This window comes from Hippoglossus stenolepis, chromosome 12, assembly GCF_022539355.2.
Source record: "Hippoglossus stenolepis isolate QCI-W04-F060 chromosome 12, HSTE1.2, whole genome shotgun sequence".
NCBI lineage: Eukaryota > Metazoa > Chordata > Actinopteri > Pleuronectiformes > Pleuronectidae > Hippoglossus > Hippoglossus stenolepis.
In genome coordinates this window covers 20,088,610-20,151,109 of record NC_061494.1, presented here as the reverse complement: position 1 = coordinate 20,151,109, position 62,500 = coordinate 20,088,610, and the positions used below count along the sequence as shown (strand labels likewise).

Here is a 62,500-nt window from a genome sequence, read left to right as displayed (position 1 = left end):
TGAAATAGATCCAAGCACAGACTGTGCGTGTGAGTGCGCGCGGATCAAATCGAGGCCTCAGGACTTTAAACATCTGGTTTTGGTCTAATCGACGTGAAAATGTAAAAATTTTCCATTTTTCCCTGGAAACCAAAGAAGAAGAAGAAGAAACAAGATAAAAAGAAACTTCCTTCACTCAGATGTTCACATACACAACCTGATGAAAACAGAAACAGGCTCTTCTGCTCAAATCAGATTTCTGCTAAATTAAAACTTTTGATAGATTCATCCACAGTAAGAAGGACTGTGTCCTGAAGACCAGCTCCTCAGCCTCTTCGCTTCGTCTGCACACATTTAATGACATTTGAATTTGTTTGAATCTGATTTCTGACTGAAACGTGGTTGTTCCAGCTCCTGAACCTCGGACCAGGCTGCAGCGGAGCGGCCGCTGAGCTCGAACCTGAAACTGAATCTCAAACCTGCGCACAGCTCCGGTGGCTCCCCGCTGATTGGCTACCTGCGAGTTTCCTCCATCCGCTGCCATCTGATCCTCTCTCTCTCTCTCTCTCCCACACACACTCTCTCTCTCTCTCCCACACACACACACACACACACACACACACACAAACTATATCTCTCTCCCACACACGCTCACACACACTCTCTCTCTCTCTTATTCTCTCTCTCCCTCTCTCTCTCTCCCTCAGTGCGCACCGCTGCGTCTCCAAACTTTTTTCCTTTTTTTCTGTGCGGCTCCTCTCTCTCTCTCTCCCCGGTGCTCGGTGCTCGCGGTGAATGAACGAGCCTGTTTAACATATTCAGATCGACGTCACCGTGTGAAGGTGGATCATGTCGTGCGGCCGCTTCTATAAAACCCCCCGCAGCCCGCTCCCTGCGCACGGACACACGCTCACCGGTTCAGACGGAGAGCAGCTTTGAGCGGATTTCCCTGCGCGCTGACGGGAGGCTGCCTGCAGGTAAGTCCGCTCCTCTGAGGACACAAACCCGCTGTTTCACCGCTTTATTCAACTTGTTTCTGCGTCGCTTCCTCGCAACTCGCCTCCAGTTTACTTTGGCACTCTCTCTTAATCCGCTCCACACTGTGCCACTGTATTCAAATCCCCGCTCCGGGTTTGAAACGCTGATTTATTGCCATTGCTGTATAAAGCTCGGGCCGCCCGGGGGGTGGCTGAGCCCCCTGAACTGTACCTATAAAAAAAGGCGCATAACCTAATAGACAAGCCGGCGCATGTAAACCTGTAAAACTATTTGGAATAGTTGACAGCTACTCCTCATGTCGGAGGAGCAGCGGAATGGAGGGGAGTTTCCTCACTGCACACAGGCACGTTTTTCATGTCCTTCATCCACACTGAAGTATATATATATGTGCGTGTGTGTGTGTGTGCGCGCATCCATCCGGTCTAACGAGGCGCGTCTGTCTAAAGAAGAATATTAATGTAACCGCAGAATGCACGAGCCAAAATATTCTGTTGTAAATTCAATCTAAAAAAAATACAAAACATGGTATTTTTTCTGATGTGGGCAAGAGAATAATAATAATTATTATTATTATTAAATGAATCATCAGAGCATCAGCAGGAGGACCAGGAGGTCGCGGTCCAGCCTGTAGATCAGTTTGTAACGGTTCAGTCTTGGTTTAGATCTTCTATCTCCATCTCTGTTTTTAATTCTGCTGCAGCTGGAGGTTTATTTATTTTATTGGGACAGTTTACAGGAGGAAAGAGGGACAATAAGGAGCCGGAGGAGCAGAAAGACGCAGGAGCAACTTTACGCACGGCCGCCGGACACTTTCAGACGGGACGGAGGCGCCGTTACGCGGGCTCCAGACACAGGTGGATGCTGGGAAGTGGACCGGCTCGGAGATGTTCACCCTGCAGGCTCAGTTCGGGGCTCTGTGGGCTCTTGGCGCTGCGCTCACCTCGGTGCTGTCCGCGCTCCTGCTGCTGGCGCTCACCCGGCAGCTGTGGAGCCTCCGCTGGAGCCTGACCCGGGACAAAGAGAGCAGCCTGCCGCTGCCGAAGGGCTCCATGGGCTGGCCGCTGGTCGGAGAGACCTTCCACTGGCTGTTCCAGGTGAGACACGACACGTCTGGGTCGCGCTACTTTTCTTTCCAAGTGTTCCAGAACCACAGCTCACTGTCCTGCGTCAGTGTGTGTGTGTGTGTGTGTGTGTGTGTGCGTCTGTGTGTGTGTGCGTGACCTGTGCAGATCTGCAGCAGGTTTTTAATGAACAGCTTATTGATTATTGATCATCATTGATGATGTGATGTGTGGGATCTGCGAAAAGCCGCAGATTCTTCACACCGAGTCTCTGCTGCTGATGCGACATGTGCGGACTTGATGTTCAGCAGCAGAAACAGACGTTTTCTGTTCATCCTCCCTCTTTCTCTCCGTCTGTCTGGAATGTTCTCATCTCTTCATCCTTCCCTCCTCATCCGCTTTTCACCGTCTCTTAAAGCTCTAACCGCAAATGATCTCAACTGAGCGGGGGACTAACTCCAAGCTTGGCCAAAAGTATGTGGACAGTCCCCATGTAATGGGCTGGTTGTCATTTTCTGCACGTTTGGGAAAACAAGATATCTCACAGAAACTCACTGCATCCTTATGCTGCACAATCCTGCTCAGGGGTTATTTGTTTTATTGTTTTCCACCTGCATCTAAAAACATACACTCACAAAATCAATGTTACTATCAGTAAGAAAACAAGACTGAAATTCACAAAAATGCAGACACGCGTTTTGTTTTTGATCCATTTTGGAATTTGGAAAAACTCTGTTTAAAGTTTCATAAATCCTGTGGTTTTTCTGCTTGTGTTTCTACCTCAAATTCGACAAACTCTTATAATCTACTTTTCTACTTCTGCTCTCCAGGGCTCCAACTTCCACATTTCCCGCAGAGAACGTCACGGCAACGTGTTCAAGACCCACCTGCTTGGGAAGCCCGTCATCAGGGTCACAGGGGCTGAGAACATCCGCAAGATCCTGCTGGGCGAGCACAGCCTGGTGTGCACCCAGTGGCCCCAGAGCACTCGCATCATCCTGGGGCCCAACACCCTGGTCAACTCCATCGGGGACCTGCACAAGAGGAAGAGAAAGGTAAGAAGAGGAACTTTCACAGGGTTCAGTTCAGTTCAGGTTCACAAACCAGCTCCTGATATTTGCATAAATGTAGTGGATGGATCAAGTTTTCTTTTCCAGTTTGTGTCAAATCTGGATGCATGTGTGTTAGGTGACTGACAACTGGAACATTTCAGAGCTCGGACATGAAACTCAGGATTATTAAGGAAAGATAAAAACACAGAATTTAGGACACTTGGATGAATTTCCTCTCATTTCCAACGATGCGTCCTTGTCGTCTCAACAGCAGTCAACGTTTATGGATATAGAAAAACAACTCCAAAAAGTGTTGAAAATAAAAACTTTCAATGCTCATATGCTTCTTCCAACTTATCCCAACAAATCTAATGTCTTCATTCTGTCGTCTTCTGACGTCCTGTTGTCTCCTCTGCCTCCCGTCACATCTTATCTCCTACATCCTTCTTACCCTCTCTGCCCGTCCTCCTCCTCAGCCAGTACTCCCTCCAAGGTGTTGACTGTCGTGTACCAGGTAATAACTTTTTACGACTCCTCTCTCTTTGTTTCCTTAACCCTTTCAAGATCTTGGCTAAAGTGTTTAGCCGAGGGGCCCTGGAGTCCTTCCTTCCCCGGCTGCAGGACGTCGTCAAGTCTGAAATCGCCAAGTGGTGCTCGGCGCCAGGTTCCATCGACGTTTACAGCGCCGCCAAGTCCTTGACGTTCCGTATCGCCGTCCGGGTCCTGCTGGGTCTGCGGCTGGAGGAGGAGCGGATCGTGTACCTGGCTGGCATCTTCGAGCAGCTGATGAACAACCTGTTCTCGCTCCCAATAGACGCTCCGCTCAGCGGCCTCCGCAAGGTGAGACCCTGTGAGGACGATGCACAGGACCTGATCAAACTCAAGCTCATGTTCAGACGACGATTCTTTCTGTCGCCAACAACCTTCTGGTGGATTTGAGGCGTCCGGCATCTTAGAATCAGCCTCTAAAAGACAAAGTACAAGATAAGGTGGATCTAATTTCATTTTAAATGATGCTTCTCTTTCCAGGGAATTAAAGCCAGAGAAATCCTGCACGCCAACATGGAGAAAATCATCAAGGAGAAGATGGCGCGGCAGCAGGCGGAGGACGAGTATCATGACGCCTTTGACTACATGTTGTCCAGCGCCAAAGAGATCGGACAGGAGGTCAGCATCCAGGAGCTGAAGGTAACGGAGCCTGAAAGTTATGATTCTGAAAGTTCAGACTTTTATTGTTGTTTTGTGTCCAACGTTGTCGGCTGAGAATCAGGCCGATATTGCGAAGCCTTACCCCAGATGTTTTTAGACATCTTTATGCTCAGAGAAATTTGGCTCCGTTTTGACGACTTTGAAAGATCGACTTGGAACAGAATTTTGAATTGGAATAAAAATACAAATTATTCAAATCAGTGGAATAAGATAAAATCATTTTCCAATTCCCTCTCTTGCAGGAAACAGCAGTCGAGTTGATCTTCGCCGCTCACTCCACCACAGCCAGCGCCTCCACGTCTCTGATTCTGCAGCTCCTTCGTCACCCTGCGGTGGTGGAGAGGGCCGGAATCGAGCTGGAGGCCGAGGGCTTGGGGTACGAACCCCACAGCGGTCTCGGCTCCTCTGGCGCCACCACGGAGAAAGACACTGACGCCGGCGTCACAGAGACGACCTGCCTGCTGAACGAAGTGTGTCAGAATCACAGGGACCAGGACGGTTTCCCACAGTCCCAGTCCCACATACCGTACCTGAGCCTGGACAAGCTGAGCCAGCTGCGATATGTCGACTTTGTCATCAAAGAGGTGCTGCGCTTCCTGCCGCCAGTGTCCGGTGGTTACCGCACGGCCCTGCAGACGTTCGAATTAGACGTAAGTTCAAGTCACAGACACTGTTCATATGACGGCCTTTGGTTTGGGTCGACAAAGATCTCACAGTAACAAGCGATAGATCGGCAACGCCACAACGAGGCGTCTGTTTGGAAAAAAGACACCAAACAAGGATCAACCTCTTGTCAAAAGTCTGTGTGGGGAAGTGTTCCAGAAAAAACTTCTGCTGTTACACTTATTGCCTGAAGGTGGTGCTAGTTTCACTGCAGCAGCTTTTACTGTATTTGCCTGTAGGGGGCGACTCTAACTCTTCTGTTGGTTTGCGAGGTCTGGTAATAACTGCACAGCTCCTCCTTGTGGAGCCTGATGATCATTACAAGACGAATGTATTTCAACAATTCTGCGGATTAGTGAGATCTTCAATAAACAAATCCCGTTAGAGAGTTTTATTCTTAAAATGCCTCTGCCCTTGATGTGCAGTTTGCTGTTTTTATCATGAAAAGGTTATTACTATTATTTTCTACATGATCTGTCTTAGCCCTTCATTTTTGATGAAATCGCATTTGACAAACCTTGTAGTTGTGGAGATTTGATAAGATTTAACAACATGTAAAGATAAAACCTTTGTTCTTATTTCACAGGGCTACCAGATCCCTAAAGGCTGGAGTGTAATGTACAGTATCCGTGACACCCACGAGACCGCAGCCGTCTTCCAGAGTCCGGAGCTGTTCGACCCAGATCGGTTCGGTCCGGACCGGGAGGAGAGCAGGTCGGCTCGGTTCAGCTATGTGCCGTTCGGCGGCGGCGTGCGGAGCTGCGTGGGGAAAGAACTGGCACAGATCATCCTAAAGACTCTCACTGTGGAGCTGATCGGAACCTGCAAATGGGCTCTGGCCACAGAGAACTTTCCAAAGATGCAGACGGTGCCGATCGTGCATCCAGTGAACGGGCTGCACGTGCACTTCACGTACAACCACACACTTTAGACACAAACTCAGACTGACGAACCTTTTCAAAAAATAAAGAGAGAACTCAGTCAAGAGGAAATTTTACCTCCAATCCTGATTCTGGAAATATCGCCGAACACGAGAAAGGAGGCAAAACCACGGTGACTGATGCTGCAGTTCACGCCCCCTCTCGTCTCCATGGAGATGAACAGCGTGAATTACCTGGCGACAACAGGGTGCTATCAGGCGATATATATACAAGATTTCATGGATGCACGTCGAGCCAAGAAACTAAGTTCCGCACAAGCTAACAGATCAGTGAAGCTAATAACGCTAACCATAACTACACAACTACTCACACAACTACACGACTGATACCTGTGACAGAATCAACACACACGCACCTCCCTCGACTCACCTGTGCAGACGCACCAGTGTTAGCTACAGGCGTCTCTTGCTAGCTTATTAGAAGTTAACGCAAAAAACAAAAACAAAAAAAACACACCTTTCCAGGTTGTGTGACGGGTACATTTGGTTTTTCATTGTGGAACATTGAGGACAGCACCCCCTCTTGGTAGCAGGTCGTACCAGCAACAGCCTGTTATTCAACGGCAATGACAGAGGACACACCACATCAATATCTTAACTTATATCTGTAAATTCATATTTTTGATGATGAATACTGAAAAATTGTGAAAAATCTTTTTGTAAATATTTTCCAGACGCTTGTATTTCCCACTCAGGAGATGAAGAAGAGGTTTACGTTGGTAGTTCGGAGCATTTCATCTTCTCTCCAGTCTGGTTCTGAAACACTTTTTACCACATTTTTAAGTTATTTATGCATCAAGGTCACATCAGTAAGAAGCGCTAAGTCTCTGAAAGCTTTTCCACGTTCTTTAACAGTTCAGGTGTAACATCATTTTCACCGATAAATGGTGTTTTAGAGTCAATTAAGCAAAGTCGCCTTCAGCTATTTAATATTCTCTGCATCTTTAGTCTGTAAATACATTTTAACTTATTGAAATATAAAGACAGTGACAGTAAGTCTAGTTTGACATCCGAGACCGAAATGTGCCGTTAATTTAGTCTTGATACTTGTTGTGGTTTCTGCACGCGGAGCAGAAACCCGAGAGCTGTCCGTGTTTACGTTAACGAAACTTTATCGATTCTCCGACAGCTTTTTTAGAAAACTCACCAAGTGCAACTGGTCAAATTTTGCATCTCGGGAACTCGCCCCCTGATTGTAACAAGATTTTTTTAACCGAATCCGTTTCTTTGTCTGTCCTCATTTTTATTTTCATCTTTGGCCTTCGATACCTGAGACGTGGACATGTTTTACCTGTGCAGAAACAGAAAGATGAGAAACATCTGGACTCACGTTCGTTCAGTCCCACGATGCAACAAGAAACCACAGAAACACGTTCACTGATGGAACTTGCACTTGATTTTAACTCACAATCAGGAACTTCTCTGAACGTCTAAATACATAAAAAACTACTCTGTTGTCTTAATATGAATGTGTTATACTGTATATCCTAAAAAGTGCTATTATTGTGTGTATGAAATGAAGTAGCATTATGAATAAGCTGTATTTAAAACGCAGATGTATCCTTTCTGTTTCACTCTCTGTAATATGAATAGATAGAGACACTAACCTGTAAAGTCCAGAAAACCTTGTTTCTCTGTTAGAAACTGTCTTTGTTTAGAGCAGCGTTCACTGAGAGTCAACTTATTAATATTATTATTATTGGTCTAATTCTAAGACTGTGTGTGTGTTGGTTTTGAAGCCTAATGAGACGCGCTGTGAAATGTTACGTACGATGGATCTGTGGAAGGAGATAGCACTTTCTCCACTTTAAGGAGTCTGTATATATTTGTCCTGTGTGTTGAGTGTGTAGCTGCTGTACAGTCGATGTAAAGAGTAAATTAGAAGATGGTGAAGTATCTTGTTCTCATCATGTTTAATTTTATATTTCTTACTGTAACTGAATGTCTAAATATTCATACAAACATAAAATCCTGACACTGTGCTATTGATATTATTGGGTGGCAGCCAGGCCCGGGGGGGAGGGGCTGTGTTGGACCACGTCATGCTGTGATTGGCTGTGAGGATGCGTCAGACATGCAGGGTTTTAACCAGTGACCTACCTGAAATGACAGAAACCATCTTTTGACAAACGTCTTTTTGATTTAACGTCTTTCTTCAATTTTATAGTTTGGTCCATGTCCCATCTGCTAACATGGAGGTTTATGACCCATACTGCAGCCAGCCACCAGGGGGCGATGCAGACACTTTGGCTTCACTTTAGGGGAGCCAAAGTGTCGTCCATCTTAATTTACAGTCAGTGGCCGAGGCAGAACGTGGCTCCATCGCCCCCTGGTGACTGCAGGCTGAATTTTATGAACAAGACAATATTTAAAATCATGAATAAAATAATGTTTTACAGTGACAGAGTCCGGATGTTGGCAGAGTAACTTTTACAGTGTTGTCATCATTGTTCAAATTAATAAGTTTATAAGAATTTTGTTTATTTTTGTCAAAGTGCAAATGGCTTTAAATACTACAATACCCATGAGCCTCGGCGGCAGTCAGGGGCTTGAATCAGATCCGTAGCAACTGGGAAAAAAATATGGAACCGAAGTGACTTAATTTAACCAGAATGACGTTTGACACTGTGACACTAATAAAACCTAAAATCACCAGGAATCACTGTAAAACCACAACAAACGTCTTGACCTCATTCCGAACAAAACTCATTGGGAGGTCGCGACTGAGGTCCCAGTGGACGTCAGCGCAGAGGTCACCAAAGAGGTCACGGCAGAGGTCACCAGGCATTTCCAGCCTCCACCTGACCGCCCTCATTGACAGGCAGAGAATAGGGTGAAGCTATGTGGCAGAAAATTAATGGGACACAAACAGCCCGGCCTAATTATGTCCGCTGCAGGGCCCCGTAGCTCTGCCAAGGTCGTTATCTGATGGACGCTCAGTCAGTGTGAACTTGGCGACGTTTTGAACCGAGAGTTCACTCCAGTGCCACTGGCTGCGCAGGTCAGTGACCGGTCAGCTGATTGGAGGCTGCATGGGAACCGGAGCGGGGACGTAACACAACACAAAACAACTCAACACATCCCGACTGTCGCTGTTATAACACAACTGACGCAACAACGAGACAACCGACTCACTTGATCCCAGAAGTGTTGCTTTAACACACAGACTGAGGCTGAGCCACCCAGGCTCAGGAGCTTTATAATTAAAATCAGTTTATAAATTTAAAAAACAGGATTAGATTAAAACTTTAAAGCATCAGCATGTGATAGTTACTGATAAACAGCGCCCCCTGCATGTGGTGATTAATTCTGCTGGTCTGTGTGTCTGAGTGATGACGTGGTTTTAATGTGTAGAAAAAGCAAAGTTTATCAATGTGATGAGCTCTGACTGGGTCGTCCCACACTTAAATATTACCCATGATCCTCTGCTTCCTTAACCAGAAGAGCTGCTGCTGTAACAAATCCACCAAACCCTGTTTAGAATTCTTCACATTCTAAAAGTTTCCCGCTGAATATTGGAGATAAACTGGTTTATAATAACTTCAGAGTCTTTTTAATTGATCTACAGTTCAGCTTCACTCTTCAACTTGCTGGACCTGATTGTGACAGTTGAAGCTGTTCAGTCAGTTCCACACTTCTCACAGGAGATCGAACCCACTCGCTGCTCACATTGTGTGGCTTGAATCAAAGGACAACATGTGATGTTTAGCAGCATGACCTGGTCCGACGGTAATGCTAAGAAGAAGAAGAAGAAGAAGAAGAAGAAGAAGAAGAAGAAGAAGAAGAAGAAGAAGAAGAAGAAGAAGAAGACGTCCATCGATTATTTGTCAGACTGTTGGAAAATGAGATATTAGGAGATATCATGTTCACCAGAATGGGACGGACAGACTGAGGCCGAGCTGCTGTTAGTGCAGCAGCTCAAAAGCTAACGATGCAACAGTCAGGCCGGGTAAAAAGAAACCAGACTTTTCAGTTCAGACTTCACAGCCAACAAAGGCGTGTCCCCTGAACTGTAACACGGCTATCGCCATAGTTACATACAAGCAGGGACATGCAGGTTCACGCCAACATCCAACAGCTGTGCATATGTCGTTTCCCTCACCTACAGATTTAAAGTTTCCACGTTTAAACCTTGTACTGTAAATTTCGTCATTTACTCACGACCCCTATGTGGACGTTTGTGTACGTGTGACCGTGACTAAATGTGTCGACTGCAGATATCTCCAGCTTGAGACCCTGTATGAAACAAACCGAGGGCAGGAACACGGACCCTTTATAACAACCCTTTCATTTAAAACCACACTTCACGAGCTCCGGGTCAACCTGAGGTCATCGATGAAGACCTGGGAGGTCCTGAGATTAGTGAAGAGGGCGTCCCTCCATCCTCCTGATCAAAAAATACTTTCCATGTCTTTGTGAACCTGTGACAGCAGATTAGATTCACGTGAGATCAAACTCAGATTCACATTCGTCAGAGCTGCTGCGTTTAGTAGAATTCATCAAGTAGAATCTAACTCATTTTAAAACGGTGACTCATGTTGCAAATCTGCCACCATTTCTTTATCTGTCCCATCAAATCTATTTTCTCTTTTCCTCTGAGATATAAAAAAACCTTCCTCGCTCAGCTCCAGCCTCGTATTTGTGTTTTCTGGTTCAGCGACAGGTCCTGGTTGCGATAAGGACGGCGATTTGCGAAATGAGGGAGAAAACAGGGTCAGATGGTGACTGGGATAAGACGCTTGGTGACTCCTCGGCCTCAGTGTGTGTGTGTGTGTGTGTGTGTGTGTGTGTGTGTGTGTGTGTGTGTGTGTGTGTGTGTGTGTGTGTGTGTGTGTGTGTGTGTGTGTGTGTGTGTGTCTGTAGATATTTAACCTCGTGTTTTCTTAAGGTTTATTTTCATCGCTGCTGCTGTCACGGAGGAAAAACCTCAACGCTGCAATCTTGGTGGTTTTTCGTTTTTCATACGTGTAATTGAAAGTTTACGTTTCCTTTTATGTGCTGAGTCAGTTTGGGTCCATTGTGTGACTTCAGGGATAAAGACGGACTGCGGCAGCTGTGGAGGATCAGCGGGAGTTCATCCGTCCTGATGTGTTCACAACTGTAAAATTAAACTGTTACACTATAAAAACAGCTGCTCACTCAACATTGAAACATTTAAAGGTTTTCTGACTGTGGCACGAAGATGGAGGGGGGCGGGGCCTCTGGACGCCAGCCATGACTCTCACACTAGAAGCTTCACTTTCTGTTTTAAAAATCATCTTAAAAACTGAACTTTACCAAACTACTTTTACATAAGAGTTTTTTTACATATTATTTTTTACCTTTCTCTTTTATGAATTATGATCCGCCCTCTAAAATCTATTCCAAAATTATGTCCAACATGGAAAATACACACATCATGACGTACAGTTTTTGGTAGTTTTCCTCTTGTTGAGGGTTAAGAACAGACGACCTGTTTCTACTTTAACAACAATCCAGACCTCTTATCAGCTCAGGTGTTTCCTGTCAGGTGGAGGAGAAGTCCCGCCCCCTCACGACTGAACAGGAAGTGAAAATTCCAAACCAACTGAACAAGCAGACACGTTCAACTTCTAAATTAAATCTACTCTACTACTAATCATTCTCTCCAAATACATTTTAGAGAAATATTGTGACTCTGGTTTTACAATGAGTAGTAGATTTCTGCTCCAATCCAGAAGGTGGCAGTAATGAACCAAAAAACTTTTTAACAACCGTCATTGAACAAAAGTAGAAGAAGGAGAAAAACTACAAGGTAAAAACAAGGTAAAAACTTTCACTTTCACTTTCACTCAAAGATTCACTGTCGACATGAGAGCGATTTTTAAACAGACGATCGGTTTATATCCCGAAACAATAATTAAGAATATGAACAGGAAAAAAATGCAATTCTGTAATTTAACATGAAGAAGAGACGTGTTGAAGTGATAATTCATGAGTTTAATGCCGCTCAATAGTTAATGTCATTTTAATCTTGGATGATTCTGCAGGTTGATCATAAAAACGTGGATAACAAGTGACTTCAAGGTGTTTGTGAGACGAACAAATAGTTTGAAAAGACAATTTATGTTCATTGGTTTATAAAGGACGACGTTAGAAGGCGTAAACATACATTTTACCAGTGGGGAACTTCTTAATTTAAAGTCAGTGAAAGTCTCATTTGGGGCGTCACATTAACAAATGAGCTGCTGGGCATTGTGTGAATGTGAATTTGATCATTTATAAGTGTTCCAATAAAAAGTAGATAAATTCAAACCTAAATGTTGATGGAACGTGCTCCGTCTCAGAGAGGAGGATTCGTCTTGTTTTGATTTTCTGGATTGTCGTCGGTACCTGACCTCCTCACCCCTTCACCCCCTCACCTCTCTGGACCTGCATCGCTTGTGTTCAGCTCCACAACAAAAGATACACATCAATAACGATTTCCCTAAATGGCCGTTTCAGGTCATTGGGAGAGCACTTACTTATTATAATGAGGTAAAAGAGCGGTCTTTGGAGAAAAATTAACCAACAGGCCCCAGTGGTGCGTTACGACGATCCGCCCACCTCCGCAAACAGAGGTCGGGTTTATTTATAACACGGCGGCGAGAGGGAGGCGTTTTACAGAATCGTGTGAAAACAGAGACACAGCTGCTCAGTGAGATCAACATCTTATTTCTTTACACTCAACTGTGTACGAACACTATTAAATAACCAGCAGCTTCTTGTTCTTTTATTCATTTGAGCATCACTCAGTAGAGCTCAGAGCTCAACAGGCCTCAGATTTCACCAAATCAAGGAAGGTTTTGATCTAAATAAACAGAATGAATTTGCACGTGAGAGCGAACAGATTTCCCCGCGACATAGCAATGATTTAAATTCTGACGTGGTTTTAAAGTTCATGAGCAACACAAGTGAGATTCGATTCACCTCCATTTCTCAGATTTAGACGTTAAACAACTTGGACGAATGAACCAGAACGAGCAGCCGATTCCAGGGAGGTGAGAATATTCAGTGTTTTAGATTGTTGAAGCAGCTACTGAATTGAAAAGCTTTCATTGGAAGTTAAGATAAAAGATAGATGTGACGTGCAGGGGGTAAATGTTGGTTTAGGTGCAGAGCAGCTGGAGGAAGCGTACGTGGAGAAGGAGTCCGAGGAGGCGGAGGAGGATGTGGAGAGGGAGGAGGAAGAGCGGGTACGGACATACAGCTGTACAGCAGATAATTATTGGCTTTGTCAGACAACATCTGTTATGTCAGCATTCCAGCCGTCAGCCTGGAGGAGCTGAAGACGCCTGCAGAGTCGTTCGGAGAGACAGTCACACACAGACCAACGCTGCGTTTGGCTCGGACAATTTAGAGTTCACCTCCATGTTTACCTGAGCACAGTCTGAACCTTCAGCCGCCGGGGTCACAAGTTCAATTCCCCGTCTGCCCTGCCGCAGTGTCCTTGACCAAGACAGACGGCCCTGAGGCTGAGGCTGACCATGACCTCTGACCTTCCTGATTCTCCTGCACTGTTTGTTTCCTGCAGAGATCAATAGAACAAATGTTTTGCTGCTTTTAGTTGATGTGAACATGTTTCCACTAAGATCTGCAACTGAACACACGTCACATGACCGTTCACATACACTGGTCATGTGGTGTAAACAGGAAGTGGATTGTCTCCTCTGCAGTTGGTTGCTTAGTTACAGAAAATACTCTGAAGGAGGAACAGTGATGGTGAAAACTTTTACTGACAGTGAGTGTCCGCGACTCTTTGTATTCACCGCTGGTAGTCGAGTCATGTGACTGATAAGAACCAATCAGGAAGAGAACGTGGGCATCATCATTTACAAAACTACATGTAAACCATGGACTATAGCTGTGTGCTAATTCAGGGGCTGCAGAGGATTCCCGTGATTGATCAGCTCGTCAGCTGCTGTTGCCTCTTGCAACAGCAATGAGCAAAACTTACAATTTCTCTTCTGAAACTCTGAGCAGGTTGAAGAAATTGAACAATTTATATAGAAGCATACTCACATTCATCAATACACCAAGTTTTACACCTCTCCCAACCATTTTCAAATGTTTTCATTTCCACTTGTTTTTCAATCTATTTCATGCATCACATTAAAAACGCTTGCATGTCTGCGGCCACGCATCGGCTCGATCAGGCGGAATAAGTGAAAACACCTGTGTGGGTGGACCATGTGTGTGTGTGTGTGTGTGTGTGTGTGTGTGTGTGTGTGTGTGTGTGTGTGTGTGTGTGTGTGTGTGTGTGTGTGTGTGTGTGTGTGTGTCCGTGTGTGTGTGTGTCCACAGGAGCTCTAACACAAATTCATGCAGAGACAAACCTAAACACTTCCATGCATACTGTGGAATCATGAATGCATGAGGGAAAAACAGAACAAACACACACACACACACACACACACACACAGGGCTTTAATGTGCCGTTGGCTGGGTGTGGTGCCCCAACAGAGTTCATGAATTAACTGAACTCTTGAACTGTACTCTGGTATGTGGCAGACATTCAGTCAGACAACCAGTCAGTCAAAGTGCACGGGAAGAATCTGTCCCAACAAGTTCGCCAGCGCGTCCAAAATCTTCTTCTGACAGGATGAACAATCGATGTTTCAGTCAGCTGATCTACGCCATGAAAGAGATGTTCACACTGATCCCTCAGACGTTATGAAAACATAAAAAACATGTTGATGGGTTTGTTGGTACAGAAAACTTTGATCATGCCACTGACATCAGTCACGTGTAGAACACAGTTTGTTCTTTTGTCTAGTTGTTCATCTCCTCTCTTTTCTCTCCCCCCATCTCACTCTCCTTTTTTAACCTGTTAAGAACGACTCACCTGTTGCATCATGTGGCGTTAAATCGTTTGATGACAAAGTAGGCGAGTCATCGGTGAGATGGGAGGTTGTAACAGTTGCCCGCAACGACACACATCTGTCTAGATATTAATCTTACAAGAAAAAGGAAGTTGTGTCTTTAAAGCATGTCAGCTCTGAAAAGTGAAGCCAAAACACCTTGGATCGCCCCCTAGTGGCTGGCTGCAGTACACATCAACTTCTCAAAGATGGTTTCTGTCTTATGAGGCTGATGTCTGTTCAAGTGTTTAAATTTGTTATTTGATGATATAAAAACGGGCTGAGACGTCTTGATTGACAGCTGAGACTGACTCATGATCCCCGACGATACAAACTCTCCACCCTTTGATCACCACTGCCCATGGAGATAGTTGTTTCTGTCAGAGAGTGTTGAGGCAGTCTGACCTGTGTGTGTGTTCATGAGTGAGTAAGTATATTCACACACACAAACACACACTCCGGGTCACCGTGGGGTCCGTGGCCTCGGCCGCATTCCTGTACGGAGGTTTGTGATGATACGAACGTCGCGGCGCTGTGCGGCTGTCTGGGCTCCCGGCCTGCGAATCCAAACACGGAGGGGTCGGGACCTCGGCGTATTGGTTTAACGCAGAGATAGGTGTCACCGCGGCCGTGTTACAGCGAAGCAGCACCAGGCATAACTGACTCCGGAATGACAACAAACACAGCGGCACTGTTGTTCCTGCTAATTTGCTGGTGTCTCCCCAAAGCCAGGGCTTAACTGACACCACAGGACGTTTAACTCGATCAGTGTTCCACTTTTTATCCGTTTTATTTTTCAGATAAAGGTTCTGTTGTTGCCCCCCCAACCAGAACCTGACCCAGGAGAGATCCTGTTTCAACAGCTTCCTTTCATCGGCTCTAATGTGTTATATCAACAGTCTTCAACGTGATAACAAAACATGAACTGACAAACACCAGAGAACTCAAATGGAAATTAGATTATATTATATAACTTCTAAATGTCCTTTTGCTTTTCTTCTTTTTCGGTTGTCTTCTCTGTTTCCTCCTCTGACTCAACATGAACAATAAGACACATATTGAGACAAATGGATCCATAAGCAAATGTCAGTAAAATCTGGAGTTTCACAAATCATTTCACACAGTTAAACTGAGATTATTGAGCCTAAAGAGCAAAAAACGTCAATTGTAACAGATGCACGACTAAATTTCTAAATCAATAAAATGAAAAACAACCTTCACTTTGTTGTTTATGAACCTGAATTAGAACCCAAATAAATTTTTGGGGTTGATACTGATATTAGTGAATAAAAAATTGTTCTAATACCGATATGTTGGCTAATAAATATATTAGTTTTTATTGTCAAGTATCCCTTAGATGTTGTTATCAACATAATCAAAGCCTTATGACAAAGAAATGTAATTGAGGTTTGATAACGAGAACGTTTCTGGTGCGTCCAGCAGGTGAAGACGCTTTAGCTTCAGCAGCTGATGGGAAACCTGCTGCTCTCTGATTGGCTGCAGGAGCAAATGTGCAACCTTAATTAGGATTAAACTAAATTTGCTCTGTTTTCAAATGTGTTGATAATTTATATAAGACGTCTGACCTGTTCTCAACCTGCTGCCTGTTTGAAAAAAACTTTTTTTTTTTACAGTGCATCCGTCTGTCCCTGCTGTAAAAGCAGAGCCTCCGTCTGTGTGTTAGTGTTGTTGCTGAGTGCAGTGACCCGGGGTCACACTCGCTCTCCTCCCGTTATATATTCCTCTGTTATGAACAAGTGGTCTGAAAGCTCTGAGCCTTTTAGACTCAGAGAGAGAGAGAGAGAGAGAGAGAGAGAGAGAGAGAGAGAGCAGCGGTGTCTGTTTAACTTTACCTCGATCGCCCATTTGTTTTCTGCTCATCAGTTTGTGTTGGTGCTGAAAGTGACATATGATTCTAATGAATAATATAATAACTTTGTGTAACTTTTTCATAAACTAACTCATATATACAGTCACAGATCGTCTTTATACACAGTCACTGATGATAATAATAGTGTTGTCATATTTTTGTAGTATTTTGTTGTCCTTTGTAGTTTTTTTACACATATTTTCTGGTTATTATCACATCTCAATATCACACGTGTGATTCGAGTTTCAACTCTTCACCTCAGAGTCGAACCTTCAGCCGTCGCCAGATCTGCCACCGGGCATAATTACAGGCGAGGAGGAGATGGGCGGCGGTCCAGCTTGATCAGCTCTGCCTGCGTCAGAGACGACTCTGTCTTCAGCTCACGACAACACGCACACACACACACACACACACACACACACACACACACACACACACACACACACACACACACACACTTTCTATGAGCATGAGTAAAAACAAAGTACAGTAACAACAAAGAAAAAGAGATCATAAAAAAGAGAAGCAGAAAGTTCAGGTATGTGCAGGTACACACACACATACACACACACGCACACACACCTGGAAGCACACACACATACACACACACACACCAAAGAAAAATGCGCAGCCACACGTTTGTATTTCTATGGTTGTGAGGACACTGTCGCTGACCTCTGACCTTAACTCTGAACGCTACCACCGGGTCTTTACCCTCGTACGACATCGTTAATATCAACGTGTAAAACTCACAGACATATGCGAACACACATGTTCTCAGATATTTGTCTCCAGGCTGATGAGAGCTTATCATTTTGTGGAAGTTCATGTGAGGACGGACTCTCTTCAAGACTGATCCACGTAATTTAATGTTCAGTATCTGTCCAACAAATACAGTTCAATTTGTTTTTAACTTCACAGCTGCTCTGTCTGAGGTCACATTTCACCAGAGGGATTATTGTCACTTTCAACCATTCAAGTATCTAAACCCTCAGTTCGCTCAGAACATTCCTGATCTTAGTTTTCTCTTTTCAGAAGTTTTGAAATACTCGTCTTTTTTTTCTCTCTCATTCCAATGAATGTGGAAACGTCACAAAACCTTAATTTTCTTCAGCAAAGTCTTCAAGCGTGATTCAGAAACTCAGCAGGAAAGAACAGTTTCTAGTTAAAATAGATCAGGACGATGAATCTCAGACACTTGGTCAGGAAACTTTAATGTCATTTTTCAGTGTGTTTGAATGAATGATCGGGTTTATTGTTGACAGCAGAGTCACCAGGAGGTGAAGGGAAAGGCGCACACTGTCACGTCCAGAGGTCTCATACAGAGGTCACATCCAGAGGTCTCATCCAGAGGTCACGTCCAGAGGTCACGTCCAGAGGTCTCATACAGAGGTCACGTCCAGAGGTCACATCCAGAGGTCTCATACAGAGGTCACGTCCAGAGGTCACGTCCAGAAGAAGCTTTTTGTTTGAGGTTCAGAAAAGTTGCAAAAAATCCCTGTGACTTTATGATCAGGATGCGTTCACACCATGCGGATGAATTTCATCTTTGAGTGCAGCAGGAATTGTTGGACCTGTCAGACATTTAAAGATGACATTAAAGGGGGTCAGTGGCGCTGAAGGAGTCAGGACCAGTCGTCCATCGACAAAGACGAACAAGAGATGACCACAGTGAGATGGTAAATGAAGCCACGCCCTCTTCTGACCCCAACCTGTGAAGTGAGGCGTCATGTTGTTGCTATCGGCCACAAGTGTGCACCTTTCTAAACCATGGCAACACCAGAAGGAAGGGCAGACAGGTGGCGCCATCTGGTGGTTGCGTTTGTGCTCTGCCTGCTTTTACCAGACGGTCGTATTTGTTTTTTATTATTTAGCTTTTCAGTTTTCTTTGGTTTTATTGAGTGATTGTGTTTATATCATGTTTCAAACATATTTGAGTTCAACTTGTGTGATTCTCTGTGTAAAAATGTAGCTTATTGTTCTATGTATAAATGTGTTTGTGAAGACACTTCCTCTCTTTAAATCAGATGCTCTGGACTGTTGTTCATCTCTGACTCTGTGAAGACGACTGTAACTGGATGAGGAGAAAGTTTCCTGGTAAAATAAAAATAGATTGACTCATATTTAAATGATATTCATGTGACGCTGAATAAAAGCTGGATGGATTATAAGTATGTGACATTGTGATTGTTATTTATATATTCTAGCCTCTGATTGTCTTCATGTTCCACCAGCAGAGGGCACCTTCAATCCACAGGATGGAAAAAAGAGAAAGTGTTAATTAGAGAAACCACAGAATCAGCAGATTATTCAGTTAATTCAGTATTTTGAATCAGTGTTGTGCAGCATTGTGCAGACTGTCACATGTACATCATGGACACTTGTGTAAGAACCTTCCTGATGTAAAACCAGTGACCTACACAGGGCTGCTTGTTGTGAAACGTGCTGCCTTCAGGCTCCCCATCGATGGATTCCCCCTCAATAGTTTTAAATAGTTTAAATCTGATTCCAAGACATATTTGTAGTGATGAAATGTGCAACTAACAATGAAAAGATAATAAAATTAATATAAGTCAATTGCATGTCATCTATGAGTCACTTGTCGACAAATGTTTTTGCTATGTTGATATACAAAACAGGCAAGATGTCCATAGACTGTATCTAAAGGGCAAGATTCCGAGGTTTCTGTTGGAACTCGAACGCATCAATTACTACCTTCCTCCATCCACTTCCGTGTGTTACGTCACTCACCTGTCATGGCGGCCCCCGTGGCTCTCATTCAGGGCTCCAGCAGAGGACTGGGACTGGAGTTCTGCAGACACATCCTGAGGAACAAAGCCCCAGCGGCCGTCATCGCGACATGTCGGGACCCGGACGGGGCGGCCGAGCTGCGGGGCCTGGAGGGTCAACACCCGGGCAGGCTCACGGTCCTCCGGCTGGACGTGAGCCGGGAGGAGGACATCCGAGGAGCCGCGCTGCGCGTTAAGGAGAACTTCGGTCGGCTGGACCTGATCGTCAACTCGTCCGCGATGCTTCATCCCTCCGGGAAAGGAGAGACCAGCCTGAGAGACGTCTCTGCGCAGGTACAACCAACCCTTTCTGGGTGTTCGAGCTCCTCTCCTACGACAAGGTGCAGATTAAAAGTGCTTTAAAGTGAGATATCTTACTCATATCAGACATAATGTTCCATTAAATATATTTAAAACAAGCTCAGTCAACTGTTTAAACAGTGGGAAGCTACACCGGGACTCTCTTTCCAAACTCCGGTCAAAAACTCCTTTATTTTAAAAGCCTCTAGCCTAACTTTATATTTAATATCAATATTTTGTGATCAATTATATCTTGGAATAATATCTACAATTTACTCTTAAATTCGGCATAAATTCAAAGTAGTCTAATCCTAATCACTTCAAGATTATGTTATGTTTTCTGTAAGATTTACCTGCTTTAGATTATCCTTCCTCTTCGCTCAATATATACTACAAATTGATTAAATTGAAATCAAGTGCTTCCAGGTGCATCGTCCACATAGATGCTCTCAATTATCTCATCAGAAGGTAAATCTGTACGTTTTGGAATAATATACTTCTTTATGTTCGAATTTTAAGGTAATTTTGTCAACAGTGGTCGTTTTTAACATGCTATATACAGAAACGTTACTTGAGGAACCACAGATCTGTGCTGACCCTGATCTATTTCCCTTCGCAGGGCATCATTTCCACACTGACGACCAACACAGTGGGTCCTCTGGTGATGGCCAAGTACTTTGCCCCCCTCCTTCAGAAGGGTGGAGGAGGTTTTGGTCAGCAGCCTGCGGAGAAAGCCAAGCAGCACAGCGGCGTCATCGTCAACATCACGGCCAAAGTGGGATCCATTGGTGACAACGGTATAGCGGCGAATGAAAAAATAAAACATCAACTAGGCTACGATTTAGAAAGGAGAAGTCGAAGGAAAACACAAAATCCTTGGTCGTGAAAGCAGAAGAGAATATATGAATATTATGCTGCAGTGGTCTTCCAATCTAACTTCTCTTCACCCCACCTTCTTCTTCCAGGTCTTGGGGGTTGGTACAGCTACAGGATGTCTAAGGCAGCTCTCAACATGGCCACCAGGAATCTGTCTATAGAGCTGGGCCGCGGTCGCCCCAAGGTAGGTCCTCTTGGTGCATTTCCTCACGTGAATATTCCAGATATTTTCCAGTTGTGAACGCGACTGACCTGGCCAATCTGCTGCCGTATCTTCATATCAGGACATTTTCGGTGTTCTGAAAATGGAGAGAAAGCTGATGGACTTGTTTCTGTTTCTTCCAGGTGGTGTGTGTGTCCTTACATCCAGGAACAGTAAGCACAGACCTCTCCCGACCGTATCACAAGAATGTTCCAAAAGACAAGTTGTTCAGCACTGAACACTCGGTGAACTTTCTGATGAGCCTCATAGACGCACTGAATATGGAAAAGACTGGCAAAGCGTACAACTGGGACGGAACCGAACTTCCTTGGTAGAATCAAATAGATGGGCCGAGAGAGAGAGTTTATTTACCTCTAATGTTGATGCTAACACTCTCAGCTCCATCTAGATTGTGCAATAAGCTTGACCATTCACTGAGAAATCATCAGAATTTAAGATAAAGAGCTTTCTGGTGGAGTCACAGTCTAAACAGTTAAACCTCTTCCACTACCTCACAACCAGCCAAGGTGCTTTGATCACATGTGACACACACAGAGGCCTCATGCTACTGTAAGACCTGATGCAAGTGTGTCCACACTGATCTAATGTCTAGTAGAATTCATCTATTATCATTCCTTTTTTCAGTATTAATTAATATCACCAAGTGGTTTATGATAAGGAAATACGTTGGGAGTTGTTCTTATTCACTTTCACATTAAGGGGATATTAGCTTGAGACTGGGAAATGCTAACCTGGCTTTGTCCAACGGTAGAAAAACAAATCTACCTGTTATCTCACTCAGGTCAGTCTGTCCCAAAACCCGACTGTTGTGGTTTTACATTATTGATTTTCTCATCTCATTTCCAACGATTAAAGAAATAAAAGCATCTTCCACAAAATGTGGAACTTCTTTGAGTGATTACTACGAATGGTTTTCTCCTGTCCTTGTTGTCCTTCACACATTATTGTTGAATAAATAAAGGTTTGGTCTTTGTATTACATGTTCCCAATGATCAGTGTTATGTGGACAACATAAGGTAGGCCTCAGCCATTTAGGTATGGTTACACTGCAGGATGTGGCCACTGTTAATCAGTTAAAATGAGGGGTTAGCACCTTAGCTGGCTTTTAAATGTGTCACATTCTCAGCAACACTCAGGATAAAGTATAAAAGCCTGTATCCATCCATCCTCGTAATCGGGTGCTCGTCTGTGTTTACAGAGAAAGAGGAGAGATGAGAATTAAGGCACAGTGGGCTATGACTAATGACTGAGCTCTATCCTGTTAAAGGATTTTAACACATCGTTGACCTGATTCTTACCAAATGGAGGTTACTAGGTAAAATATTTGACTAATATTATCACAAAAAAGTCCAGACAACTTATTAGATCATTAAAAAACCCTCATATTTCCTCTTAGTCACTCAACAGAAATGACTCTTACTACACAATTAACCACTTCTAACCAGAAGATGGCAGCATTTGTGGACTCCTGCTTTTTGTTGTCCACAATCTTTATATTTATGTCTTTATCTTAAGTGAGTTAGAGATATGATGTATATCAAAGTCTCTGCTTGTATATAAAGTAGTATGGTGATGATCTTTGCAGTTAATCTCCAGTTCTTCAATTGTGACATTACGATATTAGCCCCTCATCTGCACTGCTCCACATCTAACTTTACATTTCATGGTGAGGTTGTAACATGATGGTGCATTTTTTTTCTTTATCTTTATTGTATTTCTTATGGTTTTACATAACTACTCAGTGAATTGCAGTTATGACTGTGATACTTCGTTACAGTATGATTATATAATTGCATTATGGTTATGTCATGTGACTGCATTACCAGTCTTCTGTGATGTCTTTGCTTACAGCTCTCTGCTCAATTATAATTACATAAATTATTATTATTATTATTATTATTATTATTATAACTCTAGAAACCTGTGTGGCTTTTGAAAACTGAAATTCAGGCCAAGAAAGACAGAAAGAAAAATGTATTCCTCACAGTACTGGAAAGTAACAAAGTACATTTACTGAGTTCCTGTTCTTATGTTCTATACTTTACTTTTGAGTACATTTCTCCTTCACTCTACATATTTACAGAAATCAGTACCACATTTTGACAATACCTAGAGTTACACCGGAAGAGGCTGAGACATTAATTCTCTGTACGATTGTTATATTAAGCTAAATAAACAATTGGCGCAGTAAATGATGTAACAGACCAATGACTCAGGGGATATGCTGTAATCTGCAAATACTTACGTGTGCTCAAATATAACGGTTAATGCGGTACTTTTTCAAGGCTACATTTTCTATATATATCCATTAGTAAAACTTTTTCCTACTCCACTGATTCACAAAGGTTCAACTTCTCCTGCTGATTGTTTTCCTTTATCAAACTGAGATTGTGTTTGTTTGTTTGACCTTTGCCTCTCGGGATTGTTCTCGCCTGAGCCTCAGTGTGACTCCACCACTGGTGTCTGTGCCGTGTTATTGCCCCACAGGCTCAGATGTGCGAGTGGAAACCAACACGCGCACACTCACTACCTGCTCCGCTGCAGGAGGGAAAACACGTGTCGTCAGTGAATGAATTTGCACAAGTGCCTTTCCACGAGACAACAGGGTCACGACAGAGTCACACTGTGGCTGACATGTTGGCGGCTCTGTGCGCACATGACTGCGGGGAACGAGGGTGAATAAAGCGCGCACAGCTGCACGGACTGGGGCCCCTTTGTGTGCGTGTGCGTGTGTGTGTGTATGTGCAGGCGACACAGTTCTAGTCCCCCTCTTTGTATTTGAGAGAGTAGCGTTAGCGTGTGACGCTCCTGCGGCGCGGAGAGAAAACCGGTCGGAGGAGGTGAACGGGTTCGGTGCTCGGTTGGAGGAGCTGGTGTGACGTAGCGGTGCGCGCACACATAGACACACCACACGCACACAAATCACACGCTCAGACACACACACACCGGCTGCTGCTGCTGCTGCGCCTGCCAGGATCTCAATGTGGGGAAATGACCGCGAGTGACCTCAAAGGAAACACTGGATTTTTAGCGCTGCTGGATTTTCTTATTGTCTTTCACACACTTGAACAATAATGTGTGTTAGATTGTAGCTCGACCTTTGCCGGTCAACACCCACGTTTCATCCCGGGAGCGATTTGCGGTGTCTCGTTTAGCTGTTCGCCCGGCTAACATCAGCTAAGCTAAGCTAAGCTAGCCCAGCCTCCTCCTCCTCTCTCTCTCTCCCCCTGCTTGTCACTGCCAGCGGCGGGGCTTCGACGGTTCGTCTCCCGCTGATGCTAAGCTAAGCTAGGCGAAAGGGCTAGGAGCTGCTGCCATGGATAAAGCGAAGTCAATGATGGACAAGAAAGGAGCGTCGGGACCCTTTCATGTCAACAACGGGCAGAGCCAGCGGGGGTGCAACGGCCACGTCGCTGTGGCCGCGAACGGCGGCTGCTGCAGCGGCGGCGGGTTCGGCTCGAGCCCCGGACCCAGCGGAGGAGGAGGCGGCGGCGGCTGCAGCTCGTTTGACAGCATGCACCACCTGCACCACGGCGAGGATGCGGAGTGCAACGGCTCCCCGGCCAAGAGGTCCAGGCTGCGGCGGAGGACGGAGTCGGTGAGACGGAACAGACCCCGTAAGTGTCGAACCAGCCCGGGGATGGTTGTGGGGGTCGGTGGGTGGTTTAGGAAGAGCTCTTATCGGATATGTGCTCATCGTCTGACATGATTTCCCTGTGGGGCGGATGCATGCATGCAATCGGGGGGAAACTGTGTAATCAGCCGGGGGTTTTTTTGCACAACGAGCCGATGTCTTGTCGCAACCAGGAGCCGGCAACCAGCCCCTCGCACCCCGCGCGTGCTCGCGTGCTCCATTCCCCTGATGTAGCCGCAGCCCTCGTGACTCTGCGGCTATTCAATCACGATCCATATTTCTGATCAGATTGGTTGTTGTGGGTTATCGGCCGCCGTCGCCAGGGAGACCCCCCCCACACCACCACCCTTTTTGTTTCTATGCACCCTCAGGTTGCATTTGCAGCTCTGCGATTGGTCGGTTCCCCTGTGGTGAAAAAGCTCCTGATAAGTGGGTTTGGCTTGTCTCAGCCAATCAGCGAACGCCTCCTGTCTTCAGAAGGCAGGGTGAAAGTGCCGGGACCCCGCCCCCTTATTTACTGGGTACTTCGGATGGTGCGAGTAAAGATCATCCAGGAAAACTTGTTTCACAGCAGAATGGAGAAATCTGAGCTTTTCTTTGCGTGAAGTCTGAGGCTGACTCATCTTTCAGCTTGATATCCTTTCGTTTTTTAATATATTTTTTCTTTTGTATGTCAGTGAGCTAATATTCTGCCTCACCATGAAGCTCATAAGTGAAAAGAAGCCTGGTAAGTGTGAGATGATTCATGTTTCATTGCACACAGGTATCACAATGTATAACTTTAAATCAAAAAAATATTTTCTTTATAATTCGATTTTAGGCTCTGAAATCAAATCATTGGTTTCTTATTCTCCCAAGTCTGTGGTCTTCATAGGTTAATGCTTCGTCAGACAGACTGTGATGGTGTGAACACAGATTTCAATGGACTAGTTGGTGCTTTTGCAGACAACTGGTGGTTTTTCCATTTGCAGGAAATAACCAAACTTCCTCACAGCTCCTGAATTGGTTTCAGTTTGCAAGAAAATGGTCGTGACTGTCATCACTGTCACTGGTGGTCAATGTTATCTTCTGTAGCCTGATTTTCTGATCTTGTGATGACAGAGTTGCTCTATTGTTTGAGATTAATTGGTTTAATTTAATATAACAAGTTCACTTTCTATGTAAATCTCCCACAGCAGGAGTTGAGATGGGATTAGCATCAATTTGACCTTTTACTCCCTGACTCTGGTATCTGTATCGGAACATCTCTGCATATTACATACAGTACTCAGAAGCACTTAACTGCTTCACGGTGCAGTTAATCACATATTATATAGGTCTATCTACAGGGTTTTATAGTATATATTGTGTTTTTTAGATTGACTAAGTGTTTGTTTACCTGTGTTATACACTGTGGGTCTGGTTATACCTGTGTGAGACCAGTTGATGACAGCTTCAGCTTGCAGTCATGCTTCAATTCATGTTGACTTTAGTAAATGAAGTGACTAGCACATAGTTATCTTTGCCAGTTATGTAGTTATACACTGTGAACGCTGTTGTTCAAGCACAGTGTCGTTTGTCTTCTTGATTACCTGAAATATGATTCCATAGAAATTTGAAGCTCAACATTGAAATCTGTCCTTCACGGCGCAAAACCCTCTCCATTGTTAATTTCAGCACAGACTGTCTCCTTTCTATTGAATAAGAAACGTGTAGTTAGAGAATAACCACGTGAATGAAAATGAACAGGAACGTAGACGATCAATTAGACACAGTATGTATTCTGGATCCTGGGTCTGTATTTGTAAGATGCACTGACCTTTTTATTCTGATCTTGCATCATGTGGTCTTGTGATCACTGATAATCAAATTACTGGAAAAGTGTGATGTTACAGTAAACTGACAGTGGCACTGTGCAGTGAGTCCTCCGCTGTGGTTTGTTGTGATGTGTAGGAGTCGAGAGTAAAGAAGGACCCTGAACCAGAGAAAGTATAGGTATTACATAATTAAGGAACATGAGTAAACTTTGAAATGTCCGGTCAGAGATTCTGTGCTTTATGGCACATCCTTGGATGGAGGCCAGCCGTGCCGATAAACTCAGATAACCCTCTAAGCTTTTCCTCACAGAGGCCAATCCTGGAATGTATTCCCCTCGGGGATGTGATTTTTTCACTTTTGTCCTTTCTCTACTCCGGGTTTGAGGGGGTTTAGAATTGGGGGGGGTGTTATTCTTTTATTTTAGGTATCACTGCCAGTAGTTCCTCTTGTTTACACCGGGAAACAACTTGGCTGTATAGTTTCACCAACTGTCTCCCAGAACAGAATTGCCTTTATTTTAATTTCAACACACCTAATTTTCGGGCCTCGTCGCTTCTGTTACAGAACTGAAGTTTCCTTTTCATACACATCTTTTTTACATTTGTGAACAAGTTAATTTCGGGAAATTCCACAGCACAGTTTCAACACAGAGCAAAAAACAGGAATAGGAATAATGGAGACCAAAATTGGGCAATTACAGTTTCTAAAATGTGGTTCTATTGGGACGCGTAAAGGAACTGAGCTCTGCATCTGTTGCCGAAGTGCACTTCTGCCTATTGCACAGTCAATTTTAAGTTGTGTTTGTAAAACTCTTGGTATCATACTTAAGTTTGCTTGAAAATGGATAGAGCACATTTTGGCTCATATTCTGTGTTTTGTTAAAGTCCTTCCATCAGCGCAGGAAAGCGCTCTGGGTTTGATGTGTTAAAGGCGCAGTTGATGCCAAAGTTATGTTTCAGATATGTAATGTCTAAGAAGAAGGATTGTGCTCTCATTTGTTGTTTTTTGACAGTGTGTACACAAACAGAGGTGTCATGTTGCTACTGCACTTTCCCCCCCCCACATGTTTGTAGTGTTTTGTAAGCCCTGGGCTGATTTTGGTGCGTGACCTTACCTTACCTCACTATATGTGATCTAGTGGGTGTGGTCCATATCGGCAGAGAAGGTGGACCAGTGATCAAAGTGAGTCTGACAACCTTGGGCTCAGGGAAGAACGATTACAGTGGAAGAAAGAGAAGGAAACAGCTTCGTGTACATTGTGTTTGTACGTGTTTGTGTCCTGAACAAACTCTGAAGACTGATGTCTCCAATTGGCTTTGAAGGAGGTGTGTTGCACATTCCATCTGTTGTGTTGGCTCACAAAAACAGGAAACCAAAGACTAGGCAGTATTCACGGCTAGTTAACGCTAAAGAGTTTTATAATACTTTAGGAGAATTGTTATGTGGATTTGAAATTTGCACGATAGATCTGTTAAAAGAAGTTTTATATCAGCAGCTTTTTCATTTAGAAGACCAACAGCACAACCTGCCATGTTGGGTGAGATTTTCTTTTGAGGAGAAATTTCCACTTCCACAATATTTGTGTGACTCAATGCGTTTAGCTCTTCAGGATCACAGATGAACCATCAAATTGAAACATGGATAACAACTGAAACCACCTGCAGGTTTCTTAGTTAAATTAACATTGTCATTTTAAAGAGAAGAACTTATACATCAGGGCGTTTCAGGCCAGTCTCCAGCTCGTTTGTACAAACAGTAAGTGAGTGGGTATGTTAATTTGGTGACAGTTTAACTTGCCACAGGGCAAGTCAATGTTTTACCTGAGCATGGCTAACAAGTTTCAGTGTAGATGATGTAAGGAGGAAAAGAGCGTATTTGAGTTCATGTAAATCAAGATGAGTCAAACTTTTTGATTTTGATTTGTGATTCATTCATATTCAGGTTTTCCAGTTTAAAAAAAAAATCTAATTGATTTTGATCAATTAATCTGAATTTTATGCCCTAGAAGTCTTATAAATACATTAAAATATTCGGTAGTAGGTCTTAAATAGGTTTAGTTAGATCTTAATTATGTTGAAGTTTATCTGACGCTACTTACATTATGCTTTAAAGTTACTTTTCCAAGAGAACATGGACATGCATGGTTTGTAATGTCTCCATGTATTGTAGTTCTTTCTCAACGATACACATATTACCACACTGTACTAAATTTACAAACAAGACCAACATGGACCTGATAACTTTCCGGTAAGTACACTTTAAGACTATGGATACATACTGTCTCTGCTTGTAACTTCAGAGATAATGTGGTGCTTTGCTGGTTATTCTCTACAAGGCTACTTCACGTTATCTTCAATTATAGGGACGAGTAAGTCATTCCTGGACTCTGATATTCCTACATATATGTCGTACTTGACATAGATCTCAAATTTAAGTCATCGTGGTCTTAAAAAGTCTTAAATTGAACATGTTGAACTCTGCAGAGACCCGTAAAGGTGCACAGTTATGTGTAGTAGCAGGACTGCAGCAGTGGTAGAAGTAGTTGTAGAGTATGACTGGTTGGAAAATGAGTGAAAGGAGTGGTGGTTTAGGGCTTGAGCTAACGTTTATCTTTAGCGAATCATTCGCTCTATAAAATGTCAGAAATCAGTGAAACATTTCCCACACCGGTATTTTCAAATGTCTCATTTTACTACATTTACTCTCTAAAACATATTAAATCTAAAGCTGAAACAAGTATTCAATTAATTGATGGTCAGAAACTCTATTGGCGTCATTGTAAACAGGCCTGAACCGGCAGGGATGTTTTGCTTTGTAATGAGTGTATATATATATATATATATATATATATATATATATATATATATATATATATATATATATATATATATACACACACACACACACAGTGTTCAGCTGTGCAGTGGTTTATTTTCCTCTTATCATACAAACAGGCTGTACAAGTGTTGTTCTTGTCCTGTGCTCTCTGCACAAAGCACTTACACTCACACACACACACGACAAGCCTCTCTGTGAAACCTGAGATTAAAGGTTAAGCAAGAGGAAATTTAATAGAAATAGTTGTTGCTGATAATCCTGAGGGTGTGTGTGTGAAAGCTGAACAGTGAGTGTGGCGGAAAAAAACCTATTTATTTATAAATGAATCCCTTTACTACCTTTTGTAATTCAAGTCAAACTGTAGATGCTTTCAGACGGTGTATCACATGAGGTGTGTGAGGCCATGAGACCCTTCACCTACAAGGACACAGATCGCTTGTGAACTACTCTTTGTCACACTGACCTTTGACTGGACACTGTGTGTTAGTGTGTGTGCGTCCACGTGTGTATATGTTTGTGCTTTTTAAATGGAAACCCTGGATAAGTGGGCACCTAGGGGTCCACTTAGGACACACACATTTTCTTTTCTTCTTTCCTCAGTGATGCTTCATTGTTGGGTTTTAACACATAACGGCTGTGGGGAGGGTCAAGGAAATTAGGAATTACGACAGGATGCTTCATTTTAGTTTCTGGAGTATTTTATAAAAAACGTATATGTGTTTATTCAGCCACAAGAATGAAAGAAAGCTTGTTAAGTCTTTCACAGTCAGTGCGTCCATGCATCACTGACGGCAAGCAGCTGTAATGGAAGCTGTCACGTTTCCCGTGCCATCGTGTATTAATTATGTAGTCACTGTTTGTTGTTTTTCCACTGCATAAGGAGAAAGATCACAGGAGAAACTCAGTCAATAAGTGTAAAGTAGTATCATGATGTCGGATCCTGACAATGAACTCAATCAAAGGACACGCGTTGCTGTTTGCATCCGTGATTTCATATTGGCTAACAAAGCCTGCGCTCGTTCTTTGCTTGTTTCAAGTACAGAAAAAATAATTCAGGATAATAATTATTTTAAAGTCCCATCAAGTACGGCATGAAATATAATTTCACTTTTTATGCACATGAGGTTGCACAATACAATTTTGCCTTGCACTCAATGGAGTTTACACTTTTGTTATCTGAAACTACAAGTACTCATTGACACGATAAGGAAATAGTCAGGCTGTAGATTAACTTTTGTACTTACAAAAAAGCAGAGCACAAAACTAATACTGATGCCTCTTCACCTTCACTCTGTACTTTGCTGAGTCGTCAAAGACACATTTTAAAGGCTCTTATAGAGGCTTTAAAAGTTAGTTACTTGAACTTGTGTTTTTGTTATCAATTATTTAGCTGATTTTTAACAGTTGTTTATTCTTTGGAAGAAAGTTAATTGTCTTGTTTTGCTCAACCAAAAGTCCATAAATCCCAAACTAAATTGTGATAAATGACCAAAAAGTTAAATAAATGACAAGAAAAGCAGCAAATCTTTTCATTTAAGAGGCTGAAATCTCTGGCTTTTTCTTCTATTTTTAATCGCCGAATCACTGAAAATATAAATCAATAATCAAAGTAACCGTTGGTAATTCACAAAGAATACTGATAGTAATCACTTCAGGTCTAATGGGAAACTTGTCTTCAATAAATTAAGAACTGTTGTAACACTGACTTATTGTAATATTTGAGTGGGGGGGAAATGTGATTGTCACTTGAGGCAAAAGCCGTCATGTATCCTGGTCTCTTGCAGTGATGCTTTTACCTTTGATTATATGAGAGAACATTTTTTCAAAACTGAAAATCTTTCATGGCTTAGTTTCAGCGTCTGTTGTAAATCTTTATGTTTTATGGCTTCAGGGAGAAAGCAGCTGACTTCAGTTTCCCTAAAGAGAGAGAAAGAGCAAAGAAAATGATAATTATCTTACTCTAATAGGTGGTTTGAGTCAAGTCTTAAATCAATGTCACAAATGCAAATAATATAATCACACAACTTATTGGAACTATCCATAGAAGTGTTTTCCAAATTAGGCAAGAGGGCGCTCCAGAGCAGAATCCCTTGAGGTTGTGTTGACAGACATCAGAGCTGGTCAGTAGGTGAGAGGGGACGATGAGAAAGAGTCAACCAAACAGTGAAGGAGGAGAGAGTTGACTCCTGCTAAAGGTAACCGGACCCCAGCAGCAGGTGTGGAGGTGACGGGGCAGCAGTGATGGTGCTGGTGATACTGGTCACTCACATGGACTCAGTTACTGCGAGAGGTTTCAGTGGTCAAGTGCTCTTCGTTTTAACACGGGTCAATACAACACTATCGCAGACTGACACATAAAACAATCCCGGCAACATCTCCGGTTCTATTTATAACAGGAATAATAAATTCAGTTTATTATGCCGTCAGGTTTAATGTAAGTTTCAAGTAGAGCCGGGCCAATATAGATCTCTGGGGGCTGATGCCAATATCGCAAAAAAATTCTGATACCGATATATTTGCAGATATTTATACATATTTTAAAAAACTGTCAATGATTCCCACAATGTCGTCATCAATCCCTCACGACAACGTAATTTGGCTTGATATGTTACAGTTTAACCGTAAATGAATAACATAAATATAATAATACACACACACATTTACACAGATTAAATATAGATACAAAGAAAATAAACTCAACCAAATGCATAGAATTCTTTTAATGTAAATTATAAACATGTGCACATGTATTCTGCTTTGTTTACTCTACAAAGTAAAAGTGTATCGGTTTATATTGGCAAACATATGGACTGATATACGAGAGAGAGAGAGAGAGAGAGCTCAGATTGACTGATGTCATTTTTTCTTTATGAACAATGTTTTTTATATTTAAAGTACTATGGTTTTTCTATATGAGTAAGTTGTATATGAAGGAGCGTGGTTGTGCAGTGTCTTGTATGCAGAGTGGGCCGGCCAATCGTCATGCACCAAATACTTTCATTTAAATGCATTCTTTAGCAGAATGCTGCCGTTCTCCGCAACCATAGTGACCACGTGTTGTCTTAAACAGTCGCACAGGGTTTTCATTGTTCCGAGTTGTGGACTCGCTGATTGGTCAAAATGAAACTGCCTGATCCCAATGTGACATCTTCAGATTGTTTGTTCTGTCCACAACTTGACAAGATTCATTTTACGCTGTCGTAAAACAGACACAAGACACTGGAACTGGAACACTGGTCAATGTTTGTCATATTGGCTGCCTGAGTGAAATTATAATTAAACTAGATTTGCAGTTGACTAATTGATTAAGTAGCTAATCCTTTCAGCGTTAATTATCAAGGTAATAAAGCCTGTTAGAAAGGCTGATGCACCTCTAAGTTAAATAACGCTGTTGCTTTGTGGTGCATTAAAAAACGTCTTGCAGCATCTGTTCTCTTCGGTCCACGCCAGTAAATCTGACTTGAATTTAATTAAATCGATTCAGAGACGAGAAGCAAGCAAGAGGGGGAGAAAAGGGAAATGCAAGGAGAAAAAGGAAGAAGCCAGACGAGAGAGAGGGGGATGCAGTTGTCGACAGAGAAAGAGAGAGATAAAGATGGATGGTGAATGAGAACGGGATGGAGAGAAAGGATAAATGAAAGAGCGAATATGAGGCTGAGGAGTGTGTGAGACACAGAGAGCGGAGGAGATGATGGGGGGGGGTGGTCAGGGGTTGTCTGTTTCCATGGAAACTGTAGCTCTTGTTGAGCGGCGGTGGTTTTTCTTTTTTTCTTAACGTCTTGTGCTGAACTCGATGTTCTACCAAACTGAAACCGTCCAGACCAGGTTCTCCTCTCCAAGCTGTGTCATCCGCTCCAGACCGTTTTCACACAGCGAAACAAAGATTAATCAGTCATCTGAAAAATGCATCTGCAACCATTTACTGGTTAAATCTTCTCAAATAGAGGGGCCGCTGCTTTTGTTTTCGTTTGACGAATCAATTAGTTGATCAGTCGCATGGGCAATAAAATTGATAAAAGTCCCTAACGTCCAAAGATATTGAGTTTGCTGTCGTAGATGATTTAAAGAAACCAGAAAATATTCACATGTAAGAAGCTGAAATCAGATAATTTCGCCACATTTTCTTTGAAAAGTAATTAAAAAACAATCAGTTCTTGTAAAATCTGTCAGTTCCAGGATATGATACTGAAGTCATGATGAGATATGAATGAATCACAGTATAATTTGTTTTTGTGGTTATTTTTGTGGCCCTGTGGTTCACAACAGTCCATTAACGGGCTTTTATTCAGTATCACTTACAGATACTGTGTTTCCGTTTCCATTAACATAATGGATCCTATTTATCAAAGCTACATAAAACCAAAACAAAGAGTCTGGGTTAAACTGAATGTATTAATTTAGCAAGTAAATAATCAGCTTTAAAGATGTTGGTTATTCACATGGCTCAACTCCTGGGTTTGGTCATTTAGATCTGTTTATGTCTTGTGTTCAAAGGGAAACAGTTGTTTACATATCTTCGTCTTCGTCTTCCTCTCCAGCCTTCCCCTGGTTCGGTATGGACATCGGTGGCACCCTGGTGAAGTTGGTGTACTTTGAGCCAGTCGACATCACCGCAGAGGAAGAACAGGAAGAAGTGGAAAACCTCAAGTCCATCCGCCGCTACCTCACCTCAAACGTGGCTTATGGTAGGTATACACACACATGCACATGGAAAAACTCAAGTCTACAGCCCTTTACCAGTCGACCACAGCTTGTTAATAAAGTGTGTTGCCCATACTGAACATCCAGGTGTGTGAGTTGTGAATGACGCCACATACCGTAAACTGACATTACTACTAAAGACAAAAGACTGATGACGTCACATAAACTGAACAACCTGACGTTTATCAATGTGAGAAACAGAGATGGAAGATCTTGACAAAGGGGGATTCTGTGCTCTCCCTGTATCTGACATAAACATAATTATAAGAAATCCTTTCTGTCGTTATTAAATCCTTTCTTTTGGCTGTTTTTTTGGTGTTTATATATTTGCAGATATATAACTTGTCTAAGGCAAAATTATGGATTAATATAAGAAGAGTGTACAATCATGAAATCACATTAGTATGTGATTTCCAGTTGAGCCTATTTTTTTTATATTTATTCACAGATTTGTTTTCAGAGTGGGTCCAAATAAAATGAAATTAGTTTTCTTAATTAAAAGTAAAACATCATGTGATCTAGTGAATGTGGAAATGGGAGATAGTGGAGGTTTTTGTGAGAATAAACAATAGAGGAGTGAAGAGTGTGGCGAGAGAATCCTATATTGTAAATATACCTCGCTCAGGTAAAACTGGGGTCCGTGACGTCCACCTGGAGTTGAGGAACCTGACCATGTGCGGCAGGACGGGGAACCTGCACTTCATTCGCTTCCCGACACAGGCCATGCCCCGTTTTATCCAGATGGGACGCGACAAGAACTTCTCCAGCCTGCACACGACACTCTGCGCCACCGGAGGCGGGGCCTACAAGTTCGAGAACGACTTCCGAGCGGTAAGTGTGTGGAAGATGTGAACTCGGAGCTGTCCACTTGTGATCGGATCACCTGAGATGGAAGTTGACACCAGGTGTGAACAGGGCCTCTCCTGAAGCGAGTGTTTACATGAGTTCGTTGACCCTGTCAGCAGGAAGATCATTGAGCTGTTCTGGGATCTGCAGCTCGAACTGAAGCCAACGCCTTGTGCACACTTATGTCTTACTTGGAAAATCATTTTTAGCTTTATAGATTTATTGATGCTTCGAATCAATGTGATAAACTTTTAGTTTTATTCATTTAGTCCTCTTGATGTGTTACTTTAATGTTTATTCATATATTTTAAACGTCCTCCCTTTGTGGTGCAGATGGCCGACCTGGAGCTGCTGAAGCTGGACGAGCTGGACTGCCTGATTCGTGGACTGCTGTACGTCGACCGGGTGGGCTTCAACGGACACCCGGAGGGCTACTACTTCCAGAACCCGTCAGACACCCAGAGCTGCGTGAAGAAAACCTGCACCCTGGATAACCCCTTCCCCATGCTGCTGGTCAACATCGGCTCCGGGGTCTCCATCCTGGCCGTGTACTCGCCGAGCGACTACAAACGGGTGACTGGGACCAGGTGAGACACAAAAAAGTTTATAAAGTATGTTGTTGGATTGCACAATATGAAAAAGAAGATAACATTTAAAAAGTCAGTTACAAAATAATGACAAGGGAAAACACAAGTTAATATTCATACAATCACAAGAGATAGAGAGCAGCCGACAAAACGCCAGGGGGCTTATCATGTGACTCCCGTGGATGAGTAACGGATAACATCTCACAGCATCATATTTCAAGACAACACAATCCACAGTCTGCCCCAATCTACAATAACACAACCTGTTATTCATAACAGAGAAGTAGTAAAAGCTGATATTACTAGGAAGCAAATTATGTTTGAACTTCACTAGAAGTGCAAGGTATCAGCTGTTTGAATTCCAGTCATCTTTATCTGTTATCACACTGTTTACCTCATTCATGAAGCAGAGGAGTTCGACTGTGATTAGATGGGGGACAGCACAACTGTGTGTATGTGTGTGTCACACTTCCTGGAAGAGGAAAATATGAGGAACATTAAGAATTCTTGTTTAATCTACAAAGATCTTCTTAACATGTCCAGGCCAATATAAAAGTGAATTCAATTTATTTATTAATTGTGCATTTCTTGCCTGGCTGGATTCTTCGTGTCAACCGGACGTGCAAGTTTCCTTGCGCTTTGCTCGGAGCAGAGAAAAACATCTTTGTATGCAGATGCCATTGAAAAGAACGAGTTTAAAGGACAACATTATAGAGAAACCCAACAGTTCCCAGAATGAGCAACCACTTGGCGACAGTGGTGAGAAAGAAACTTCCAACAGAAACGGACTGAATGTTTGTGCAGCCATCTGCCTCGACCTGTTGGGGTGAGATGAGAGACGTGGGGGAGAGAGAGAGAGAGAGGAGGAGGAGGAGGAGGAGGAGGAGCAGGGTGGTACGGGGGAACAGAGGAGGGAGAAGGGAAGAGAGAAGATGATTGGTATCCTTTAGAAGTGGTCATCACTAAGTTGACTATAGAGACTATTCAAGCAGGCAGTTGTTTTTTATTACTAACACATGTCTCCAGTCTTATAATAAGTCATTCAGCCTGTTGAATGATGATGATGATGTAATACAGACGTGTTGTTTGACGGTTTGGTATCATTGTGCAACACAGTGAACTTATCTGCTCTCAGGAAGTTTATCTTTCGTGTAAAGGTACCAACACTTTCAGCCTCATCTGCGTGTGTTGTCACTGCAACATCTGTCATTCGTTACTTCCTTGTTGTTCTGTAAAGGACAACTGTGTCTCATTAGCTGCTTTCAGACATGACCTGCGGACTGTGTGTGTGTGTGTGTGTGTGTGTGTGTGTGTGTGTGTGTGTGTGTGTGTGTGTGTGTGTGTGTGTGTGTGTGTGTGTGTGTGTGTGTGTGTGTGTGTGTGTGTGTGTGTGTGTGTGTGTGTGTGTGTGTCACACCGCCCCAGGAAAACTTGTGTATCTCGTCTTTCAATCGCAAGCCGACAAACTGTTTCAGGCTCCTGAAGTGGTCACAATAGTTTTCTCTTACAGTGAACAGTTTTCAAACTGACATTAAAGACAAAGGCAGACACTATTATCTCATTTCACCATGAATGCAACAAAACACAAACCTTGAGAAAGTCCTGCGGGTTGAATCGCTTAAATCTTTAGGGGTGAATTATTCTGAAAGACTAAACACAATGAAAACACTATTTTTCTTCTTCTTCCGCCATTTTTTTTCTTGTCCCCTCTTCTCTTGTGTGTAAACTTATTTCCCCTAAACATCTTTTCCTTTTGTCTTGCTCATATGATCTTACCGGGCTCTGTTTTATCTTTCAGTCTGGGAGGTGGAACATTCCTGGGCCTTTGCTGTCTGCTGACGGGATGCGAGACGTTCGAGGAGGCGTTGGAAATGGCCAGCAAGGGCGACTCCACCAACGTGGACAAGCTGGTGAAAGACATCTACGGAGGAGACTATGAGCGCTTTGGCCTGCAGGGCTCTGCTGTCGCATCCAGGTGAGTTTGAGAGGCAGTTTCTCTTGACATTTCACGGAACTTTTCCTGCCAGCAGCCTGGTGACATGTCCGAGTTAGACCACATGACAATACAACAGGAAAATGTCTGGAAAATTCACAGCGAGTGATGATTGATTCTAATATGCCAGAGTGCAAAACTGAAAAAAACCAAACAGAAGGAATATAAACATCTCAGAATGACAGAGGTGTATCTGAGTGGTAATAGCAGCATAAACTACACATGCTAACTCAGACCTTTACTTGCTAATCTGGGCTGAGCATGTGTACAGTAAACTGTGTCCAAAGGTTGATCCATAAAGCAAAGTGAAAAAATGGGTTTAATCACAGTCTTCAGATTCGTATCACTGTTTATTGTCATGGTGTTTTATTCTGCTATTAACACACACACACACACACACACATGCACACGCACGCACACACGCACATTGCCAAACAACACTGTGTTGTCACTGTTGATCTGACGGTTGCTGTGACATTTGCAGAGGTCATTTTGTGTGTCTGCTGTTTTTGTTATTTAATAAAGATTCATTACAGGTAGAAACTGTGTCAGTGTGCGTGTTCCTGTGTGTGTTAGTGTGTGTTTATGTGTGTGTTTACATGTCAAATGTTTGTTTTACAGTTTTGGTCACATGATGAGCAAAGACAAGCGAGACAGCATTTCTAAGGAAGACTTGGCCAGAGCCACGCTGGTCACCATCACTAATAATATAGGATCCATAGCACGGATGTGTGCTGTCAATGAGGTACACACACACACTCACACACACACACACACACACACACTCCTAATTCATAGCTTTTCTAAGGAATTACATTACACATTTGTTGTAGGGCCACAATTAAAAAAGGCTCATTTTGGTGCTGTATCATAAAAGCGAAAGAAAACCATCAGAAGTGAAGTAAACAAGTGAATAGTTGAATAATAAATGGAGCAACTTTTAAAGCTGGATGTGAAGTTGTTTCAGTGTGAAACTCGAACGAGCATCAGCCTGGAGTCTTTCTGTGTGCTTTGAGCTTCTTTACAGTGTTGCCTTGTGGCATGGCGATCAAGCAGCATTGTACAGGGCTATCACTGCACACAGACGTGCAGCGAGGACACACACACTTCCACCAACTTCACTTTTCCAATATGGAAAACTATAAAATCAGTTTGTTTCGAATTTTTTGTCATTTTAACCGTTGATGTAAGAAATTGTCGTCCTTATATAGATTCAGGTTTAAAATGTAGACACTTAAATTAACCTATTGTACCTGCTCTTTTGTTATAAAAGATATATTTGACCTTTTAACAAAAAAATCATAAGTCTGCACAGTTTATCAGGATGCAGAAGTCAGCTGGTTTGATTGTGTCAGAACCAGTTTGCCTGCTCTCTGGCACCACCGTGTGGTCTGGAAGAGGTGTCTCATTTGTCTCAGATTCTGGTCCCTTCAATATTTCAAAAAAATAACATTATTAGGAATTGATCATTGATTCTATCTGTGACTTTGTAAATGTGAGTCGGCTAAATGACAAAACAAGAAAAGTAAGAATGTCACATTGGACTTTTAAAAAAAAAACCTGTATCAATGTTTTCACGTGTTTTCTGACTTTTTATAGCGCATACATTCCATTGATTGAGAAAACAGTTCTGAGTATTTAGTTTTGTAATTTCTGTTGAAAGTGTAGAGAGTTCAGGAATGAGGAGGTTTGTGGTTAATGATTGGCATCTTAACCCCGAGCCCATCAAAGCATGTGTGTTAAAGTTATCCAGTATTTCTGAATTTTTTTCCCGTCTGTCTTCTTTTCAGAAAATCGAGCGAGTTGTGTTCGTGGGGAACTTCCTTCGCATCAACACGGTTTCCACAAAGCTGCTGGCCTACGCCATGGACTTCTGGTCCAAAGGACAACTACGAGCCCTCTTCCTGGAACATGAGGTTAGCGCTTGACTAATATATCCAATGTAACTCCATGTAGCATATTAAAAAACAAAGCTCTAATAATCCGTTGGCGTGTTTCTGTCGGCTCCAGGGTTACTTCGGGGCCGTGGGTGCACTGTTGGAGCTGCTCAAGACATCAGAGGACCCGTAAAGGAAGCCGCGTGACATCATCATCCCTCGACAAGACGATGTCTCCACCTCTGGATGATGTGACGTCGTCCACTTTTGACGCTGCTGAAAGGTCCCGTTCTCAGAGGCCACTAAAGGAAGACACTAAGCGGGGGACACAGAAACTGAAAAAAGCCATTTTAATAATTTAACATGTGTAAATAGCGATGACCTCTAACATGTATCTTCTTAATTTCCCAAATAGAGTCGCCCTATCATAGAGGTTTTAATATTGTGATCTTTAATTTATGGTTTCCTGTAATTTTCTGCTGCTCTGTCGATTCCTGTCGGGAGACACAGAGTGTTTCAGTGATCTTTGTTACTCTGTGTGTGTCTGTGTGCGTGTGTGAGAGTGTGAGAGTGTGAGAAAACCTACTGTAGCATTATGTCCTGGAGGCTGTTGTGTCCCTGTCGACTATTTGTGCAACAAGATACTATGTCAGCACAGAAATGAAGTTGCTCTTTAATGAGTGACTGAGCATGTTTAACCCCCAGAGACTCACAGAAACATCATGTCGCCTCCAGCCGTCATCTGTCGGCGCGCTGACGGACAGAAATAGCCAAACGTTTCGGACATTTTGGCATTAGCTGAGGCTCGGGAGGCATTTTGTTGTTGCACAAAAAGTGGCCCAGGACACTTCAGTCTTTTTAGGGAAGTGCACTGAAGCCAAATCCTATTGAGATTCGTTCAACGCCTGCCTCCTACAGAGCAGACGCAGATAAACAGTCTTTAATTCTCTCTGTTTTGTTCCACTACAAATGGCCTTTTTGTTTTTTTTGTCTGTCTCTCCTCCATCTACCTTCAGCACATGCAGACATCATTAACACGTTCACGCCTCACCTGCTGAGTTCAGTGTTACCCAGCGGGACCAAGACATTGTCTTCCAATAGTTTGTGCTACAGCGGCGTCGCAGATTTGTCTTCTCGCCAGTCGGTCTCAGCGACCCCTGTTTGTGTTTGGTGAAATACTGTGGGATTTAGTTTCTCTCTGTTCGGAATCTTCTTTCTTTTCCTCTTCGCCTCCCGTCAGTGTCGAGCTCGAGGACACTTCAGCAGGTCGTCGGCCTGATTCCTCGTCCTGTAGCTTCTCTAGTGCCCTGCTGCCTTGTTTGGGTGACGCATTGTGATGCAACGAGGCGCTCGGGCTGAGCCAATGTGATGCTAACGCACCATGTGAAACCGGGCATTTATAAAAAGCTCTTGACGCATATGCAGAAGAATGCCGTCACCTTCTGGGAGACAATAGGGACCAGGATGCTTTAAGGCCTGTGTCGTCCCTCCTGTAAAATACACAGATGCAAATTTGCCAGCAACACAATCCGCTCAGCCACAGTTTCTCTAAATGTGCTGATTTGCGGTTTGTCGTCATCGTGCTGCTGTTAAGACGACATCTAGAGAAACTGTGGGGAAAAAACTTTAATCCTATACTTGCAGGAGACTGTAAACTGATCTGCAAAAATTATGTGAAGTTGCAATTTAAAATGACATGCACTTACTAAAGTCAAGGTTAGCTATGCATCACACTGACGGCGGTAAAGACGCTGCTGCATCACCCGTGAGCTTACGAGACGCTGACAGTGAAACATGAGCTTTACCCCCCCCCCCACACCTCCTTCACCCTGAGCCTCCACAACAGCCTCTCATCTCTGTTCACTGTAAAGAACTGGACCCTGCAGCCTGTTGTGTGTATTTATTACCTCCGTCTACTTGCCTTTTACTTTCCAAGAAACTCTTTCCCCGTTTGGAATCGACCTCCGCTCGTTAAAACCATCCATTGTCAAGTACCTTCGGATCATCACTGCTTACACGCTTTGTTTTGTGGCTTCTTTCTGTGTCTCTGAGCCGAAGTGTTCTAGCCCAGCACTGGAATAATGAAGAGGAAATCCTGACTAGCAGGCAGAGCGTTATGCAGGTATTCTGAATCGACTGACTGCGGTTTTCTCTGATTAATGACGTGGGTGAGTGAGTGAGTTTTTATCCAATGCAACTCACTATATGTAACATTTAAAAAAGTTAAGCTGGAGAATTTCTTTTTACTTGCGAATGAATAATGGAATAATCACATTTGACAGAGTGCGCCCTCTGTCGTTAGATATACTGAGTAGTTTCTTCCACTGTGGATACATTAAGTCTCTTGGCTTATTAAATGCCAACGCTCACGCAGGTAAATCTGCGGTTTGATACTATTTAAGTATTTAATCCTCCGTGTGTTCCATCATGATGCTGCAGATATTCTGTTCAGGTGCTTTTTCGTCTATTTCTCTTATCCTCAGACTTTGCCTTTTTTTTCTCCAGCTCATGTTTGGATGATGCGTCTGTGGCCTCGACCGGTCGGGCGCTGCTCGGCCGTCGGTTATCTCGTGCCGCCTTCTCTTTTAATCTGAAATCCCCGATCTGTTGCCTTCACCGTGTGTTTTATCCCACGTTTGTGTCCTTCGGTTTCCTGTTGGGTTTCTCAACTTTACCTCAATGTGTTTTTCTTTATGTTCAGGTTTCACTCTTTGCTTTCTGTCTTTTTTTTTTTTGTGTTTTGCCATAATACTGTAACAGAGGATTCAGTGCAGTTAACACACATTAACAGTTTGAACCCCAGTGTTTTGGTTTTCACGATTCTCCTTCAACGTGTTTAAGTACAATGAAAGATTTTCCTCTAAAAATCTGAGACGAGAACTCAAACTTAACTTGTTTTCCAACTTTTCTTTTCAATGGTTTTGGCAACAGTTTGGTTTGGGAACAATTTTTTTTTTTTTTTACAATAAATGTCCTTTTATTATTTTGATCCTGCTTGTGACAAGTAATGTGAGTGAATGAATGTGCTTTTCATGTCATTTGAAAATACTGTTGTGGTGAATTTATTTTATTTTTCTCTGTTGGCACAAAAAGAACCAGTGTGATTGTTGTCAGAAATGTAAATCCCTGCCCGTTGTGCTCATTCAAGCTGCGGGAACATGCTGTGATGTGCAGCACTTATAGAAGTGGAACCTTTTAAAAACACACTATCACTGTCCTGCAGAACCTTTTTAAAAACGGGTGGTTTCAACATTTAATCTGTGCTGTTAATTATTTAGCGCAGACCGGAGGTCAGTGCAATCTGTTATTGGTAATAGATAAAGGAAGACAAACAGGAAACATTTATATATGATAAACAAAGTCTGCAGAATATTGATGACCTGTGTTTTTTAAGTTGTTTTTGTCATGTTGTTTTTAGAGTTTGCCTGTGTTTAGTGATGGTGAAATTACAAGTTCTAACATAATTTTCCACTAACTTGAAAGAGTAATATCATTGCTTCAGATACTTTACTGTTCTTGAACCTACTATTGTTCTAATCTATCGCTGCAGCTTCTGTGTTTTAATCTGCAAAAAAACTAATGAGGATTTTAAGACGGAGCATTGGGGCCGATTGAAGAAAGTAAATCTGAGATTTCAAGAATAAAATAATATTACGAGAATAAAGAAAAATGCAGAACCCGTGATGCCAGAGTTCAACTCTTTCCTGGATCCAAAATCTTTAATGTCAATGTTTCTTAAACAACCAAAGAAATTCCTTTTGAATATGACGTATAGATTAAAGTCCAAAAAAGAGGCAATTTCCTCAAAGACTGTTTTCTTTCTTTCTACAGAATCAAGTCATGATTATGTGGAGCTGCTGAGCTAAAAGATAAAGAATTGTATTATTTGTGAAGCCTACACTTAACCTATTTTATTCTCGTCAAATTACAACTATTTTCTTGAAATATTACAACTTTATTCTCATTTTACAGCTTAAATAAGACCCTTTACTTACACTGGCCCCAATGCTCAGTCCTAGAATTAAAACCTTTACATAAACTGTGTGAATGTTCAGTCGAAGCAGTATCACATCTCGAAAGTGTTTGAAACATTCTCGACAGCACAGGTCCAGTCTGAAGTCTGTCATCACTTTTTAAGCAATGATTTCTTTCCTGTTATCACGAGTGAGGATGTTTGTTTGTTTTTCAAACCCGTCTGAGGTGTGACGTGAGCGTTTGAACCTCCGCGACCGGTTGTCTTGGGTTCACGTCCCAGATCGGTGGGAATTTCTTTTGGTTTAAAGTTTCCGCTGAATAACAAAGCTAATGTCATCCATAGTGGGATCTAACTAAAAGGCTATGCAGCAACACGTGTCCCCTTTAATGAACTCATCTCTGAACCGTCACAGTTAATTTGACCTGTTTGTTAATGTGTGTTTTTAAAAACATATGCAACCCTGTTAGTTTCCTCCGGTTGGAGTCTGGACGGAGAGTTTGTGTCCTGCTGATTGAGTTGTTAACTCTATTTAAGGTGGATGTTTGCAACAGGGTGTTGACGACTGTTGTTTCAGTGCGAGCGCCGCGACGGAGAGAGGTTTAGTTTCTTTGACTGTTTCAGTCATGACGGACCTTCGCCTTTTTCCAAACTGTCTCACATGTTGTTTTTTACATGTTTGTAAAAGTGGTAGTTGGTATATTCTGGTGTTTATCTTATCATAGTGTTACTTCAGGGTAGATACAGAAAAGTAAACACATTGTTGTTGTCCAACCTCGTGTCACACACCAGTCACAGTGTTCCTTGTGACCTTGTGACCTTGTGACCTTTTCCTTGTGTTATATTGTTTCACCCCCTTAGCTAAAACCTTTTCCGGAGGTCGAACATCCTGTTGCATGAACACATCCACTCTATAAACTCTCCTCTGGAATGCTTGACTGGCAGGACAAACCTGTTTCAACCCTTGTGTATTTAATTGTACAGAGATTTTTTTGTAAATAGTATTAATATGATATATTCTACACCAGCAATCTGTCTGTTGATGAAGTGGGTTCAGCGGTTCAGGGCCAGGTTTTTACTCGCAGTGAAAAGAATCAAACGTCAGAGCAGACAGAACACGACGCATCGAGACAAACCGACTTCTCTCTGCAGCTTTATCACATTTATCAGTAACTTTACCAGAGCTGCGGTGATTGGTTGTTAGAAAATATGTGAAGAAATGTGTGTTAATTTCCTCTTGGTAGATGGTTTGATGGGATTTTTGTTTAGGAATAGATATATTTCTACATGTTTTTGTGAACTGCCTAAAGTTATGCGGACTGTCTGATAGGAACACTTTACATTTATTGTCACTTTAATATATTTTAAAACGCATCGGAAATTCTGAACTGTGATTTGAGAATTGAAATAAAAGTCTTTTTAAGGAGGAATGTTGGTTAAATTGGACATTTCCCTCTACAGTTTGTTGTGTTTTATGTTTAAACGTGAGAACACCGCGGTCCTGATGCCTGTTTTCTGTCTGCTGGAGTTCGATGCCGGTTCTTCACCTCGGCGTCTCTGTGATCTGGATCTGAGTGTGAACGCTTGAGGAGCCCAGTGCTGGTTGTTGGCGTCAGTTCTGCTGCTGCTTTTAACTCTGGTTTGAAAATATAGAAAAAGAAGAAAGGGTTAAAAACAAAAAAAAGAGAATTAACAAAAGGCTCCCTGCCTTGTGCAATGTGTATGTACTGAAGTGAAGAGATTTCTTTTTTTTTTCTAAAAATGAATTAAACTAAAACTGGATGAGATGACGTGGTCTGGATGTTTCTTTACTTTGCTGTGTGTGGAAAGAAGGAAAGGATGAGAGGATGAGGGACAGACAGGAAAAGAGAGGAAAGAATCCAGCAAGAAAAAGACATGATGATGTGGAAAGCAAATGATGGACATGTGGAAGATGGATAAAAAGAAAAAAAGATTACCACTATTTTTTGCTGATACCATCAAATGTTTTTAACATTAAGGAAATATATTTAAGGAACTGGTACATGAATGATCAGTGAAACTGCAACATTCACATCCTCCTCTGTAACAATAATGGATGAGTCCATTGACAATTGAGGAAGTGACATCACCCAAGCGGTCTGAAGACATAGAAAAGGCGTGTGAGTAGGTTTTCTTACCCATAATTCATTGTTTTTTGTTGTCAGGTTGAGATGTTCTGCCTCAACGTTAAATGACATCATATATAATCAAATTATAGTAAAGATTGTTAACTGTAAGCTGAAAACTCCTTCAATTCCCTGTCATCAGCAGGTTTGACTCGTCACTGGGTGGAATGTTGATAAATCAGATGTAGATGTAGATTCGCCCTGTTTAATAATTCATGAAGCTAATTCATTATTAATATTTCCATACATCAGAGTGGTTAAAAAAAAAACTGTCGAACAGGAGCAACAAGAGATGTCAGACCCAGAAGAAAAGAGGAAATAACTCAGGAGTGAGAGATGATCCGTCGTTGGAGGAAGTTAAGAAGTATACAATTTTATTTTATTGGGGTGTGTGAATATATATATGACCTCTGTGAACTTTTCTAATACTGACCAAAGCCGGTGGTAAATTCCGTCTAAGGCTAAATACCGGCACAAGGCCGATGGTCGACGAACACCTTGAGGGAAAGTTGAGAAGAACTTTGAAGAGAGAGTTAGACTTGGGCCTGGAGGCAGCACATAGCAGAGCCCATTAGTCAGGGGCCTCGTACTGGTTGGGTTCTTGTATTCAAGTGACTAAGGTTGTCTACTATAGTTCAGAAGAGTTTAGTATTTTCTTTTCTCTATTTTTCCATTTTTATCCAGATTTGTTTGGGCAACAATCACGTTAAGCGGCAGGTGAAGATCTTTAATGTTGGGAATGAATTGCTGAATGGATATTGTGAGGGGTTAACATTAAACTCAACAATACGTCATTACAACGTCACTTTTCATCCACTACATGGAGCCCTGGAACTGACCATGATGGAGGAAGTATTCAGATTCTTCACTACACTTTAATACACTGTAGAATATATAGTATTAATATTTAATATCGGTATAATGGGACGAGGGAAATGCACTGAATGTTACATTAGGTAAAAGTGTTATTAGCATCTACAGAGAACCTGTCTAACTCCTGTTAATGCTGCGGTTGTATAGCAAATGGCTGCAGTTCACCAGTCAGTTATTAGAAATGTGTATTTGTTTGGTTTTTGTGCATTAGTTTGTTTGTTTGTTTAAGTTTTGGCACGAATTCAGCTCCACGGTCTGCATCATTAGCGCCACCTACTGGGGGGCCCCTGGTGCACGGACAGGTTGAGATTCAAAGCGAGTTTACGCACAAAACGTGGTGTTGACGTCGTGAAATGGAGGCGCGGACACAAAGTTACACACAAAAAGGCCTCCTGCGCGTGCAGTGTGTTATGTGGTCTACGCGTTACGCAAGGGAACGTGTCTTTTGGGAACAGAGAGTTTCGCCGCGGTGTGACGTCACTCCTCCCCCCCCAGTATCTTAAACTGCAGCTGCAGATGTTTCATGGCAGAGCAGCTCACAGGCAACAGCTGGAGAACTCCCAGTTTCCATTTATCCTTTGTCACCCGGTCGCTGCTGTGGTCGAGCTGCTGCTGCTGCTGCTGGACACCGGAGCCATGAAGCGGTGACACAGGAGGAGGAAGCAGAAGCTGATGTGAGTCAACACTTGTTTTTGTGTTTTTATCTTGTTCGTCTCTTTCTCTTTCTCTCTCTCTCTCTCTCTCTCTCTCCCTCTCTCTTTCTCTCTCTGTCTCTCTCTCTCTCTCTCTCTCTCTCTCTCTCTCTCTCTCCCTGCATTCACAGACTCAGTCTATGTCTCTCACCCTTTGTTTCTTTCTGGATTCTTTTATTTTTGAATGAACAGTAACTGCAGGAGAACACACGCGTGGAAATGTGTGATTTACAACGAATCACAGAATGAATTGTCAAAAATATAAAAACTAAACGTGCCTGCAGAGGACATTCATTGTAAATACTTTACTCGGGAGATTTTTTTTTATTCTTTCTAACTTTAGATCACAAATCCAGTTAAAAAAGTGCAGCGCCAGCTTCAAGAATCTGATTCAGGATTTCCATCTTGTATCAGACTAACTTTACATTAACCATTTTACACCATTATTCACGATTTTCCCAAAACTTTACTTTTGTTTCCATATGTGTTCTTGAAAGATTTACTCATCCTTTCCTCTAAAACGACCAGTTCTGTTTTAATCCACTGTACCAACATTGTTCTAAGTATTTAAAGTGTTTCAGGTAATTAAATCCTACAGTAAATCACAGGTTATTAAATTGTTTCCCACGCAGTCTCTTTCTAACACTGTGGGATGTCCAGTTCCAGTTAATCTCTGTAAACTGGGCTGTTTTCCTGGCTTGGGGCCAGTTTACTTAGCAGCAGAAGGGACCTTCTCTGTCCACAAGCTGTCACACACACATGCAAACTTTACAGCCTGTTAGTTTGTCGAGATAAGCTTTGGATGGAGCAGATGACGAAGCAGAAGCGGCTGCTCAGGAACCTTTGGACTTTGCACAGCAGATTTCTGCAGCACAGACATGACGGTTCTTCGTGTTTAGTTGAGTTTTTGAATCGGTTTTGTCTTTCAAGTTTTCTTTCAAGTTTGTCAGGTTTCTTGTAACCACGGTCTCTGCCCCCTCCAGTCTGCCTATCACCGCTCACGCGCACACTCAGCTTGTTTGCTCAGACGTAGTAGCTTGAATGAGGCAAACAGCCCAGGTGATGTGAAGGCCTTTTCAAATGCAAATCCACGCGGCTTCACGGCTGCTGGTTCGAACCCTCAGGTGTTAGCAACACATTAAAGGGATCAGCGCAGTGAAGGGAGCCGTCACGTGTGGGGTTTTGTTGCGCGTCTACTTCTGCCTCTACGGTAGAATCTAAAAGATAGTTGGAGCAGCAAAAAAGGACAAAAACACTATTTTAGTTAAAGTCTCTCATTTGATAGAAATTTATCTTCATGGCGTATCTGCTCATATGAAATGTCATGTCCTTTTGCTGTAGAATCAAAGGGAAAGTCTGAGAATGGCCCAATATATTCATACAGTAGTCATATTTGAAATTATGAAAAATGTCCATATTATAATTGAGAAGAAACCTCCTGTTTTCAGACTAATTCCACTTCAAAATGATGGTCGGCCACCTCTGAGTGTCACTGACATTATATCAGGAAAGACGGAGCTCGATTTACAAAAAGAAACCTGAAATTTTATTTGTTTAAAACAATTATAACAACATTAGCAAATGTAATAAATCAAAAAATAAATCAAATGTTAAAGAAACAATGGGGGAAAATTAAACCAATTGTTTGGCAACTCTAGATATTCAGTTTTTTATTTTGTATTTCACACAGCCCTGTTTCTTTATCACGGTAAATAATAAAATAAATCCTTAAAAAAAAGTGAAGTAACAATAACAATAAACATTTTCCTTTATTGCACTTTTGATAAAAAAAACGTGCTTTACAAGATACATACAAATATACACATAATAAAAAGTTCTAAAAATACTATTTAAATTTTGAACAACAGTGAGCATAACGACCTAGAGAGAGAGAGTAAAATATATTAGTATATATATTTTTTATGATTATTATCATTCTGTTTTTTCGTACATTATGAAGACATTGGACCATTTTCACAGACTTTCCCTTAAAATGTCTCAGTCATTCTGCAGTAAAAAGTCATGAGGTTTGATATGAAACTAGTCAGAGAAACCATGAAGAGGAATCCACTGGAAATGATTCATAACCTCTCACAGAATATTTTTACTGAGCGTCCAAATATGACTACTTTATGAATACATTCTGCCTTTTTCACCCACTTTCCCTTTAATTGTGCAGTAAAGAGACATGACATTTGATATGAGCAGTTACGCCATGAAGATAAATATATATCTATAATGAGAGACTATAAATAAAATAGTGTTTTTGTCATTTTCTTTGCCGTACCACTTTACCGTAAATGCACAAGTAGACACGCAAAACAAAAGGGGCCAGCTGGCTTCGCTGTGCTTTCACACATGACGGCGCACTTTGCTGCGGTGATCAACATGGGGGGAGCGTTTCCCTCAGGGTCTGACTTACAGATGCAAACAACCAGGATCCAGCAGCGAACCGCCACAGACGCGCTGAACCGGGACCGGCTCCTGGGAACACGGAGCTGACATCTGATCTGGGGTTTGACCGCATTTGTTTTCGTCTTTCAGTCGCTTCAGCCTGTTTAACCACACGAGTAACACCTGGCTGCTTCATCTGCACCACACCTCTGTACCAGCAGCGTGTGGTACCGCAGCTCAGAGCGATGTTTAACTGTTGGGGGCTGGGGCCAAGCTTTTACACAGTTCCAGGCAGGACCGTTGCACCTTTTGTCTGGAGTCACATGTCCAGAGAGAAAGCTGGAAATCTAAAAGTCACACGTGGGCACCAGTGGCGGCTCCTGACCCACTTCCCAGGGGCTGGATTGTTGCGATGGTGGCTAAGGTTTCCTGTTTGATGGGTAAATACATGTCTGCGTGTCGCTCCGCTCTCTGCAACAGAGTCCGGCTATTCACGTCACGTCTGGTGTTGTTGTTGTTCTGAGCACAACATGTTGACGAGACATTTTCCGTGATGTTTTTTAAATGCAGCCTCATAAACTCTGGAATCGAACAAACACTGAGTTTCCTCATGTGCTGATCAGGTCCTGAAAACCAGTGATGAGTGTTTATTAGTTCCAGTGAGAGCAGGTCGGGGTGGAGGAGGAAACAGAAACTCCAGCTCGGTACAAACAAACTGCAGCTTGTGATCTGACCCCCGAGCAGCTGACACCAGAGAAACTCTGTGTTTCCACTGTTCTTCCTCAAAGTCACTCGGGTAACGGTCCTTTGATCTCACTGCTCGTGTCTCTCTGAGCGAGCGAGTGAGAGGGGCGGGGCCTGTGTGTGTTTGTTTGTTTGTGTGCGTGTGTGCTGTCTGGGAGCACACACACACGCACACACACACACACCGCTCCTGGCTTCTCACATGATGGTCCGATACGAGGATGATTTAAACGTCGCTCACGTTCATCTTGTGTAAATTGATTCTGCTCGATTCTGTTGAACTGGGCTCGACGCTGCAGCTGATTGTAATTATAATTGACAAAATGTTTCATTATCATCTTTTCCCCTTGTTTTCTTATGGAGGGCGGCGCCCTATTGTGTCTTTTTGTCTCATAACTACGATTGCAAACTTTTGCTATAATCTGTCTGGGTCAAAAAATCAATATCTGAAAAGGTTGAATTTCTGTGGTTCCTCAGTGACGGAGGAAGAGGAGGAACAGGAAGGACGATGGTTCTTTCAGGTGTCTGCAGATCTTCAACCCGGCCAATGAAAAACGTGCTGTACGTTTAGAGACCAGCAGAGAACATCGAGGAGAGGAGTTCTGACCTCCAGCGCCCCCCTGTGTCTGAGGAAGAGAACACCGATGCCAATCTGCCCTGTGATTGGCTGGAGCGATGGCAGTCAACAAGGAGGAGAAGCCCAAAGAAGGCAGGAGCACCAGTGGCGTCACAACAGCACCAGAAGGCGGCTGGGGTTGGATGATCGTTGCTGGTTGTTTCCTCGCCACCATCTGCATTCGGGCAGTGACCAGGTGATGTTGTCACGTTTTTTAATCCAATGAGTTACGACCAAAACCTGTGGCCAAAGGTATTATGTTTTCGGGTCGTCCAGCCGTCCGTCCCATACTTGTGAACAGGATATCTCAAGAACGCCCTGAAGGAATTTCTTCAAATTTGGTACAAACTTTCAGTTGGACTCACAGATGAACTGATTAGATTTTGGTGATTAAATTGTAAAGCACATTTTGGTCTTGTGATCACAACATCACAGGAAGACCTGCAAAAGCTCTCCTAGGCTCAGAGACCTGATAAGAATTTGGTTATCACAGGTCAAGGTTCGTGACCTCATATAAGTCTGGAGATAACACCTGCACTGGGTGGCGGAGGCTTGCAACAACAGGGCGGTGATTCTACTTTACAGTCCTTTCATATCTTGTGTTTTTTTTCTAAGCCACAAAGCTGAGGTGAGGGAAAGACAAATACAAAGAAGGAACGGGTTCAAACCTTCACACCCTGGACGTCATGGTTTCATAACGTGACCCTTACTCCACTAATCCTGCAGAACGGCCACATTTGATAAAATCCCTGATCTGTTCAATATGAACGAAGACCACGTAAACACATCCGGTATCTAATCATGTTGAGTGGGAGAATATTTCATCTGGAACCTCATTTTCTGGAGACCAGACTCAACTGTTCTTTCATCAAATCTACTAAACAACTAAACTTTAACTCTGCCCAGAGGTCAAGCTTCATGTTCTCAGCTTTTTGAAACCCCTCTGTGTTATTACCTGGCAGGACTCCACTCCCACTCAGCTCAAACCTGTAAGCTGCTAATCAATGTGGTCTTTTTTCCACTGGGGCTTTAAACATTCTGGGGAGAGGTTTCCATGTTTCCTAGTTTGCACAGTCAGACCATCGCCCCCCCAACTCAGCTGACACTTGACACTTAAAAACAAGTGTGCACTTAGCGCAGGGACAACACTTCACCCGCCACTGGAAAGACATAGGGTTGAGGCCCTGAACATTCTTGCCGGAGGGAAGCTGACGAGGGATCATGTTCCTCACACAGCGCCAGCAACATCTTTCATATGGTCGGGGGTGTCTAGACAGAGAACAAAGGGGAGCAGGGAACGGACAGACGGCATCAAACATCCCAAAAAGATCCATGATCTATACCACTTGTCCTTTGAGGATCGCAGGGAGAGCTGGGTGAGGCGACATATAGAGACTACCAACCAAACCCACAACCAGGTTAGAACCCAGAGCCTTCTTCCTGTGAGGCAACGGTGCTAACCACTGCTCCACTGCGCCACCCGAGATGAGAGGAAATTAAATTAAGAGAACAATCATGTAATAAGAGCAATAAAAACCATCCAGCTTCTAATTTGCTGTCATCATTAGATTAAACATTTCTGATACTAACTCTACCTGTGTGTGTGTGTGTGTGTGTGTGTGTGTGTGTGTGTGTGTGTGTGTGTGTGTGTGTGTGTGTGTGTGTGTGTGTGTGTGTGTGTGTGTGTGTGCTACATTTATTTCTGTCTCCAGTCAATAACACAGATCATAAAGTAAAATCACTTTTGTCCGAATGACTATGATTTTAATGTGATCTTATCAATGCACTGACTTAATGGCTTTCTGAAATTCTAAGAGTTGCTGGTTTTACATAACGGGCGATCGGAGTCATAACAAATGGGTCAGGGTGTACAGAGCCCTCAGATTGCGAATATGACTGACGGCCATAAACTGATAAACACCACACCCAACTCCACTTTATTGACTCTGACATGGAACTGACACCTTATATGATCTAAACCCTTTAATAATTATTACACCAGACAAGTCATGACATAACAGTGAAGCAGGATTTGGATAGTTACTTTCTCTCTGACACAAGACAGAGAGTTTAAAGTGATACTGTCTTGATTTACTCTCTCTTACCAAACTCTTATTTGTCCCATTCCAACTGGATAATCTATCCTGGTCTGTGTGATACAAGGTTTTCACTGTTTATTAACCTATCAGGCAATGCTTTGGTTTTATTTTGTAATAATACCATTTCACACATGATGACAAATGATTGGTTAATCTAAATAAACGGTTTAATTCTAATCTTATTGGCTGAAAAAGTTAATGCATGATGACACAGTATTTCTGATGTCACAGTGATGTCATGACGTTGTTGCTACCGTACGATCATAAAGGACGTTTTGATCTACATAAGCTTAAAGTTGTGTCTCTAGTCCAATGGGATCCCTCATGTCAGTTTTGATTTCTTTCGCACTTCTTCATGACATCACTCATCATATGATGGGGTATAATTTAAATCAATATAAACTTCAGATTGTCTCTCTGGCCATATTTTTGTGGAGAGGCATTTTTCTGACCCTATCTTTTGTTGACCTTTGACTGATCAGGTACAAACGTTAATCATCTGCAGAAACCCTCCCAAGTTAAATTCCCACCAAGTTTGGTGGGAATCGGTCCATCTGGTTTTCAAGTTATTTTGTACTCGTACACACAGACACGGGCGATAAACACCCTGTATCAAGAGAACTGTTCTTTATCAATGCTACACTTGCTGCTGTGTTAAAATGGAATAAATCTAACGTTCCCTCTCTCTGTCATCAGATGTGTTTCCATCTTCTTCGTGGAGTTCCAGCTGCACTTCGAGCAGGATTATTCCACCACCGCCTGGATCCACAGTCTGATTGACTGTACCACCATGCTCTGTGGTAAAACATCAGTACACGCAGAAAATAAATAACACTGTAAATAATAAATGATGGAGTTAACTCAAAGTGCGTCTGCAGCTCCTCTGGGTGGTTTCCTCGGGAGCCGAGTGTCCTGCAGAGCGACGGTGATTCTGGGAGGTTTGCTGTCGGCTGCCGGATTCATCCTCAGCTCCTTCGCTTCCAGTCTGGAATATCTCTACACTTCCCTGGGGATCCTCACAGGTACGCAAGCAGATCATGACACACGGGCACTTTATCAATATCTGGTCTTGGTAAATCCATTTCAATCAGGAGAAACTTCAGTTGAGAAATTAACAAAATGTATAACCATGCACAATAAGAGAAGAAAGAGATGAGAGACCCCTGGTGACGTCATGTCATCAAGGTCGAAAGGCTTCTTTAATCCTCCACAGGAGAATCATGCATCACATCTTATTAATGTAGTTTAAATAATGAAGGAAAAGAATAGTCGTACGATTTAACAGATTCAAACATGTCAGACACATATTCCTGATTTGTTTTTATGATAACAGTTTAACACTGGGTGTAGCTACAGGTTTATGAATGCAGATAATGCAGTGTCCCGCCTCTTTTGCCCTCACATGGACCGTTTACCTGCAGCAAACAAACCCTGCTCAAATGTGATTGCAGATTTACTGTCGTCTGTTGTTGACATGATTTAAATCATTACATTGAGAGTTTTGAATGTTTATTTTGTGTTGAATTGCCCATTAAAACTTCCCCACAGTGCTACTACAGGATCACATTTTACAGAATTATTCTTGTTGGGGTCTGACTCTCTTCCCAGAAGTTCAGCACTTAATGTCTCATTTCATTAAAGCAAGCCCCTCTGGCTCAGAACAAGCTGTAGTTGATGATACTTAATCTTCCTGTGTCGCATCCTGTTTACAACCAACTTCTGCTCAGATTTGGCAACATTTGGCAAGTTTTTGACAAACTGGAAAACTTTCTTATTCATCCTCTGCAGGTCTTGGCTTTGCTCTCAGCTACACACCAGCCATAGCGATGGTTGGGAGGTACTTCAATGAGAGGAAAGCTCTGGCCTATGGCATCGCCCAGTCCGGTACTTACATCTTCGCTTACCTGTTGCTTTCTTCTCTCGTCATTTATACTTCACTCTTCTGTCTCATCTCCTCTACTCTATCATCCTCTTTCACTTTTCTCTACTCTGCCTATTAAGTTCCTCTTCGGTTCTCCTCTTTTCGACTCTTCTTGTTGTTTCATCCCATCAAATCCATTCTCACCTCATCTTCAGGTAGCGGCATCGGGACCTTCATCCTGGCTCCTGTCGTCCAGCTGCTCATTGAGCAATACTCCTGGAGAGGAGCTCTGCTCATCCTGGGAGGATTTGTTTCCAACCTGTGTGTTGTTGGAGCTCTGATGAAGCCGCTGGAGCCAAAAGGTGAAGGGTAAGTCCTCAGATCCAAGGAAAAGATAAGTCTTCTAGAGAAGACTTGTTTCAGTGTGTTCTAGAGCTGCAACTGCAGATTCATTGTTGATTTGTTAATCACTTGATTTATGATGATTCTTTTCATCCGTTGAAAGGTCACAGATGTATTAATATGCTCTTCACAAGTGCCCAGAGCAAAGATGTGCAAATGTCCAACAAAGGAGGTTCCCAAGCTAAAACTGATGACTACAGGACGTCTCTGTTCCTGGATTAGAAATAGTCTAGTACGACGACAGCTTGTTTTCATGTGTCTGTGACAGGAACAGCCAGGTTGTGCCTCAGTCTGTATGGACGCACATATCTTTGGAACAAAATATCTCCAGAATGCCTTGAGGGAATATCTTCAAATTTGGTGCAAACGTCCACTGTTGGTGTCTAAGGTCACAGGGACCTTGCAAAATCTATAACTTTCTAATCATTAATATAAAGCATATCCACCAAAACTATTCACATCAATTATTTTGATCTAATTCAATGTATTTTCTAATATTTTCTTCTCATCCATCTACAGGAAATCCGAGAAGTTGACTAACTCAGAGCACGACTGCCTGACAACAGTGCTGGACACGAAAGACACTGAAAAAGTTCCAGCTGACTGCAGCCAGGGGGAGCCAAAGCAGCTGGAAATAAGCAACTTGAAGGAAACTCGAGGGCTGCTCATCTCCAACGGAGCGTTTAAAAACATCAGACTGGAAAACGACAAACTGTCTGAGAGGAACATAGCCCTGCTCTCAGGTCAAACAGAAATAAAGATAGCTGAGTGCATTTTATTCAGCAACAAGCTAACGGAGACGGTGCTCGGGGAGATCAAACGCTCGGATGCCAAATTAGCAAACGGAAGCACGATTGAGGACATGAAGTTAATTGAATCCATGATCTTGAGCGGTAAAGCTGACAAGACAGATTTGAAGACAGAAGACCCAGGACTCACTGAAACCAAACCGGACGCCGTCAGCCCTCCTCCTGCGTTAGTGAACACGAACCCTTCATCCAGAAGTCGGTGTTTTTGCCTCGAGTCCACCGAGGAGTTTGGATTCCTTGTGAGGCCCGACTTCCTGATTCTGTCGGTGTCCTTCCTGTTTTTGGCGTACGGCTGCAGCGCTCCAGTGGTTTACCTGGTCCCATACGCCCTCAGTGTGGGGGTGGACCACAAGCACGCCGCCTTCCTCATGTCCATATTTGGAGTCAGTGGCATTGTGGGGAACATCACCTTCGGATGGGTCACGGACAGGAAGTACGTGCCTTCTGTGTTTGTGTGTTTGTGATAAATACTGATTAGGATACTGATAGATTTCCTTTGTTCCAGGTGTCTGAAGAAGTATCGCATGCTGAGCTTCATGGTGGCGCTCGGCTTGGAGGGCCTCTGCTGCATGTTCGCCCCCCTCCTGCGCTCCTTCTCGCTCCTCGTCTCGTTTGCCGTGCTCTACGGATACTTTGACGGAGCGTACGTGGCGCTCATCCCAGTGGTGACCTCTGACATCGTGGGCTCCACCCATCTCACCTCCGGCCTGGGTGTGGTCTACTTCCTGCACGCTATCCCTTACCTGATCAGCCCGCCGATAGGAGGTAAGAGGTCATTGAATTATTACAACTGCTGCTGTGACCTGGAAGATTTTAGTGGGTATCAATGGCAAACATTAATTATTGAGTAGCGTTATTGACAAACCACAAAACTGAGATCAGCATTAAGATTATTATGGTTTTTCTTTCTCAAAATCTGTTCCCTGGCATCTTTGATTTTAAAAATGATAAAATGTTATTTTGGGCTGCAGCTCGGAAGCACCTGCAACGACCCCAGATTTCTTTCGTTTAGTCCAATCAATGGTGTTAAATCTGACCTGTAGAAATAATTGTAGGAATGTAGAAATAAATATATAAACATTATAATTGAGAAATAGATGAATAAATGCAGTAAAACAAAAATAGCCTTTTTCATCCCAAACTGTATTTCTTTATGTATTTCTTTATCTATTCATACTTATGTTCCTTCATCCCTCCTGTGTGTCTGTCTGCAGGTTGGTTGGTCGACAGGACCGGCGACTATGCAGCGACCTTCCTCCTCAGCGGCGCTTGCTTCATGCTCAGCTCCGCGGTCCTAATCTCCACCATGTTAGTCCGACGCTGCCGCAGGTCCAAGTGTAGCTCAGCTGCTCATTTAGATCCGAATCGTTGTGCTTCTGTTGCCGCTCAGCAGGGAATCATATGATGCACCTCACCTCTGCTGGACCGCGGGTTTACAAAGACAAAACAGTCGTGGTGCTATTTTGATGTGCATCGTCTGTCGCTGATGTGTTTGGGGCATTGGAACCGAGACCTCAGGTTCAGTAAGAACAGTTCCCAGAAGAACCAAAGAGGAACAACCTCAGCCCCGTTTTAAAGAAACTGCTTTTTGTTGTGACTGTGACACACAAGGATCAGGTTATTTTGTATCTTTGTTGTTCAATGTGGATTTTCTGTCCTGTGAAGAAAAAGGGCTTTCTCATGTCATACGAGCCAAATTCTGCAAACTTCAAAAAAACTCTCCGGCCTTAGTGAGAGTTTCAATAATGTGAAGACGCACAAACTGTTCTCACCAATTTCATATAGATTATACATTTTATTTAAACTTTTGATTATAAAGAGTTGCTTATCTACTCAAATGATAATATCGATCATTGTATCAAGAAAACATTTTGAAAAACTCATCAAAACACTGCAGAGAAACTTTCTGGTGTGAAAGAATTTGAGTGAATCAATGTGAAAACAAAATATAATGTCCATACCTGACATTGCACGGCATATAGTAATAAAATGAAATTGTCCTTGAGCCGACAAGCCTATAGAGGGTGCAGGACAAATCCAACTTAAAAAATCGTGTTGGTGAAAAATGCACACTTTCATTTAACTTAATTTTAACTTGAATTTTAAATGTATCTTCAATTTGAAGTGGATTTTTTATGTTAACCTTGCCTGTGATGTGCCTTAAATCTCCGTACATTAACGCCATTACGCACAAATACACATATCGAAACATATCAGACGAAGTAAACGTGCTGATGTTTGTGGATCAGGACGATGTCGTCTCCCTCAGGCCGACACATCATCGTGTAAACTTGTGTTTTCAAGCTTGGGAACACATGACAACCTGTGACTGTAACGCACAACCATATATTCCTGACAGTACTACTTACAAACCTGTGGGGAAGAAATCTGTTGGGAAATAACCAGTGAAACTAGAGGAGTTTTCAGGGAGGAGAAGGGAGTCGGACTTCCCTGACACTTGAGAGGTGGACTAAAGGCTGAACTGCTGCTTGTATTCAGCCGTTTCTGATAAACCTGTAAGATCAATGCTTAAAAGGTAGTTTTGTGTACTTTGAATTAGATGAAAAATATTCCTGGGAAATAATGGCACCTGTGAAAAAAGAAAATATAAAATGTGAACCTCTGCTTTAGATCACGACACTTATACTGTGTGTAAATATAATGTTCATGCAATAACTTTCTGTGGGGTTTGTCATGAATAGAAAATTCCATATATCCATGTTAATGTTTAAAATGTATGTAATTATATTGATTTGTTGGAATGAGGAATAGGATCATAGCTGTGGAGTCAGTCGGTTACATGATGTGGAAGCTATTGAAAGAAATGTATGATTTTTTTATTATAATATTCAAGCAAATTATTCCTTCTGATTCTTTCTATTTTGTTCGATTGTGTTGTTTGCTGTTCTTCTGTTTCTCTATAGTTCTGTTCAAATTGATCTGTTCTGTTCTATTCCACTGCACCTGCTAGCCACTAGGGGGCAGTAGACTCGTGTTTGATCATCTCACACATAAAAAAAAAACTTCTCTCTTCAAATCAAATGTTGAAACAGAGGAAAAGTACTAGACTGTGAGAAAGTGTCAATGCTGGGAGAGAAAAACTGGGTTTAACAAGAAGGAAAGAAGAAATAAAATGTGTGTGAGCAGATTGTTGTCTTTAGATCTAATGATAAATAATATACAAGATGTTGTTGATGTAGTGATACTGAAACTTTTAATTGAACTAAGATCATTTCTTGTGATTACACTTTCAAAATGACGATACAAACAAAGTGAAAGTGCAGAAAAAGTAGTTTGTGTCATTAATAATTGTGGCGCCAGAAATCTCGTTGGAGCAGACACTGACTGGAAGGTAGATTTCCCTTTTGACTTACTGCTACACCCACGTGTTTGTGTTTGTGGTGTGTGTGTGTGTGTGCGTGTAAGACTATGAAGTGTGTGTTCACCAAAGAGAACATCCCGTTCTCTGAGTGTCGGCCCCCACACGGGGAGCCCTGCATTGTTCCGCTGCTGCAGTAGCATCCTCACATGTGACATGCATGTGTGCGTTTGTAACATTACACAGTGTGTTTGGATTTATTTGATCAGTGTCCTAAAACCTACCATCTCTACTGTTTTGTGTTTGTGCTTCTTTGAAACAGCTTATGTTTGCTTTGATTATTTTAGAAATGAGTCATTTACACCACAACAGTTTGTGCGTCAATAAGATAAAAAAAAAAACGCTTCAGTTCCTCAAATAGCTCTTTTCAATAAGGTGCTTGTGTAAAATATGAGTTCCTTAGATTAGTCTTAGATTAACATGAAACTAGAATGTGATATCTACCTTTCAGTGAGAGAGACATTCTGTGAAGGTGTTTTTTTATTGTTATTCTTGTCAGATGTTATTTGACAAACCTGTTTTGGCCTCACAGAGCTGCAGTGGATGATATAATGTGAGAAAGGATTAGTAATAGTGAGTAAATAATAAGTGGAGCTTCTCAGAATGCTGGTGAAGTGAGATGCGTTCAGTAATGCTCATTGTGAAAGTGAGAAATCTGATTAGGTGGTTCTGTTTCCTGTTTACCTTAAATCAAGATGAGGAAAAGGAAAAGAAAATTACAAAGTATCAATCACTTTTTTCATAAGTGACCACCTGTTTTAGCTCAAAATGTAAAATGCATCATATTTTACAAGTTTTTCATTTGTTTTATTGGTAGAATCTTAATTTGTAGATGAACCAGTAAATATCAGTGTCAGATAAATACAATGACGATACTTAAGTACACTACAGATACCTCAAACCACATATTGCACAGAACAAATATTTAGTTATATAATGTATAATAGAGAATATTGTTGCCGTCAAACACCTGACTCCCAATATGGCTGCCAAAGGTGTGTTACATCATCTGAAACCCTCCCCCGGGCAGCTGCGATGTGCGTGCCTCTGTGTGTGTCTGTTTGTGTGTGTTTGTGCAGACAGAAGTTTCCACTGTGTAGGTGGATGCGTGGGAGGCAGGCGGAGGAGGGGTTTCCTCTGAGGTTGGCATCCCCGAACACAGAAAGAATATGAAAAGGACTTCCCCTGTTTCTGTGATGACACGAAACACACATTAAAACCCTTTGTTTTTCTGTTTGTTCACTTTTGATTCAACATCAAAGAAGAGGAGGAAAGTTCTGTAGGTGCTTATCTCCGTCCCAGACTTGATCAGATTCTTCATCTACTCTTCATCGTCTTTGTCTCCATCTTTTCATCCGTCTCTTTCTGATTGTTCACTCCACACATAAAACAATTAGAGGCCGACTCATTTACATGTTTATGATGCAGATTAAAACGCTGATATCAAAGAGTAGAAACTTTTCTGATATTGATTTATAAGCTGATCGTCTATCTAATAAAATTGGTAATAATTCAAACACTCATGACAAAGAAATGTAAGCTGGATGTTTTTTTAGGTTTAACCATAAACATCTATAAATAAAAACAAAACATAAATACGATAAATAAATCTTTTCTACCTCGTTTGTTCTGTAAAATAAAATCCCTTATGTTAATAAATAGGCTTTGTGAAGGAGCACAACAAATAGGAGATCAAGGCCTAGTGGAAAATATGGGTTTTATTCACCCAAATTATTTACACAATTTAAGAAACAAGGGTAACAAAACAAAGCAAAAGTGATAAATTTACAAACAGCTCTAGAGTTTTAACGTGGGTCGACTAAACAGAACTTAACAGACTCACTGCTCCTCAGACAACGTGACACCATCTTATCTCTTGACTGCAGGTTGATGTAGTCCACGCTGGCCAGTCCATAGCTTATTGCAGGGGAGAAAAGACAGTTCTCTGTGGCACAGATGAAGGAGGCTCCTGAGAACACCCCCTTCAGCCTGCAGCAGAATGGTGCAGTCCAATCATTCCTCCTCTTCTTAAACTGTGGTGTTGCAGCAGCTCAGCCTTCGCCAGGTTGTTGAGAGGATGTTGGACGACACGACAGGATAGTAATTAACAGTGTGATAAAGCAAGTGTTTTAATGGTAAATAGAAAACATCATCACCTTTAAGGTGCAGTGGCCGTCACAGGCTTTAATAACAATTCATGTATACAGTCTTTGTCTGTATAACCAGCGTATATACACACACAGCAGCCACCTGGGTTCTCTCTCAGGCGATAGTCTGATCCACAGGGGGGAGCCAATGTGACCCTGGAGGACTGAATATACAGTAAACACCATGAGGGAGAGTGTCCTGTTCATCTGTTTGTCTGGAGGCACAGATCAATAATCAATGATCAGGAGATATTCACATCTACTGTCGATCACAGCCACAGAAACATTCACACTTTTTAAACAAGCACATTCACTATTAACGATCTGAAATGAACTCGTCGTTGATACATTAACATTATACTGAAAAAATGTAAAAATCTTAAAATACAAATCATACGATAGGTTTTCATTCTGATTTCTTCATTTCAAATTCTTTTGCTCGTTAAGACACAGGCGGTGTTGAAGTACAGAACTGCACTACTGAAAAAGTATCTTACACACACACACACACACACACACACACACACACACACACACAGGAGCGGGACACCTGCGTTGTTGGTTTACACTAGATTCACTTGCTGATAAACTTTTGTCAAGCTGCAGCCAGGTGCATAATGCCACCGTGTGTATGTGTGTGTGTGTGTGTGTGTGTGTGTGTGTGTGTGTGTGTGTGTGTGTGTGTGTGTGTATGTGTGTGACCACATCACTCGTGTATGTCTTTTGCGGGATTACAAACACACTCTGAGACACAAGACACTCCTGAGGAAGCTCAGATGAAAAGGACGTGTGTCGACACTTCCACTAACTCGTATCTAGCTTGTTTCAGTTGTCGTGTTTGGTCTAAAACTACAGGTGTGAATCACCAACTGAACAACACTGTTTATTATGTATGAGTGAAATAAAGAGTTTCTAGTATGTTCATAGTGCAGCAAAGTCTTTGTTTACATGAGGTGGATTTTGTTTGGTCTGATAAGAACTTGATAAAATAACAGAAACCAGCTTTGAGGAAAAAATTGAGGTGTACTTTGACTTTTTAGTTTGGTCGATGTCCCGTCCGCTAACATGGAGGAGGTGGAGTTTCTGACCTATACTGCTGCCGGCCACCAGGTGGTGATTGAGACACTTTTGGGATCAGTCCCGTTGTCCATCATCTTCACCACCAGGTAACAACAGACTCACACACACAATCAAAACAATCTCACAAATCTGGGAGTTACAATTCATACACCACATTTCCATCTCTTTAAACAGTGATGGTGATGATTCCAC

The 62,500-nt window shown here is 42.5% G+C and overlaps 4 protein-coding genes across 10 annotated transcripts; all 4 read left to right on the top strand.

The window, feature by feature from the left end:
* Positions 1 to 758: 758 nt before the first annotated feature.
* On the top strand, positions 759 to 7,883 carry LOC118118621 (cytochrome P450 26C1). Its single transcript, XM_035171761.2, has 7 exons — positions 759 to 956; positions 1,708 to 2,072; positions 2,870 to 3,094; positions 3,656 to 3,931; positions 4,121 to 4,279; positions 4,543 to 4,950; positions 5,550 to 7,883. Exons 2-7 carry the CDS (start codon positions 1,863 to 1,865, stop codon positions 5,892 to 5,894), a joined length of 1,623 nt encoding a protein of 540 aa, XP_035027652.1. The 5' UTR covers positions 759 to 956; positions 1,708 to 1,862; the 3' UTR covers positions 5,895 to 7,883.
* An 11,452-nt stretch (positions 7,884 to 19,335) lies between these two features.
* Positions 19,336 to 21,697, top strand: zgc:65997 (uncharacterized protein LOC794398 homolog). The gene is made up of 4 exons (XM_035171708.2): positions 19,336 to 19,714; positions 20,340 to 20,517; positions 20,686 to 20,780; positions 20,942 to 21,697. The coding sequence occupies exons 1-4, from the start codon at positions 19,388 to 19,390 to the stop codon at positions 21,131 to 21,133; spliced, it is 792 nt and encodes a 263-aa protein (XP_035027599.1). The 5' UTR covers positions 19,336 to 19,387; the 3' UTR covers positions 21,134 to 21,697.
* A 1,840-nt stretch (positions 21,698 to 23,537) lies between these two features.
* pank1a (pantothenate kinase 1a) lies at positions 23,538 to 44,852 on the top strand. Of its 2 annotated transcripts, none has more exons than XM_035172680.2 (8): positions 23,538 to 24,436; positions 33,627 to 33,773; positions 34,415 to 34,620; positions 34,969 to 35,222; positions 37,021 to 37,197; positions 37,837 to 37,960; positions 39,006 to 39,131; positions 39,226 to 44,852. In XM_035172680.2, the coding sequence occupies exons 1-8, from the start codon at positions 24,136 to 24,138 to the stop codon at positions 39,283 to 39,285; spliced, it is 1,395 nt and encodes a 464-aa protein (XP_035028571.1). In that variant the 5' UTR covers positions 23,538 to 24,135; the 3' UTR covers positions 39,286 to 44,852. The 2 variants fall into 2 exon arrangements, with proteins under 2 accessions (XP_035028571.1, XP_035028572.1); XM_035172681.2 differs by lacking the exon at positions 23,538 to 24,436 and adding an exon at positions 24,969 to 25,180.
* Positions 44,853 to 46,594: 1,742 nt separating this feature from the next.
* LOC118119209 (monocarboxylate transporter 12-B) lies at positions 46,595 to 59,313 on the top strand. 6 transcript variants are annotated; one of them, XM_035172953.2, is made up of 9 exons: positions 46,595 to 46,759; positions 50,393 to 50,727; positions 53,327 to 53,430; positions 53,509 to 53,652; positions 54,419 to 54,514; positions 54,707 to 54,860; positions 55,413 to 56,135; positions 56,208 to 56,467; positions 56,917 to 59,313. In XM_035172953.2, the coding sequence occupies exons 2-9, from the start codon at positions 50,591 to 50,593 to the stop codon at positions 57,105 to 57,107; spliced, it is 1,809 nt and encodes a 602-aa protein (XP_035028844.2). In that variant the 5' UTR covers positions 46,595 to 46,759; positions 50,393 to 50,590; the 3' UTR covers positions 57,108 to 59,313. The 6 variants fall into 6 exon arrangements, with proteins under 6 accessions (XP_035028844.2, XP_035028840.2, XP_035028846.2 ...); XM_035172949.2 differs by lacking the exon at positions 46,595 to 46,759 and adding an exon at positions 49,098 to 49,292; XM_035172952.2 differs by lacking the exon at positions 46,595 to 46,759 and adding an exon at positions 49,305 to 49,611.
* The last annotated feature ends 3,187 nt before the right edge of the window (positions 59,314 to 62,500 follow it).

Coding starts and splice junctions, on each gene's coding strand:
- pank1a (XM_035172680.2), top strand. CDS start 24,136: ATGGATAAAGCGAAGTCAATGATGGACAAGAAAGGAGCGTCGGGACCC. Junction 33,774..34,414: donor CACCTCAAACGTGGCTTATG/GTAGGTATACAC, acceptor TACCTCGCTCAG/GTAAAACTGGGGTCCGTGAC. Junction 39,132..39,225: donor CCCTCTTCCTGGAACATGAG/GTTAGCGCTTGA, acceptor TGTCGGCTCCAG/GGTTACTTCGGGGCCGTGGG.
- zgc:65997 (XM_035171708.2), top strand. CDS start 19,388: ATGGCGGCCCCCGTGGCTCTCATTCAGGGCTCCAGCAGAGGACTGGGA. Junction 19,715..20,339: donor TGAGAGACGTCTCTGCGCAG/GTACAACCAACC, acceptor TTCCCTTCGCAG/GGCATCATTTCCACACTGAC. Junction 20,781..20,941: donor TGGGCCGCGGTCGCCCCAAG/GTAGGTCCTCTT, acceptor TGTTTCTTCCAG/GTGGTGTGTGTGTCCTTACA.
- LOC118118621 (XM_035171761.2), top strand. CDS start 1,863: ATGTTCACCCTGCAGGCTCAGTTCGGGGCTCTGTGGGCTCTTGGCGCT. Junction 2,073..2,869: donor CCTTCCACTGGCTGTTCCAG/GTGAGACACGAC, acceptor TCTGCTCTCCAG/GGCTCCAACTTCCACATTTC. Junction 3,932..4,120: donor CGCTCAGCGGCCTCCGCAAG/GTGAGACCCTGT, acceptor TTCTCTTTCCAG/GGAATTAAAGCCAGAGAAAT.
- LOC118119209 (XM_035172953.2), top strand. CDS start 50,591: ATGGCAGTCAACAAGGAGGAGAAGCCCAAAGAAGGCAGGAGCACCAGT. Junction 54,861..55,412: donor CTGGAGCCAAAAGGTGAAGG/GTAAGTCCTCAG, acceptor ATCCATCTACAG/GAAATCCGAGAAGTTGACTA. Junction 56,136..56,207: donor GGATGGGTCACGGACAGGAA/GTACGTGCCTTC, acceptor CCTTTGTTCCAG/GTGTCTGAAGAAGTATCGCA.